Here is a 72,089-nt window from a genome sequence, read left to right on the forward strand (position 1 = left end):
GAAGCTGTCAAAAACTGCACGAGTATCTCCTGGGAGCGCAGCGATGACAGAACCTACGTCGGCACGATCTGCCCCCAAGGGTCTAATGGTCGCCAGAATCGTCACACCTCTGTGGGCAGATGGATGGGTTCCACTGAAAGTCATGAATGTCACAGAATATCCGCTGTTTTTGAGACGCAATGCAAAGCTGGCTGACTTGGTGCCTTGTGTTGCTTTGGAGGATCTAGACCTGGTCAGTGGCCATCAGAGTACTTCCGTTGTGCAATTGCCCCCTGTCTGCTCTGATGTAAGTAATGCTGAGGAGAAGCTAGTCTATTGGCCTGGGTGAACTAGATGTTGGCTGTTGTGATGCATCGTCTGAGTGTAAAGACAAGTTGTCAGAGCTGATCATTCACTACCAAGACATCTTCTCGCGTAATCACCTTGACTGCGGAAAGGCGAAGGACTTTGTTCACAGAATCCATCTGGTTGACCAAAAGCCGTTCAGACTCCCTTTTAGACGTGTGCCACCGAGTCAGTATCAAAAATTACGCCAAGTTTTGAATGAAATGGAAGAGAAAGAGATCATTCGAAAGTCGACAAGTGAATATGCTTCACCTTTAGTTCTCATCTGGAAGAAGAATGGTGATATGCGTGTGTGCACTGACTTTAGGTGGTTGAACAAGAGGACTCTGAAAGACGCTCATCCTCTGCCACATCAGGCTGATTGCTTAGCAGCACTTGGTGGCAACTCCTTCTTCAGTACAATGGACTTGACGTCTGGGTTTTACAACATGCCTTTACACGAAGATGATAGGAAGTACTCAGCGTTCACTACGCCTATGGGGCTTTATGAGTACAACAGGTTGCCACAGGGGGTCTGTAATAGCCCAGGGAGTTTCATGAGGATGATGACATCCATTTTCGGGGACCAAAACTATTTAAGTCTGCTATGCTACTTGGACGACATTTTAGTTTTTGCCCCTGATGAAAGTTCTGCACTCAGACGTCTTGAAATGGTGTTCAGCAGACTCCGTGCCCACAATCTGAAACTGGCCCCCAGGAAATGTCACTTTTTAAGGAAATCTGTAAAATTCTTGGGGCACATTATTGATGAACATGGAGTGTCAACCGATCCAGAAAAAGTTGAAAGTATAAGCAAAATGACTGTGGCGGACTTGATGGAGTCGGATGGAGCGACACCTTCTGTGAAACGTGTACGGTCTTTCTTGGGCATGTTAAATTTTTATCAACACTTCATTCCGGGGTATTCAACACTCGCAAAGCCCTTGTTTTATCTGCTGGCTGGCCAGAAACAGAAGAAAGGCAGAAAGCCCAAATGCACTGTAGTGGGCCGCAAACTGAAATCAGGTGACTGGACTTCTGACCACGACCAGGCATTGACAGACCTCAAAAAGGCCCTTATCCATTCTGTGGTTTTGGCTCATCCAGACTTTAGTCGTCCATTTTTGCTGTCGACTGACGCCTCATTGGATGGCCTTGGAGCCGTTTTGTCCCAGGTACGTGAAGGTGACACAGTGGCTAGGCCAATTGCGTTCACTAGCAAGTCTTTGACCCGGTCACAGAAGAACTACCCAGCTCACCGTTTTGAATTTCTTGCACTGAAGTGGGCTGTGTGTGAGAAGTTTAGCCATTGGTTGAAAGGCCATGAGTTTACCGTCTGGACTGACAATAATCCACTTACACACATTATGACTAAACCCAAATTGGACTGTTGTGAGCAAAGATGGGTGTCAAAGCTGGCCAGTTACAATTTTGAAATCAAATATGTGCCTGGTCCCAAAAACACGGTTGCTGACGCTCTCAGCCATGTCCCTTTTTGTCAGAATGTTGGCCACAGACTAGTCAGTGAACCTCTTCATGATCTCACTGCGGAAGCTGCGGTTTTGTCTGATACAGCCGTCCAACAGACTTTCAGAGACTCTACCGATCAGCCTGTCATGGCAGAAAAGCTGTCCCATTCTTTAGCTACAAATGTCCAGTCATTACTCGTGTCGGCCCAGACTGTATCCAATCAAGAAGTTGCTGCTGTTGTCCAGTCACACACTGAATGGGCCTCCGGTGCGAGAACTCGTGCAGCTCAACTGATAAGCCACATGCCCCACCTTATCCCAGATACACTACCCAGTCTGCCTGCTTTCTCCATGGATGACCTGCGGGAGGCTCAGTCCAGGGACAGAGTTTTGTCTCGTCTTCGGTTTTATGTGGAACGGTCTCGAAGACCGTCTAGACGTGAAAGGGCACACGAGACAAGTCAAGTTCTGGGCCTCCTGAAGCACTGGGAGAAGTTTGTTCTGAGTGATGATGTTTTGTACAGAGTATCCCGTAATCAGATTTCAAATGCAAAACGCCATCAGTTAGTGGTCCCTGATTGCCTGAAGGCCGAAGTTTTAAAAGGGGTGCCTGACAGTGCGGGCCATCAAGGCCAGTCAAGAACCCTGAGCATCGCCAGACAGAGATTCTTTTGGTTGCATATGGACAGAGATGTGAGGATGCATGTTCGTCAATGTCAGCGTTGCATAGTCAGCAAAGTCACTGAGCCTGCAGGGAGGGCCCCTCTGGAAAGCATTGCCACTTCCCGCCCATTGCAACTTGTTTGTATTGATTTCTGGTCCGCTGAAGATTCACACAACAAATCTGTTGACGTACTAGTCATAACAGACCATTTCACCAGATTGGCACAAGCTTTTCCATGTAAAGACCAGTCAGCCAGGCAAGTAGCTAAAGTTCTATGGGAAAAGTATTTTTGTGTTTATGGCTTTCCGGAGAGGATCCACAGTGATCAAGGCCCAAGCTTTGAGAGCAATTTGGTCGCAGAACTTTTACAATTATCTGGGGTGTGTAAGTCACATACTACCCCGTACCATCCGATGGGAAATGGAAGTGTTGAGCGTTTTAATCGTACTTTGGGCAATATGATCAGAGCTCTGCCCCCTGAATCAAAGCAGGACTGGCCAAGACGTTTACAAACACTCACATTCATGTACAATTGCACTGCTCATGAAACTGCTGGATATGCACCATTTTACTTGATGTTTGGGAGAGTTCCTCGCCTACCAGTTGACACTCTGTTTGGGAACATTTTGTCTGACCCTGACATTACCACCTACGGCAGATATGTTGCAAAACTGTCTGAAGACCTGAAGGAGGCTATGTCAATTGCTCAGGAACATGCAAAAAAGGAACAGGGCAGACAGACTCGACTCTATAACAGGGCAGCAAAAGGGCCGTCAATTGAAGTTGGAGATAGAGTCCTTGTGGCGAACAAAAATGAGAGGGGCAAGCGAAAATTGGCTGATAGGTGGGAGTCTATCATCTACACTGTTATTGAGATGAACCCTCAAACACACACATTCAGAATTCAAGACACCATCACAGGGAATGAGAAGGATGTTCACCGTAACCTGCTGATGTTGGTTAACTTTCTCCCAGTTCAAGACCAGCCCTCTCCCCAGTCTGATTTGTCTTTGTCCTCTGCACAATCATCTGCCTCTGTTTGTTCTTCAATGACCAGTCCCACTGTCTCCGAAGAGTCTCATGCTCGAGTGCCTGCTCAGCTAAACCGGTCTGGATGTGCGGCAGATGATGCGCAGAGTCTTTTAAGCATCTCAGGCCTTGACAACTACACAGATCTCACGCCTGCATCTGGGGAGAGAACCAGAGAGTGGGTGCATGGGCTGAACTCTGAAAGTTCTGATCACTCTGGTCATTCCTTGACCACTCATACTCACGACACTGCTGTTAGGGATGACAATTCGACTCTTAGTGAGCATGATCATGTTCAATCTGTAGTGGCTGCTGTCTCTGGAGGTAACGTTAGCCACACTGATCAACCAGAGTCTGCACCACACCGCACTACACGCCTGGGTCGTGTTATACGACCAGTCAACAGGCTTCTTCACACTATGGCTAGACAAGATGTCACCAGACACCTACAGTGTAATGTTTAGACTATGCGTAACACAGTAGTTCGAGCTCTTGGGGCATGACATTTTTTCCCTTTAAAATTCTTCTGAAATAACTTGGTTTTGGAGAGAATGTTTTGTGCTCATTTATGTCTTGTATATGTCTTGGGTGAATGTGGAATGTGTAAGGCATTCTATAGCCGGTGGCTGGTTCAGAGAATTTTCTCTGGCCACTGCATCCTTAAAGGATACTTCTCAAGTCGGTTCTAATATTTGTGACCCAATGACTACTGTTATATATTGATTTTGATTTTATAACCAAGTGTGAGATTTTGTCCAGAATTCGGTGGGGGTGGGTGTAACAGAGTTGAAATTTGATTGTTTTGAATGTTTTTTTGAATTCTCACAAAATCTGTGTTTTTGTTGTATTACTGTTAATATTCCGGTACCTCATTCAGTTGATAAGTCATGGGCGTCTGCGACTGTTTTTTTCGTTTGGCACTTTATGGGCTTCAGCGCTTGCCGTAGCTTAAGTGATTTTTGTAAGCGTTGAAGGTAAGCTGTGCCCAATATCAGTTGGATAAAAAAAATGCATATTTTGCTAGACATTTGAGCTGCTTTCGAAATTATTTTTGTATATAAAGATATATAAGTTGTTCTAAATGATGTGTATTAAAAAAGCACTAAATAAGAAGTTAATACAGCTTGAAATGAAAATGCAACATGTTTTGATGCAAACACGCCACGAGGTGCGGCCTGTTGAGTGATGACCCGTTCTTTTGTATCTTCAATATTTTAGATAATTGCAGTCGAGAACAGAGACCCCTGACTTTTGTATTGTTTTATTTACTGAATGCAGGTACGTGGGAAAGTTATGTTCATTGTTATTATCGAAGTTTCATTATTAATGTGCTCGCATGTTGTCTGCTTGCCGTTGCTTAAGTGATTTTTGTAAGCGTTGAAGATAATTGCAGTCGAGAACAGAGACCCCTGACTTTTGTATTGTTTTATTTACTGAATGCAGGCAATAAACCAGAGATTGTGAAACCTTGTGTCGTGCATGAACGAGGGTCGCTACACTTCCATTAGGTGATATTATTCGCAAGTATAATATAAGTTTCCATTGTTAGTTATTAGTCCATCTAAATGCCGTGACTTGTTCTCAAAAACTGCTCTGAACATTGACAAATGTAATATTACCCAGAGTGACTCAGTCAAAAATGTAGGTGTAACAAGCACTTTTTGAATCTGGCTCCCGTCTGTCCTGTCCCAATCTGTCCTTTAAAACACATGTTAAGAATATTACTAGAAAAGCGTTTTTCCATCTTCGCAACATTGCTAAAATTTGCCCCATGCTGTCTCAGGTGGATGCAGAGATTAGAATTCATGCGTTTATTACCTACCGTCTCGATCACCGTTGTGCACTACTCTCTGGTCTCCCAAAGTCCAAAATCAAGAGACTTCAGTTAGTACAAAATGCTGCAGTCAGCTTTTTAACTAAGACAAGAAGGTTTTATCACATTACCCGAAATTAGCTAAACTTCATTGGCTGCCTGATAGCTTAAGATGTGATTTTAAGATTCTGTTGGTATGATACAAAATCATGCATGGAGCATTCGCTCTGAAAATGCTGGTCTACTGGTGATCCCAAGAGCCGAGAACAGATCCTCAGGTACAGGACCGTTCTTAATTCGGGCCCCGGTGCTGTGGAATGTTCTTCCCCCTGAGATTCGATCTGCAACCTCAGTTGAACTGTTTAAATCTAGGCTTAAAACACATTCTATTCTATAGCATATGAATAACCTAAATTTTTTGTTGACAATATTTGTGTATTATTTATTCTTGCAACATTCATCGCAGCCTGGTCATCCTGGAAGGGGGATTACCACATGTGCTGTCCCTTCTCAAGGTTTCTTTATTTATCTCATATTGAGGTTTTTGAGTTTTTCCTTGCCCTTACGTAAGGTTTTAGATCAGAGGATGGTGCAATAATAGCCGGTGATTTGCAATAATCTGTGGTCTGTGCAGCCCTTCGAGACTCTTTGTGATTAAGGGCTATACAAATAAACATGACTTGACTTGACTAAATTCCACGTCTGCCTAATTCCCTCACCAACTTGCTTACTTTAGCAATCGTTTTCAACCATTTTCAAATAAAACGCTGCAGTCCTAGGAGAAAAATCTTGAAACGATGTTGATGGAAATGTTTAATTTTGTCTGCTCCCAAAGCGATGGCTTCTTTACATGCTCTTCTGAGTCAATCCATTTGCCTCGGCTTGTCTTATTTGGCTGGGGAGCTCTCGTTTCCCTCAGAGAGGAATTGCGCTTGCGAACACTACTTATTTATTGATTGCCGACTCCTGCCTTTCTTGTCTTATAGCCAATATCGCTGTCGGATGACTTAAACCTCTTGCTTTCTATCTGCTTTGTTTTGAAATCTACAAGTATTTCGCTTTGTAAAATACACCAGTTATTGAACCTTTGTGCGTGATGTCACATTGCATTCCCTGGCAGAATGGGAGCCACGACGTTGGGCATGAAGCACCCTACCGTACAGCGCTTGAATCGGCATTTTAATTGAAACAAATGTCAATAACCACGACAAAAGATCATAACCACCACTTTTCAACATGGTTCTTTTTTGCTTGTGTGAAGAGCTGTGCAAACCGGCAAGGATATAAGCCCGATTTGGAATCTTATTGTGTCCGTTTTGATGACGGCAATGATTATCTGCAATCAACGGAGGTGCTGTGCCGATGGACAAAATTGGCAGCACTCAAGTATTCAAGGATTTGCAGCAAACATTTTTTACAAGTACGATCACATAACATAACACCGATTTTGGCTAACCTGCATTGGCTCCCAGTCAGCCTTAGATGTGATTTCAAGGTTCTCTTAGTATTATACAAAATCATACATGGACTTGCTCCCTCTTATCTTTCAGATCTGATTTCCCCCTATGTCCCGGTCCGAAGCCTACGTTCTGAGAGTGCCGGTCTTCTGGTGATCCCAAGAGCAAAGAAGTGTTCTGCTGGTTCGAGAGCGTTCTCCATCCGGGCACCGGTGCTGTGGAATGCTCTTCCCCCTGAGATCCGATCTGCAACCTCAGTGGAAATGTTTAAATCCAAGCTTAAAACTCACTTCTACTCCATAGCATATGAATAACCTACTCTTCTCGTCGGCTGAAAAATAGTCTGTGTAATATAGTGTAATAATCTGTGAAGCCCTTTGAGACTCTTCGTGATTTAGGGCTATACAAATAAAAATGACTTGACTTGACAAGGTACGCTTAATATATTTGCGAACAGTTCTATGTTAAGAACTGTTGAGATCCGTGTCTCGCCTCGTGTTTAACTTCCGGGACCAGACCGAAGAACAAAAACAAGGCTCTGAAGAGAGCAGTTCAGTTGAGGACTTTTATTCCAAAGTTACAAAATCAAACAAAACAGAGAGCACTGGACCAATTGTTCAGGACAGCATTCTCCTTCCTTCTTTTAGCTAGCTATTTGGCTATCTTTTAGTTTGATGCTTGAAAAAGGTTGGAAATCTCTGCTCTGGATCTTCTCTCTGTCTCGTTTCTCCCGCTCGGCCTTACCTCATTTGGTTACGCACTTCCGGGATTTATTGTCCTCCTCACAGCTGTTGTCACTTGTTTTGATTTACCTTCTATCAATACGTGTCCTCTTTCCTTTATTAATACTCAGTCTGCATGGTTACTAGTTTGTTGCCTTTCTCTATATGTTCCAAGCACCCCTGACACAGCACTCTTGTTTACTCAGTGTACCGAATTTGACGACCATTTTGAGGCACATCGAAAAAGTAAAAAAAAAACGAACATTCCTTACACAGATTCATGCAAAATTTGGTGGATTGTCACCAGTTCCACAGGTAGAGGCACAATTTTTTGACATGTCCATCAAAAAAGGACGCACAAAACATCTCAAAGACCCTTATAAAATGGAAAGTGATAAGTTTAGTCTCTTTCTAGTATTGGACACTTGTAAAGAGATTGCATAGGATTCCAATTCGTTATTTTGACTATTATTGCGCACTGTTGTTTGTCATTTTGACTGTTATGTACTGTTTACCCCATTGTCACTATCGGCCAATCATGTTGCTGTAGAGGAGTGAACTGCCACAGGTGCATTCTCCCTAACCATTTCCAACCACCGACTCTGCAGACACCTTAAAAGACCCACAATTAGTTCACAAGATCCTTCATTTTTCCTAAAACGAAACACAAGAGCACACACAACAGGGCCCAAGGACCAACATTGCATTTATTCACAGGAAGTGACCAGACTCTCTCGCTGTATAATAAAGATTTGAACCCCAAAAGTGGTCATTTGTAATCAAGAGGAATGATTTGCATATGTGGTCAAATGATTTATTTTATTTGCCTGTCCGAATAAAATTCCGTCCATTATCAACAATTATTATAATCAACCAATTGGATAACTATCTTGAAAGGCAGCAACAGGAACTCCAAATGGTCACACGACACGCCTCGGGATGACATCAGCAGCATTCGAAAGAGTGGCGCAACTGCCTCTCCTCTTTTTAGCTCACGCACTTCTTCCTGGAAAGGGAGCCCAGAGGAGGGGCCTGGTTGGCCTTTGGCACCGTGGACAATAGGGACAAAGAAGACCGATATACAGAGCAAGCCTCTCAGCGAGGAAGCCTTTCGCACGGCAATCACAAGGCCTGGATGGCCCGCGACTTGGTTCCTTTCTCTCAAACCGCCATGAAGTCCTCAATATCAGTCTCCTAAAAAAGGGAGAAAGATTTGGCTTTCTCCATTGACCATGTGGTCCTTCTTGCCTAGTACCTGCTTTTGTGTTTTTATCACTATTGTGCACATTTGAACATAATAATGGTGCGTAAAAAATGAATCTCGAATTGCATTGCGCATGTTGATTTTCGGCTCGGATTAGAATGCACCCCCGGAAAACGTCGCAAAATGAATTTTATTGGGTTTCTTTGGCTATTTCATTCTAATAGGTTAATACTGGCTGAAGAAATTCAAATCTATAGGAGGCCATCCCCTTTTATCAAGCAGGACCGTATAGGCTAATGCGTCAAAAAAAGCCTGCTATTGGCTGAGAAGGGTGTCAACCAAAAGGCCAGGGGCTAACAGCCATAATGGAAATAATTGTGTAGTGAAAGAACTCCTCATACAGCCTCGTATTTGTTTATCAATAGTCTGGCTGCTTGGTATAAGCTGTTGCTGGAAGTGCTATGGGTTATGTTAATGTTGCATCATTGTTGAGCAAAAATGTTTTGGGGGTAATAGTAGTTATGCCCCCTGAGACTGATGTCTGGTAACGCCATTGATTAAAAAACATGGTCAAGTGTGCCCTACGATTGGCTGGCAACCAGTTCAGGGTGTCCCCTGCCCACTGCCCGGAGATGGCTGGGATGGGCTCCAGCCCCCCGCGACCCTAATGAGGATAAGCGGTACGGCTGATGAAGTCAAGTCAAGGTACGCTTCCGTGTTATATGTTGAAGTGTCTTGGCCAAGACACTGAATCCCTAATGCCCCCAATAAGCAGGTAGGTGCCTTGCATGGCTGACCCCCTATTGGTGTGTGAGTGTGTGTGAATGGGTGAGTGTGAAGCACATTGTAAAGCGCTTCGGGAGGTCTTCATTGACTTGAAAAGCGCTATAAAAATGCAGACCACTTACCATTTATTTATAGCCCTCAAAGGACTGCACAGGATTACAACTTACACCAACATGCGGGCAAGGAAAAACTCAAAACCTCAGCATGAGGAAACAAGAAACTTTAAAAAGGGGCCTTACAGGTGGTAATCCCCTTTCCAGTATGACCACGGTGCAATATATTTAGCATTGGGTAACATAGTGAACATCAATAAAAGAGAACAATAGGCAACATGTTGAAATTTGTCCAGAAAGTGCTCGATAGGAATGGCGCCTCAAGTCTGAAACATAGTCCAAAAAGTCTGTAAGAGCAATGACACAGCTTTCCATCTCTGCCGGCTGGTCGATGCAGGCTTTCAAATGCTTCAGATCCAGACGCTGGTAGGTTTCTCAAAAGCAAGCTTTTACGTGATGCGTAAAATTTGTCCTTGGTGTTGTCCATGGATTCCAGTGAAGATTTAATACAGAAAGACACCTGGGGTGGGAGACTGAGGTAAACTGTTAAAACCAAGGGTGTTTTAGGGTTCAGAGCTTTGGGGGTGCTGAGCAAATACTATAAAAATACTGCTACAGAAATATTACAAAATAAATACAGTACTACAAAAGTACAACTACAGTAATACTACATAAATACTAGATATACTACAAAATATCCAATGGAAATACTACATACACACTGTAGAAATACTCCAAAATAAAAGTACATTAATACTATAAAAGTACATTAATACTATAAAAGTACGACAGAAGTACTACAAAAAGACAACTACAATAATACTACAAAAATACGGGTCGGTTACGCCCCTACCAAACTTCGTTTCTTTACATTAGCATGTGGAGTGTCATTACTGAGTTGTGTAGTTCAAACCAAAGTTTAATTAATTTGCAAATTAATTGTGAAACTAATCCAGTCAGTTGGCAGTCCTTTGGGCATTCTATGTAGGAAAACGAATTGGCTGTGGCACTTTTAGTCTGAGGTATCCTTTTTTTTTTTTTTTTTTTTTTTAATAAATATTTTCTCTATTACGTTTAAAAAATGCCCAACTGAGGTCAAAGAGCTTCAATATATTTTTTCCACCATGCTTATCTGCTTTTATCTTACTTTTACCCCTGGTGTTCCGACCACGGAGCGCATTCGGCCAACTCTGGAGTAATGGAGGGGGCTCGATATTGATTTCACGCACGTGCTGGCTGTTTTTAGTCCATAATGTAAATGGTGAAAGAAACAGACTACAGTGGGACCTCGGTTATCACGGTTAATGGGGACCAAAACCACCCACGAAAAGTGAAAATCCGCAAAGTAGCGGCGCACCTTCAAAAAAAAAAATTTTAATTTTATTTTATCATTATTATTTTTTAGACCCAGTTAATGGGGACCAAAACCACCCGCGAAAAGTGAAAATCTGCGAAGTAGCGACACCCCTTCGAAATGTTTTTTAAAAATTGTATTTTCTCATTATTATTTTTTAGACCCAGTTATTGGGGACCGAAACCAACCGCGAAAAGTGAAAATCTGCGAAGTAGCGACGCCCCTTCAAAAAAAAAAACCCTTTGCAGTACACCCCCCCTGTATACAGTACACCATATGGAATACGGTCATGTTGAACGTTGTGGTCACCACCCTCAGGCGCCATAGCATCAAACAAAGATTCTGGCTGAGTCCCATTCTTCGCACTTTCACTCGCTATGTGCCCTAGTCACTCGGTTTTGCGCGTTCACGTGAAAATGGGGTGTGTCCCGATACTCTAAAGACCGAGGGAGAAGTGCCCTCAAACCATGTCATAACCACTTCAGACCTAGGGAGCTCCCTACCTCAATTGGCGGCGAAGTGACTACCCAGAAGGCTTTGCGAATTCTCAATATCAACAAACATGCCCGGAAAGGAACCGCACAAATGTAAGTAGTTTTCCACAACCACGCATGTATTTGCAACAAAATATATTGAGATATCTTACTAAATGCAATAGAAAATCGTATTTTCGCGTTAAAACATGAACATTGCAAAATCGCTACTTTACGAAGTGCACAAATCTACCAAGGGAGCAGCCCAAAAAAAATCTTCACGCTACAAACTGTAAAGTAGGATAACTGTGCAGAAAATCACGGTTCAGCCCATCCCTGTTTGTATCTTAAACGAGTCGTGCTTTTACATCTACATGGCCAGTCGCTAAAGGAGCATAGTCAGAATAACGTTCTGGACATAAGCGCTTGTTTACTGCACACAATTTCGGGTGTCGTGTTTTATTTACAATATGATTCTTTCATGTGAGATCAGAATGCATTAGTTTTCATCATGCATTATGAGTAATGTCTCCGAATTTCACGTGGAAATACAGTTGAAACAAATTACTATCACATAGTCCACTGCCTTCTCTGTAAACACATATTAAGTAAACTAACCTTCTCAAAATGTTGTCCAAATGTGGAGACAATTCTAAAGCATATGTGATGCTGGCCAATAGAAGGCTCTTACAGCCATAAGAATAACATGTCAATTTTGTGTATCTATTCACTATCAAATAATTATCCAGAACACATCCTATAATTTCTCACATCAACTTGTTGAGCATCCTATACACTGTTGTTTTTGTACAATACACAAGCATTAAGTAATTCTTGTTTTTTCCACCCAACCTAAAGGCCAATGTAGAACGTCCTGTGGAAGAGCTGGCCACCATCACAGCTACCACGCCATCCACACCACCGGGCACGTCGTTGGCATCTTCTAATCCGGCGCCAAACCCCAAATCACCCAGAGAAAAAGGAAGCACGATACACTCCTTGACTTTTTGAAAGCGGAGTCTGCCGGAGTGACGAAAAGGCTCGAGGAAACTGTGGCCAAAACTGAGCGGTTCCCGTACTTTTTGGCAAGCTCGAGGGACCTCACTGGAGGGTTCTCAGGGCCAAGTGAGAGGAATGGGATTGGGCCTTAAGCCTTACCTCGGATTAGGTTTGCATCCAGGCTGATTTTCTTCGACCTACAATCGTGGATCCAAATAACCAGTGCATTTTCCATTCGCACCATGGTCTTATTCTGGGTATTTACAACCCTTTTGGCATCTTTCATGAGAGATATTGTAGCAGTTTTGCGGATGTTCTTCTCTTCCTTCTTTATGTATCTAACAGTGGATTCGTTAAGGCCATATTGTCAGGCTACGCTAGCGTAGCTATTTCCTGCTTTCAATTTGTCCAATAAACTCACTTTTTCGGTAATTGTTAGCATCTTTCGCTTTTTCTTTGGTTCACAAGCTGCACCAAGGGATGAAGAGCGTTTAGGAGCCATCACGAGGATTTCACAAAACTTTAAAAATCACAGCGAGACAAAGGCTAACTACAGTAATGGCAAGAAACATACTGTATTGTGCTGTACAGTATATTTACGAGATAAGCTTGGTCTACTGTAGTGAATGGGCCAATGGGGAGTCGAGTAGTCAGCGAGTGCTGGCCAATGAGCTTGCGTTTATGGCCATGACGCTTAGCGTATTCGTGCATTTCTTTGTTTTAAAATTTTGTAAAAGGATGCAATTACTAATTCTAATTGAATATTTTCTTTTCAAATTTTGTAAAATAATGTAATTTCTAATTTTAATGTAATATTTTTCATTATTATTTTTTTAACTATTATTATTTTTGAGGCCCGCGAAGTTCTGAACCCGCGAACGTTAAACCGCAAAGTAGCGAGGTCCCACTGTATATCAAATACAGTCGAATTGCCATCCCAAACCCCCGTTAGTATGAAAAAGGAGGAATTCCACGTACTTGCATGCACAACAATGCTCTTTCGGGTCCCAAACGGCTCTTCAGGGTTGTTTTTGTGGCTTTAATCCCTATATTGCCAATTATTATCTACCATTATTTATAAAATGCCTTAATGAATAAATGAAGAAGAAAAAAAAAACATCATGGATTAGAGAAAATGGAAAATACAATCACAGGGAAAACCCATGAAAGAAAAAAAACAGTACGTTGGTAATTTTTATATAAACACATTAACACTAAAAAAACACATGTAACATTAAAATATTTATAAAACCACACCAAAGAAAAGAGATATAAAACATTAACGTTTTTATGCTCAACAAATTTGAATAAAACAACACAGAATCGCTCAAAACTGCATATTGTAAAAGGGCATCTCAGAGGGAACAAGCTGTTTATTGGCTCCCTTCGTTCACTTCCAAGAGCTAGCTCATAGCGACGCTTTGTTCGCGAACGACACGATTCGGGTTCTGTCAAAACTTATTTGCCTTTTTCTGGCACATTAGTAGATAATATACAGCATTCGTGTTAATCGAAAGTTCTTTAAAGCTCAATAATGTATTTAATATAACAATGTCATAGAAAACCCTCATAGTTAAACACCACCAAGACCAGAGAGATGGTGGTGGACTTCAGGAGAACCAGAACTCACCCGGTTCCTGTAACCATCAAGGGAGAATGTGTAGAATTTGTCCAGACCTACAAATACCTGGGTGTGCAGCTGGACAACAAACTGGACTGGACTGCCAACACAGAAGCTCTATGTAGGAAAGGGCAAAGCCGACTTTACTTCCTCAGAAGGCTGGCCTCCTTCAACATCTGCAAAAAGCTCCTGAAAATATTCTATGAGACAGTAGTGGCAAGCGCCCTCTTCTATGCGGCAGCGTGTTGGGGAGGCAGCGTCAAGAAGAAGGATGCCTCTCGTCTCAATAAACTGGCTAGGAAAGCGAGCTCTGTTGTGGGCAAAGAGCTGGACAGCCTAACAACAGTGAGAGACGAGCACTGAAAAAGCTGAGGTCAATCATGGACAATCCATCGCATCCACTACACAGCATTATCTCCAGACAGAAGAGCAGTTTCAGCGACAGACTGCTGTCACTGTCTTGTACTACGGACAGACTGAAGAGATCTTTTCTTCCTCATGCCATGAGGCTCTTTAACTCCACCCGGCAGAGTAAAGGCCCACATTAAACCACACCACCTACATTGGATATTACCGAATCTTACTGCAATATGTATTCTGTGTAGCATTATTTAGTTACTCTATATAACACGCTACAGTGGGCATTTGCACGTCACACTGGGTATTTGTATATTGTATTCTTTTGGCTTTATTATTGTACTGTTCTCAGCTCAGGGATGCTGCTGGAAATGTGAATTTCCCTTCGGGGATGAATAAAGTATCTATCTATGTATCTAGTTTTCTTTTCTTTTCAATATTTGATACAATAAGAAACAAAATATTTATTTTTTTATCATTGAAGTAATATTATTCAGTGTTGGTTTTCAGTTTAATCTGGAAACATTTTACTTGAGATATTCCAATGTATTTGTGAGTAAATAATTATATAATCGATTTCACTACCGCCACTTGGCTCGTTGAGGATAGTGTCTTTTAGCTTCAGAATGTGCAAGTGACCAAGGAACCTTGTCTCGCACAGGTCAAACTTCAGTCCCGCCGAAGAAAAGTTGCCTTGCCATCGTTCCTGCTGCTTCGTTCGCCATTTTCCCAGTGGCGCCAAAATTTCAAAATGGCTTTTGTCTTGACGCTTTAACTTATTTCCGCGTAATAAATCACGTAAAACATCTTCCGAGTCTTGCTGCTTTAACTTTGTTTAAATTCGCGTAATACGTCACGTTAAACTTCTGCCAAGTTTACAATGTCCACTTAACTCCAAGCTGGTTCACTCACGTAGAAACTCCGTGTAATACTTCACGTTTACATTGTTGTGAGTGCAACTTTGACTGCCTGGGCCCATAACCTGTTAAGGATATGTCAGAGTGTGCAGTTTCCTCATGCGTGAGAAGATAAGCATGATGGTTCAACCTTTAAGCATATTTATTCCTAGACAGCAAGCAAACAAGAACACGGCTCCTTTCAATACAACATGGCAATCAACAATAACAAAAACAAAATATGGTGCGTGCGTAATGACGTCTCACAATGGAAAACGTCACAAGTAAGAGCGTTATTAAATTGACAAAACTTAACTATTCGTAATCGCTATCTAAGTATTGGTAGTCACTATTTTGAAGGGTAACATGATATGATGAGACGTGACATTAACGATTCGGGGAGAGCGAAAAAAACACTGAATACGCTGTCAAGTTTGCGGTGACACACCATTGACAGCAAAAGTAATGCACCGCTTTTGACTGTCAGTAACAGTAACGACGAAAATAGTGAGTTGGATTACAAGATTACTGAAAAACTGGCGTCGTTACTTAACAACATTATTTATAATGGTGTCATTCCCAACACTGCTTGTGAACAAGAACACGAGATACACGAACTCCTCCACTTTGGGTAGGATCTCATCACCAAATCGAAAGGAGAATGCCACGATTTTTTCAACTAGGACTTGGGGGTGTTTATCTTCAGCCCGGCCGCTTCAAAGTCGGCTGCGAACCGCTTTATTGAGAGCTGAAGATCACGGCTTGAGGAAGCCAACAGCACATCATCTGCAAAAAGCAAAGATGCAATGCTGAGGCTTCCAAACGGGACCCCTAAATATATTAATTTAAAAAAAAAAATTGAAGGTTCAAATCTTTGAAATACACAACTTGTACGTTTGCAAAAACCCTTGCAAAAAGCAATCCTCATGTGCTAGTACAGAAAAATGTGAACCCTTTTAAAAAAATATGGTTTTTCAAGTTTAAAATTTTAAAGCAAGGTTGTCAAACTCATTTTGGCTTGGGGCCACATCGTAGGAAAACACCTCATGAATAAATTAGAGAGAAAAAAAGAGGGAGGGAGACAAAAAGATAGAACGAGAGAGAGAGAACGGGAGTAAGAAGAAAAAAATACAAAGAAAGAGACACAGAGAAAGAGAGAGAGACAAAAAGAGATGAAAATAGAGACAGGCTTCCTTTCTTTTGCTGCCTTTTTTTTAAAAAATTATTAACCCATCGCTGTTCATTGTTTACTATTGTTTGTGGAAGATCTGCACAATGGATTCTGTCTTCCTGTCTTGCTGTTGGGCGAACAGACGCTAGCGTGACAGGATGCCGAAATCTGTCGCGTGGATTCCCCACAAAGCAATAGAGATAAAGAACAATGACAGGTGGATATTTAGAAGTGGAGCCATGACGACCCAAGTGGTAAAGGGATCCCTGAACCACAAGTAACATAATAACAATATGATAAGTAGTGCAAGATAAGTTATTATTTTAAAATTGTGTATAAAACTGTGCCCTTTGCGCTAATTAGTAACAAAAAGTAGCTCAACGCTTGAAAAAGGTTGGAGACCCCTGCACAACACAATAGTAACATCGAGTGGTCAAATACTACACATGGTTAATTTAGGTAGAGGTTATTTAAAAGAGGAATCATACTTCTGTATTTTCTGAAGCACATCAATTTGGCGAATTTAAAAAATATTTTATATAAACTTAAGTAGAATTAACAACAACAATCTACCTAGATGATAATTCTAATTTTAATAGCCAAACAAGAAGATATAAAAACAAATTCTTAGAATTACTACCTAGGGCAGGCGTCTTTACCTCATAGCCCGTGGGCAATATGCGGCCCCCAGGATGATAGGATGCCCCTGTCTTTTTTTTTTTTTAATGTTAAAGGTACCATCGAAAACAAGTGCTAAAACAAAACAAAAGACAGAGACTCTGAGTGACCTAACGCCCCTTATTACTTTTAAAAAGAGGAGAAATAAGAAAATAAAATTAAAAAAAAAAATAGACAAGGACAAATCAAAGAAAAAAAGAAAGATGAAAAATACAAAAGGGAAGATAAAAGGAAAAGAAAAATGAACACATTTTTTGTTTTTATCTTTTTTCCTTTGATTCCTCTTTTTTTTCTTGATTTTCCTTTTTTTGCTTTATTTTCCCCTACTTTTCCTTTTATTTCAGTTTTTCTTTTCTGCTTCTTTTACTTATTTCCCCTTCCCTATTTATTTGTTCCTTTTTTCCCTTTTTTCTGCCCTTCTGCTGTTTTGTAGGAAACACCATTTGGCCCAACCTCACCCTGATACTAGATTTGACTAAATCACCTCAATTGAGTTTGAGACCCCTGACTTAGGGCAAGACTTGTATGCTGACATGCTACAAGATGTGCAAAAAAATGGACACAAGAACACAGTTTGGTCTTAATCAAGTGTATGAAATTAAAGTCTGATCTCAGCACAATAAACCAAGGATGAGTGAGAGTTTTGAGGTATTTTAAGCATTTCTTACTAAACATCTGCAAATGCAAATGTGGCCCCAAAATGTTGATTAGTACCTTTGTGACGCATCAGTTTAGTTTTTTAAAAGCAACATAATGTTGTCCACGATTCGTGTTTTTTTATTTTTTGGGGGCGCTTAGCATCCTCTGCCGCTTCCTAGCCAACGCCTTCTGCCTCTTGCGCTCAATTTCGGCCGCTGAACATTTGCCCACCATCTGGCTGGTGACAAACACTACAGAAAAAGAAACAGAAACACTGAGAAAGCCAAGTCACTTTTAAAACAAAGGTACGAGTCAACATTTTTAAACAGAAAGAAAGCAAGTATTATTTTGTATTATTAAGTGACTCCTGGTGGTAAAAACGTTTTTATTTTTTCTTTTGTTTTAAGTGAGGTATATCGAGTCAAGACTACAAGGTAACAGGGCAATGGAAATAATTTCAAACATTTTCCTGACCTTGAAAACACAACATTAATATTCAAGTATTTTCGAGGATTTCAAGTACTCATACGAACCCTGTACCTTTGTTTGTGGCAGCGTGGAACACACTCCTCTTGAAGTTCGCCTGCGAGTGTTCCTGCCCAGCCAGCATGTCATTCCCGGTTGGGAAGCTTTTGGAGACAGGAGCTACCGACGTCTTAACTGGTAGCGAAGTGGAACGCATTAAGGTCCGGCTGATGGGCAAAGGCGAGGTGGAAGGTTGCGAGAGCCTCTCCACAGTGTCGCACGCATGGTAGAAGAGTGTGTCGTCGTTCATGTCGTCCCATTTACAGACAGGGTTTTTGTTCTTGACTGTTTCTTGTTCACATCGAATGGACGTTTTAAAGTAAGGGTTGGGTTCCAACTTGAAAGTGCTTCTGGCGCCAGGCTGGACTTTAGGACACAAATCTCTAAGTTCGGTGTCAGCGCATCGCCGGACAGGGACAGATTCTTGGCGGGGACTGTCAGAATTCTGCATCAGGGCCAGTAGAGAAGAATCGTTGAGGATTTCATCGTCATCCCAGTATTCGTCGAAGTTGGCGCTGTTACCGCCAGGCTCTCTCATTTTATCGTGACCGGAATTGGTATTTTCGTGCTGGATTTTGTCCAGGGAGGATTTGGACGAGGTGGAGCTGAAGTTGCCGCTGACTTGTGCGGACGAGTCAAAAAGGGCTCGGAGTTCGGCCTCGGTTTCGTTCAGCGGAGAAAGCGTTCTGTTGGGTTCCTTCTTTAATTGGGCCGGTACCTCCTGGTTCTGCTGCATATTCTTGTCAAACTGCCGAGCTAGCTGTACGAGCTCATTTAAGTTTTTCTGCCTGAAGAAGAAGACATGGTTTTTTTTTCACACTGATTAATGGGAATGATGGTTGGTACTTTTATTATACTGATTATTTTTTTGCTTGTTTGATATTCCCAAAACTCTTAAACTCTGTTTTTATATTAGACACTAGCAAAGGAGATTGCATAGAATGGGAGTTTGTCATTTTGACTGTTAAACCTGTGTTTTTCATTGTTTTGACTATTATGCATCATTTACATCATTGTCGTTATCCATGGCCATATTCAAGCACGTTCCAGGTAATTTAAAAAAAAAAAAAATCATTATCTTGAAAAAAAATAATCCAGCACTAATTCAAAAATTTTTGTTGTTGACTGATGACTAAAATAAAGTTGCTATCTTAAAGCTGTTCCTATCAATGATCTACTTTCTTTTTGTGTCAGTGGGCTGCTATTAATTGACATGAATTCTGCTATTCTGCCTCAACAATGCACGCACAGCTTGTTTACAGGTACAGAAAGGGCTCTATAGGTTCAATACAGAAGACAAAAAAAGAAAATACTGCATGTGTAAAAAGAAAAAGGGTCCTTTGGTGAGGGGCCCCCAATCTCTGGGAGGTGTGAGAATTCTCCCACCGTGGTCCTCAGCGTGTCGTAAGAGGGGACTTAAGTGGAGGAAGCGAGGGGACTAGGGGTCCGCTCCTCTCTATTTCTTCTCCCTAAGAGACAGCAAGGCAAAGAAAGAGGCGCGGGAGACCGAAAGATCTCGGAAACCCTAGTTATAGGGTCATTAATTGTGAGAGGATGTGGAAGAAAGGAGATCGGAAGGATGATGACTAAAAAGGAATGTTGATGTGTTAGCCTTGAGTGAAACAAAGATAAAAGGAAAGAGTTAACTAGAGCTCGAAGGTATGTATGGTAGAAAGTCTGGAGTTACGGGTGAACATGCTAGAGAAAGAGTGGCTGTGCTTGTGAGTGATAAAGTGAAGGAAAAACTGGTGGAGTGAAAAGAGGTATCTTCCAGATTGATGTTGGTGAGGTTAAAGTGGGTTGTATAAGCATGGATGTTTATAAGTGCATATGGAACTGGTTCAGAAAGAAGTGCTGAGGAGATAGAGGAGTTCTGGATGAATTTGCCCAAATGTTGGACAAGTGCGAAAGAAGGGTGGAAAGTGGTAATACTCGGTGACCTGAATGCTATAGAGTGGGTGATTGAATGGTTGAAAACATGGTTGTTCGATATGGAGTACCGGGAAAAAATGAAAGTGGGAAGAAATTGATTCAGTTTTGTGTAGTAAATGAGTTGGTGATTGCAAATACATTGTTTAAAAAGAGGGACGTGAATAAGTATACTTTTGTCAGAGTGGAAGGTAGTGAGATGGTGGGCAGAGGGGAAAGGGATGTTAAGTAGATTGCTGGATATGCATGTTTACAGAGGTGAAATAAGTGGTATGTCTGATCATTTTTATGTGGAAGGAAAACTGAGGATAGATGGATTGTGGAGGGCTAATTATAGGAAGAGTGCGAGTGAAGAAGTAAAAATGTCAGTTGAAAAAGGCAGAAAAGGAAAGAGTTTAAAAAGAGGATTGGGGAAGAGTATGAACAGATTAGTAGAAGAAAAGTGGAGCGTGTGGAAATGGAATGGAAATGGTTTAAAGAGGCAGTGTTGAGGAGTGCGAAAGAAGTGTGTGAAATGAGAAAAGTTGGTCGAGGTATTAGGAAAAGGATGTGAATGGTGGAATGATGAGGTCTCAGAGGCTGTGTCAGAGAATAAATGTGCCTTTGAGGATTGGCTGCAAGATTAGAGTGGTGATACGTATGAAAGGTAAAAAGTGAAGAAAAGGTTGGTAAAAGCGGTAGTGGAAGCAGCGAAAAGGAAAGCAAATGATGAATGTGTCGAGAGATTGGAGTGAACTTTAAAGATAGGAGAAAATTGTTCTGGAAAGAAGTGAAAAGAGTTCGAAAGAGCGAGTCTGGAAAGGAAGACAAAGCGAAAGATAGGATATTTTGAGGATTTGCTAAATGTGGAGGAAGGGAGAGAAGTGAGAGTTGAGGTGATCGATGGTATGGAGAGAATGCCCGTGTTGGGTGATTTAAATGTGAAGCCTGTGGAAACATGGGAGGTGCAAGAGGCAGTGAAAGAAATGAAAGGGGGGAAGGCACCTGGGTTGGATGGTTGTACTGCTGAATCCCTAAACAAGGTGGCACAGCTATGATTGACTGGTTAGTATGCTTGTTGAATGGATGCTTATAAAGTGGGGTTGTTCCTGTTGATTGGTGTGGCATGTGTGGTGCCATTGTATAAGGTGATAAGTATGAATGTAGCAATTCGAGAGGGATCAGTTTGTGGTCAGTGCCAGGTAAGCTGTATGATAAAATGTCTTAGGAGAGAGAGAAGAACAGATGAGGTAGTGATAGAGGAGCAGACTGGTTTCAGGAAAGGAAGAATATGTGTGGATAAGGTGTTTGCAGTAAGACAGGTGTGTGAGAAATATTTTGCAAAACGTAAAAATGTTTGTTTGGCTTGCATGGACTTGGAAAAGGCTTTTGACTGAGTCGATAGAGTGGCGTTGTGAGCTGTAATGGTAATGTATGGAGTGGGTAGAAAGTTGTTGAAAGCATTGAAGAGTTTTTATGTGAACACCAGAGCATGTGTAAGAGTAGGGAGTGAGACAAGTGTTTCCCGGTGTTGAACGGTGTGAGACTGGGGTGTGTGATGTTGCCAAGTCTGTTTCACATGTACATGGATGGTGTGGTGAGAGAAGTGAATGCAAGTGTATTTGGCAGAGGTGTAGAGATGATGAATAACAGTGGAACGGTGTGGCAGGTTAGTTAGTTGTTGTTTGCAGTTGATACTGCGCTTGTGGCCGATTCTGAGGACAAATTGAGAAGATGTGTGATGGAGTTTGGAAGAGTGTGTGATAGGCCTAAGTTATGTGTGAATTTTGGCAAGAGTAAGGTGATGAAGTGTTCACGTGATAGAGTGGGCATGGCATTGGAAATAAGGTTAAATGGACAGGTGCTGGAAGAAGTTGAACACTTTAGGTACTTAGGTTGTGATGTGGCTGCAGTTGGTGGAATGGAGTGTGAGGTATTGAGCAGAGTGAATTAAGGAAACAAGTTTTTGGGTACTATGAGGAGAGTGATAAGTAACAAGAGTATGTGTATGGCTGTACGAGAATGAGAGTGTGCCGACTGTGTTGTATGGTGCAGAGACTTGGAGCCTGAAAGCAGATTTGAGAAGGAAATTAAATGTTTTTGAGATGAAGTGTTTGAGAAGTATGTTAGGAGTGACGATATTGGATCGATTGAGAAATTAAATTGTGAGAGACAGAACTGGAGTGATATCGGAACTGAGCAAGCATGTGGATAAGAGAGTACTCGGTTGGTCTGGACACATGGAGAAGATGGATGAGGAGTGAATGTTGAAGAGAATCTACAGAACAGAAGTAAATGGAAGGAGACTAAGAAGAAGGCCGCTATTGACGTGGATGGGTGGTGTTTGAATGCACTGCAGGAATGAGGTCGAAATATAGTGGAAGCTAGAGCTCTTGTTGGTAATATGAATGAGTGGAGAGGTGTAAAAGGATAGTGGAATGTTTAGACGTGTTCTAAGGGATGGACAGGGCAACTGTATGATGCAGCAGGGTTAAACCAGGTAAAGCTGTCGGGCCCTGCTGTTGAACAGAAGAGTGTGTTGTGTCACCCTGACCTGAGTGAAATAGCCGCTTTCTTGTGTCCTGTTTTCATATGGAGGTACGAAAGCATGACCGACTTGGGTGCTTGAGGTGCTTAACTTGGTGTGTTTTTTTGATACTTTTCCCCTTTTTTTTAATTTTCTTTGATTTTTGGTATGTGTTTGTCTTGCTGTCTGTCACCCCTCTTGAGGAATATGACTAGGGTAAATAGATGAATAGATAGACAGATAAAAAGAAAAAAAGCCATATTTTGACTCATTTTAATGATATTAATCAACGGTTAACAAACTTTTGCAGGCTGGCGCCCCCTTGGCTCCCCAGTGAATTCCTGGCGCTTCACCTTAGACACATATGGAAACAAACACCTCTTGATATCGTGATATTTGGTATGCTGCAATTTGACTGGGCCAGAGTGGCGTGCGGAACTGGACCCTTATGCATCATCCACTTACTCATCCTGCTGCACGATTTAGAAAAAAAATTGTGATTTTTCAGACCAGTAATGCAATTTTCGATTGTTTTATTATGTACAATTTCTGTGTTAATTGTGTTTTTATCAACACTCAACCATATTGAAATGCTAAACCTAGAGAAAACAGCACCATCTTCTGGCGAGCTTTGTTAGGGTTGCTTTCTGTTGACCATTTTTTACTTTTCAATTCTTCCATCGATAGAAATACCTACCCACCTATGAAATGTACTAGATAGCGCTGCAAGCTCATTAAAATAGTGGTCTGGAGATTTTTCAAAATAAAATAACATTCCATTTATTTATTTTGGCATGTCTTCATTACCAAAGTCAACCTCCAACATAAATAACATCTGAAAAAAGGAAATATTGAACTCTTAAAAAAAAAAAAAAAATCAAAAACATTTTCAAAGTATAAAAGATCAAATGTACGCACTTAAAATAACCCACACCAAACAACATAAAAAACAAAAATGAATTTTGCACACTATAAAAAGGTAAAGATTGCACGCTAAAAATAATCCACATACCTTTAAGGCTGTAATCATGAAATTTCTGCAATGAGTGTAATATAAAATGTACCATGTGCTACTGCAGCATGTCCATCAGTGCAAGAAATGTATTCAAGTATTAATTCAAACCCACCATTCCTGCCAACTTATTAAAACTACTGCTACTACTATTCATTACGTTTATTATAACGTTTCACTTATTAACTTGCATAAATAAAAAGTGTTACCTCTAATCGATAATGCAGTTTTAGGGTTGGACACTATTAGACATTTTTAGCTAGAGTCACAGCATTGGTTATTTCTTCGTGCCTTTGCAAACTTTATTTGTATGGCGTGAAGGTCGCAAATGCTTTGACGGAGATTTGTTTACCTCTCAGTCCACTTGTAGATGCGCCTTCTTCGTCTTTTATTTGTAATCCTTTTTGACATGCCGTGTATTTTAATAAGTGATAATTTTTAAGGTGCTGTTACAAATGACTTGTGTTTCCTCTTGAACTAGCGACATGCGAAAGCAAATTCTACAACGTGTTTTTTTCAGTTCCACATCCCCTTTGTCAAAACCAAAATAGGTCCAAACAAGTGATGTACCGCCCTTCTTCGGAGCAAGCTTTGTTTCCTTCTCGTTTGTTGAGTCTGGGACTATATTTACAGAGTCCGCCATGACACTCAATGAGCTCACACGGTGGGTGTGCCACAGTATGGTGCTTGCAAACTTTGAATCGCGTTTATTGGCTTGTGCCATTATTAAAACTTGCCTCTGATTGCCTAGCGATTTTAAAACACGAACAGTAACAATTGCGTTTGGCCAAAACTACATCACTCACGACAAAACCTTGAAAAACTGACTATTAGACAATTATGTTGTAGATTTTTGATTTCCATATTTTTCAGGGCAGATCTGCTTTTGTTACCCAAGAAATCTAATTTTAAAAAAGGGCTCTGGGGAGGGCTTTTAGAACAAGGTTGAAATCTTATCTGAGGTTTGGGTCTGTCTGCAAGTTAAAAATCAATAGATGTATCCTTTCCTCGTTTTGAGTGTCTAAACTTTTTTATAATTTAACTACAAACACATTTTCAGCATTGAAAAGCTTTCTGCTGAAAAGGATTAAAAATCTATATTTGTTTTTGGCCAAATTAAAAAAAAAAAGAAAAAAGAATAAGAGGTGCTAAAAATCAATGTTGTCAGCATGTAACGTGAAATGTTAGAAGGGAAAGGAACATTTTGTGCACAAAACGGCTGCTTTTCATTGTGTGCATGAGGAAAATAAATGCGCCGTTCAAATGCCAAGTGTTAACGGACAAGATATTTCACCAAAAGTAAGTGTGACCCATTGCTTCTACTTTTCTGTGAGCAACTTGGCTAATGTGTACATGCTAAAAGTTAACATGTTAATGTTCCTGTTAAATTGGCCTGAAATCCCAATCCAAAGAAAACTAAATGCTGTTCTTGAACTGTTTGGAGAATGTGGACGGTTTTAGTCTCTTTTGAGAGGCATAACAAGTTTTGTCCCAAATAAACAATCACTGCCAAGTGCCAATAACATTGAGTACACGGAGTTGGAACACAAAAAAATAAGTTTTTTGTTCTCTTATTAACATATAAATGTTTGCATGGGCTTGCACCCTCATATCTCTCAGATTTAATTCTCGCCATTTTAAAATATATTTTTTTGCAATTAAATGTCTGCAGATGAGTGCTGGAAATCAGGTGAGACAACAGTTCAATGCCTTACCTGGTACCTTGTCAAATTTGAACAAAATTTGAAACACTAAAAATTGTATATTATAATTTTTTTCTTCTGGCAGGTCCCGGTGTTTCCAATAGTGGCCAATTTGAGACAACCAGTTAACTGCACAAAAGGTTTTGCAAATCTCTATTTTACTTTAGCCATTTTTTTAGAAAAAGAGTTGTAAATGTTTGACTTCTCTTTCTAGAAGTCAATCAATGTGCAAGTGTGAGCGTTATACTGGTGCCTAAAAATGAATCACAAGTGGCATTGCACACTTTGATTTTGGGGTCTAATTTGAATACACAGTGAATATCTGCACATCACTCTCTTCAGAATTACATTGGCTAACCAATGTGTCAAACATCATCAAGCTGGTTCAGAATGCGGCAGCTAGACTTTTGACTAAGACCAAAAAGTTTGAGCATATTACTCCTGTATTGGCCAACTTGCACTGGCTCCCAGTCCACTTAAGATGTGACTTTAAGGTTCTCTTATTAACATATAAATGTTTGCATGGGCTTGCACCCTGTTATCTCTCCAATTTGATTTCCCCCTATGTTCCTGCACGGAGTCTGCGCTCGGAAAATGCCGGTCTACTTTTGACTCCAAAAGCCAAAAAGTCTGCAGGCTCGAGAGCGTTCTCCATCCGGGCCCCGGTGTTATGGAACGCCCTGCCTCTGGAGATAAGATCTGCAACCTCAACGGAAGTTTTTAAATCGAGGCTTAAGACACACTTCTATTCCAAAGCATATGATTGATGCCCACCTCATTCTGTTTTGTCCTGTCTTTTTCCGACGCCTGCCTGGCTGATACGAAGGAGAAGGATGATTTGGGATAGGTCAGCGGACCAGCGTCTGACCTGCAGCATGTCAACCCTTGCATTTACCAGCTGGCAGAGACGGGAGGCAGCGTCGTGGCCGTCATAGACTTTCTGGACTGGTTTGCAGGCTGGGGGCGTCGTTGATGTCATGCGCTTTCCGGACATTTTCAACATCTTACCTAATGTTTACTATTATGTGTACAGTAATGCTAATTGTAATTCACGCTGGTCAATCCTGGAAGGGGGATTACCACATGTGAGGTCCTTTCTCAAGGTTTCTCTTTTCTCCTCACACTGAGGTTTTTGAGATGTTCCTTGCCCGCATGCTGGTTTAAGATCAGGTAATTGTGTAATTTTGTAATTGTAATCCTGTGCAGTCCTTTGAGACATTTTTGTGATTAAGGGTTATATAAATGTGACTTGACTTGACTTAACTCTTGTGGGTTTTTGCATGGTTATTTCCAGTTTTCCTTAAAAGCTTAAAATCCATAGTTTTTTCCTCCATTATATGCTCTTCTATTTTATTCAAGTGTCATTCAATCAGACGCCCGTCTTACCAAATGGACTTCCTCGGTGCTCTGGCTTTGGGCAAATCAGGCGTCAAGTTGTCACCCATCCACTGCCATAGGGGCGACAGCTTCCCTTGAGGTTTTGTTTCCTACGCATAACACAATGTTGTTGACATGGCACCAGTTCAACACTTCAAATGTAAGATGAGCAGCTCACCTTTGGCGCAATGAGGTTGACAATGTCAGATATTTCCAAAGCTCTGGCATTCTGCCCTCTCCCTGAAAGGGGATAGGCAGGTCAGTACCCAGAAGTGGAAAAAAAAAACGAGTTGGATTTTTAGTAATAACTATACGGTTATCAAATAGTCTAGGGGTGGAAGCCCATATACCAGTAGTAGAGAAAAAAAAATAACTTAGCGGGGCTAGACGAGTAGAAGATAGAAAAAAAGAAAAGGAAAAAAAGAGAAGAAAAGAGAAGAAAATGAAAAAAATGGGAGGGTAGGGAAGAGAAGAAAGAAAATGAAAAAGAAAAATTGGAGAGAGGAAGAGTGACAAAGGAGAGAGAGAGAAATAAAGACAAAGCGGGAGAGATTAAAAGCGAGTGAGAAAGAGAAATAGAAAGAAAAATCAAGCTACAGTTGCTTTGGTGGCATCTGGCTTATTTAAAACTGCAGCTCGTATTTTGCCTTTTTTCTGTTGAGCTTCTCTCAGCTCTGCCTCGCAGGCCGAATTCAATTCGTCGGCGGGCCTAAACTGGCCGCATTTTTGACACCTATGGAAGAGTGCTACTTTGTTTTGTCATGGTAGCAAAATCTATATTCATAGCTGAACCGGTGGGGCTTAACCTTGCTGCATTAACTTAATATTAACACGCCCCATAAAACATGACAAACAATATAAATTACAGGTCGACCAATTAACGGGTGTGCCGATTATCGGCATGGATATTTGGGAATTAGATGCATATTTGTATCGGCATTTTCTTTCTTATTCAACGAACCGATTATTAAGTGCCAGGCAGCCATGACACTCTCTCTTTGCCAAGTTAAGTCATACCACAATGACTTGTTGACAAAATGCCTTGATTTAATTTAAGTCATGTTGGCTGTATTGTATTTTATTTATTTAGCCTATTGTAAAAATTTCAGGGCACTATTTACGTTTTTATGCACTTTTATACGAGTTGCTTCTAAGCCTAATTTTATTTCCTGCACTGTTATACTGAGTGAAACACGTGTCAGGTTAGTCGTGCTGAAATTCAAATTCCTTGACTGTAAAAGTTTTATTTGAATTTACAACAAATATTCTTTCTTTTTGCATTATAAAACATTTCTTAAGCCAATCTTTAAGCTCCAAATATTGGTTATCAGCCTCATCTTTACACTAATAATTGAGATAGGTATCAGCCCTGAAAAACAGTATTGGTCGAACCCAAATAGAGACATGAACCAAATAATATCAATAAAAGCGGTTGGCATATGTTTGTATTTACTAGTGCTGGGGGGTGACATGGGACCCCACACGATCTCCTGGGATGGTTCCGGGTCACTTGGAAAGTCTAGATTGTTGAATCCAGAAGTTAGGATGTAGCCTTGGCGCTGAGGACTTGGTAGTTCTTTGCGGTAAAAACAACAGTGAATAGAAATTAATAATAATAATAATACATTGAAATTTGAAGCACGTTTCAGGACACCCAAAGTCACCGTACACATGAGTAGGACACAACAATAAACCAACAAAAGTAAAACAAGCAAGTAATGAAGAGCCCCAAAAAAACAGTTAAAAGAGGCAGTGTGTGAGGCATATGGGCAAGAATAAGCAAGAGGTGAGTTCTTGAGTCCGGATTTGAAGGTGGACAGGGATGCAGAATTTCGGAGGTCAGGCGGCAATAGGTCCCATTGCTGGGGGGCTGAGCGGCTGAAAGCTCTGCTACGCAATGGAGCTGAGGCGGGCAGGGGGTATTATAGTGAGATGGAGGGAGGAAGATGATTTGAGGGTGCCGTAGAGGAGGGGTGAGGAAGGGGCGGAGACGGTAGATGGAGCGCAGGGGGAAGTATGTTATTTATATGAGAGTTAAAGGAAAGTGTGCTATCGAGGATGACACCTAGACTCTTGACCATAAAACGGAGGAATTGTCAACATAAAGAGAGAAGGAGTCAACTTTAGAGAGGGTGGATTTGGTGCCAATGAGAAGTAGTTCTGTTTTATTGCTGTTCAGTTTTAGGAAGTTGATGGTGAACCATGATTTTATTTCAGAAAGGCAAGAGTTAAGGTCAGGTGGCGGGAGTCATCCATGAATCAGTGGAAGGAAATATTTAATTTCCTGAAGACAGCCCTGGGCCAGACTTGATGAGACTGGAGAGGGGTCGGAGGAGAAGGACTTGAGTTGAATGAATTGAGTGCTGCCAAAGAGGTACAAGTGAATCCATTGGAGGGGAGTGTGGGATAGACCAAGTGAAGAGGGTTTGCTCAGAAGGGTGGAATGGCAAATGGTGTCAAAGGCGGCACTAAGGTAGAGGAAGATGAGAATGGAAAGTAATCCAGAATCAACAGCAATGAGGAGGTCGGAGGAGAAGGACTTGAGTTGAATGAATTGAGTGCTGCCAAAGAGGTACGAGTGAATCCATTGGAGGGGAGTGTGGGATAGACCAAGTGAAGAGAGTTTGCTCAGAAGGGTGGAATGGCAAATGGTGTCAAAGGCGGCACTTAGGTAGAGGAAGATGAGAATGGAAAGTAATCCAGAATCAACGGCAATGAGGAGGTCGTTTGTGATCTGTGATAAGTGCAGTTTCAGTGCTGTGGCACGGACGGAAACCGGACTGAAAGGGTTCAAATAAACTGTTGGTAGAGAGATGAGCATGAAGTTGGAATGAGACTACTTTTTTGAGAATTTTGGATATGAATGGTAGGTTAGAGATAGGGCGGAGATTTTTGAAGTTATTGGGGTCTAAACCAGGCTTTTTCAGGATGGGCATGACCATAGCAGTTCTAAGGGCAGAGGGGACAGAAGTGGAGGCAGAGGTGGACATTGAATAATGGATAATGGCAGAAATACGGGGGAGCAGAGAAGAGAGGCAGGAGTTTAGCAGGGAAGAAGGAATGGGGTCAAGCAGACATGTGGAGGGCTTGGATAGAGCGATTATTTCAGATAATAAGCGAGCATTCAGAGGCAAAACAAGGAGCAATCTGGTTAAAGTATAAACACTTGGACACCTCAACTCCAACAAAATGCCAAAACACAGGCCAAAAATAAGCAATAGAGCCATAAATAACTAACTTAAAAAAAGGAGAGTTGCTCCCAGTAGCGGCAGCCAGTAGCGGCAGCCAGTAGCGGCAGCGTTGTCTTGCCCTAATTAGATTCCACGACTTTTCAGACAAAATCTAATTCAATTTTCCATGAGAATAGACTGAAGCTTGTTTCAGAGCAGTGGTTACCAGCGCTTGACAGTGTTTGGACATTAAATGAACAAGGTAGAGTAAAAAAAGTCAAGAGGCTTAAAAGGACTGATTAGGCGGAATGAGATTTCTCGATTCTTGTGGAAGGACGCTCTTAAATTGAAGACAATTTTTTGAAAGAGGCATCTTATCAACACCCCAATCGGATGTCCAGCTAGCAAACTATTATTGAGCCCTACATCCTGTTTCCAGATGTTTGGGCCGGGCCATGCGTATTTCCATTACAAAGTTATTTATAATGTAATGAAACATTACCGAGCTATTATACTTTCCATTAATGGGGATGGGCAGTCTGTCACTAATCAGCGGAATATTTTTTGGCACAACCCCAGCCTACTGCTTCGACTAGGCTAACAACTTTCTTAGGTAATCCCTGTATCTCACCAACGCCAGAGCCATTACCTGTGAAACCGATGAGATGGAGCTATAACTCGTGAGACACTGCTACATTTGGGACAGTTGTATTTCATTCATCGTTGAGACCTAGCTCCCTCTAAAGATACCCGATGCTAGCATATAGCTAGCCAGCCACTCTCTATCACGCTTTAAATTAAAGTAAAAGCTCTTTAATTTTGTTGTGCTTTTATAAAATTACAATTAAGACCACCCATTCAACTGCAATAATATGTTTTTGTTTTATTTGTAGATCTATAGTTGCTATTTTGTTACAGTCGTATACGCTCAGTCAGTAAGGGTCATCTCGAGGTAAGTTTGAACCTTTGGGTCTTAGAAAAGGTGCAAGGCTACTAAGTGGCTTTACATTTTTTATGGGGGTTTTGGTCTTCATTAACTGCGAAAGAACGTGTGAGGAGGGGGACATAGCTTATACAGGAACAACAAACTAACTCAATAGGGCAAACGTTAGCACATATTTTGTCGTCAGTGTGCTAAATTTTGTTCTTTTCATTTATAAAATTATTTTTGCCATACACCATGCCTGGAGACAAAATAAAACGTTTTGGCCGGAACCTAGAGATGGAGAAAGAGATATTCAAGTGCTTTGAAGTTCAAAGATAAAATGGATATTGAGTGTCTTGGCTAGGTGTACGTTTTGCAAACACTCAAGATTGCAAAAGCCAAGAAATGTAAAGGCTTCACTGCTTCCACAGGTACACCATTTCTTCGTCATAGTATGTGGCAATTTTAAGTATTTTTAGGGGGTTGGCTTCTATGCGAGAATAAGCGGTGACTTTGGGAGTAACGCGCTACTTTATTGTGTCAGTAAATTGGGGGGGGGTAACTGAGATATGATGGAAGGAGACCAAGAGGAATGCCGCGATTGACGTGGATGGATGGTGTTATGAGTGCACTGCAGGAATGAGGTCTAAATATAATGGAAGCTAGAGCTCTTGTTGGTGATAGAAAGGAGTGAAGAGGTGTTGTGAAAGGAAAGTGGGATTGTGGACGCGTTCTTAGGGATGGGCAGGGGTAAACCAGTGATAGCTGTCGGGCCCTGCTGTTGAACAAAAGAGTGTGTTGTGTCACCCTGACCCGAGTGACATGGCCGCTTTCTGGTGTCCCGTTTCAGCTGGAGGGACAAAAGCATTACCAACTTGGGTGCCGAGGTGCCTAACTTGTTTGGGTGTTTGGGCAATTGGGTTGGCCATGGTCCAAAACATTTTGTGTGTTTGTTTGTTTGTTATTTATTTCCCTTTTATTTTCTTGGTTATTGTATGTGTGTGTCTTGCTGTCGGTCACCCCTCTTGAGGGATATGACCAAGGTAGATAGATAGATAGAACTGAGATGCAGTTACTTGTTACTTAATTTCAAATGTAAGTAATTACGCTTTTTTCAATTAACACTGTCGTCCACTGAGTTTACATGAACAAAAAAATCTAAACCAAATCAGAGCAGCGTTGATAATGTGAAATCTAAACAGTCGATTAAAGTTTAATGCTTATTTGACCTCCAAGAAAAAGTGCTTAAAAAAGCTACATGTAAAAATCTCCACGATGAAACAAACAAGGTAAGCAGAATTGGCTTTTAAAAATGTACTTGATTGTATCGTTGTCAGTGAAAAGGAGGCCAGTTAAAGCCAATTATAATTAATGGGAACTGAACTTTTGTGCATCATTTCTTCTTATGTAGGAGTAAAACACAGGTCAAGGTATTATATGGGGGAAAAAAATCTAATCTAACGACATTTACCCCTTAACGTTCAAATTGTTGAGAAGCAAATAGGTGTGTTCATTGGATCACCAGTCATGAAATACGTCATGCCACAAGTCAATGTCAAAGTCAGCTTTATTGTCAATTCTGCAGCAAAAACGGAATGGAAATTGTGTTTCTCAGCGAGCGGTGTCTAAAATATAAAAAATAAAAAAACACTATGCTAGGACACGAACACACACTTGTAGACAGTACGACAGATAAATAGACAGCGGACAGAAATTAGAAGGGTTTAATGCTTAGGATTCAATATATGGTGACCATTTCAAAATGTACTCATCACAGAAACATCATGATCAGTCAGAAAAACGTACCCCCCAAAAAATAGCTAGCATAACTCACCTGACAGTCAGCTGTTAATACCATTCTCTGCGAACATGGTCTCAATACATCAACGACAAGCCAGTATAATATTCGTTCTAAACACATGATAATGTCAACAGATAAAAAAAACTGCCTAAAAGCATTGGGGGCGGCAGTAGCTCAGGAGGTAGAGCGCTCGTCTTGGGATCAAGGGATCCCAGTTCGAATCCCGGCTCGTCCGTGTTACATGTCGAAGTGTCCTTGGGTAAGACACTGAACCCCTAATACCCCCAATAAGCAGGTTAGCGCCTTACATGGCTGCAAGGCCGCTATTGGGAAATGTGGAGCACATTGTAAAGCGCTTTGGGAAGTCATTGACTTGAAAAGCGCTATATAAATGCAGATAATTTCATTTTCATTTCATTCCTGCATCGTTTAACAATATTTGCTGTAATAAGTTTGTTTCACTCAATAACCCCCTTTAAATATAAAGAGACTTGTCAGATAATTTACAATATAGACGTTAGCCTTTGACCTTTTGTTTGACACCACTATTGGCCAATAGCAAGCTTTTTTCAGTCCTTAGCCTGTGGAAAGCCTTTGACGGCCACATTAGTTAGCCAATAAAATTCCCAATATACATTCATGCATATTTAAAATGTGTATTTAAATCAGAGCCGAAAATAAACATGCGTCATTCAAGAGTGAACAATCAGTGATTGATTTCTGTAGAAAACAAGTCAAACATTTACATCTTTCAAAATGTCTAAAAATTGGCCAAAGTTAAATACATGTTTAAAATGTTTTAGGGCTGCAAACTGGCAGTCTTGAAATGGATACTTTTGTAAACGTTGTGAAAAATGTGTAAAATACAATGTTTGGTTCTTTAGATTATGAACGCATTTGTCAAAGTACAGGTAAGGCTTCAAGCTAGTGTCTCACTTGTTTTCCAGCTAAGGTAAACATCCTACATTAATCTGCAGGCATGAGATTGCAAGAGAAAATTTTTCTCTTTTCAAAAAAAAATCAGGCGAGGTGAAAAACCTTCAATTGTTGTGTGTTCCAACTCAAAAGTAAAGCACTTGCAGTGATGAGTTGATTTTGCACAAGACCTGAGTTACCTTTCTATAGAAACTATCCCTGTCCATATTCTCCAAACGGTTCAAGAACAGTATTCAATTTACTTAGGGTACGTATTGGATTAGGATTTAGACGAATTTTACAGGAACGTTGCAGAGATCCCCATTTGCTGTTGTTATCCAGCATGCGCCACTTTTAAAACGTTTGGTAAACAATCAAGCACGTTAGTTAAGACATAATTAATAATCACCTTTACTGACGGCTGCTAGTTTTTTTTCTGTATCCAATTTGTCCTGATTGGTCCTGTGATTTACTTTCGATCCAGACCCGGACGGATGAAGGCAGGGGGCACATGGTGTTGAAGAGGACGAAACCGTCATCATAGAGCGCGTCCTCGTCTCAGACATGTTGAAGTTAAACCGGTTCGACCGAGATCGCTTCTGCTCAACATTATCTTAGGTTTTGAGTTAAAGCGATGCAAACGGCGACGACACTAAATTTGTTGTACTTTTGCATTTAGTCTAGTACGGCAGCACGCCGCCATATTTTTTTGTGAAGCTCTACGGAAGCCCGGCAGGTACTGAGGCGTGCGAAAAAAAAGGTTAAAACAGCAGAGGGTTTTTATGGACAGTGTGCGGTATTGGATTACTAAATGCGCGGGGTATTGTAGCTAAAATATTACTCAAGTAAAAATACTGTTAATTCAAAATAACACAATTTAAAGTATCGGATAAAGTCGTCATCCAAAGAATTACTTGAGTAAGAGTTAAAAAAAAGTACTTGGTAAAAAAATCTTCTCTGCTACTGAGTGACTGCAGCAATGTCTATTTTTTTACAACTATTCAACCGGATCATCAAAACATCAAAATCCATCCCAAAAACACAAAACAATAAATTAGATTTAAAAATAGATTCAAATTATCAATGTAAAATCAATAAGCATTAAATTAGTAATAATGATATAAATCAAATAAATAAATTAAGCACATATAGCACGTTCTAAGCCCACTTACTTTTTTCATGCTCTGTAGGCAGAACAACAAGCTACCAGGGGTCAGCTGCCCAAAATGTTGAAGGAGCCATGTTGGACCCCAAAAAAAAAAAAAAAAAAATTGGTCGGTAGCCGCAAAAAAAGTCAAAAACCCTATACAAGCCATATATCGAACGCATCACCTGCTGTATGTAATTTTTTTTTAGCCTAATATTAAATTGACTAAGTTGGATGCAGCACACGCTGTGGTGAATCATGTGACTACTCTGTTGTATGAGACTGCCTTAAGTTAATAATTATTTCCAGATTGTATCTTTTTTTTGATTAAAGGAAAGAAATGTATTTAAGAAATTTCCTATGTCATTTTTATTTTGAGGATTGGAAAACAACTACAACAAGGGTGCATAATGTGCCCCTATCTGAAAAAAAAGTTTATGGTCACCCGAGTAAAAGAGGTACTGCTGTACAGGGATTCGAGTGACAGCAAACTCCTCTCAGCTGTAATACAGGTAACAACCGGCAGGGAGTGGTGCACTCAAGAGGCAGACAACCAGGCTTAGTCACGCCTGTGGCACAATGACCTTGTAGCAGGAGTGCCACAAGGACAAGGAGAAATTGGGAATATCCAAAGACCTCCCTACAACATGGTTTAGGGGAAGGAAAAGTGCCTGCCTATTCAGAAAGCGTTTCGGGCAGGAGGAAGTGCACTGTAGTAGGACAGTCGGAATGAAGCATCAGGGGGTGTGGACCCCTTGGGAACAGGCAGCTGGCCAGAAGATTACGTGTACAGAGCTATGGCGATCTGAGCCACAAAACATCGAGTTCCTCATCTAGTTGGTCTATGACATCTTACCAAGACACCAACCTTCACTGCTGAGGCCTGGCAGAGAACCCATTGTGTTCACTCTGCCAAAGGTTTGGATACATTGAGCAAATCCTGAGCTGCTGCCCTCGAGCACTGGGAGAGGGACGCTACCACTGATGTCATGACTAAGTGCTGCGAGTGATTGCCGAAGCCGTCTGCATAGGGATTCCCGCTAGCAAACACCACCAGCACGCAAGGCAGTCCATCCAAGAAGTCCAAGGCCTTTGTCAGAGCTGGGGAGAAACAACATCAGCACCGGAGTGAAAAAAGTGGTCTTCTGGCAACAGGACAGGACTAGCAATTGAAAGGCGACCTAGGGAAACAGCTCAAGTTTCCAAAGAGCATCGCAGTGACCACACGCTGGCCTGACATCGTCCTTATGTCAGTAACAACAAGGCAAGTGGTCCTGCTGGAATTGACTGTTCTCTAGGAAGACGAGATGGAGGAGGCCTTTGAAAGAAAGAGAGTCAAGTATGAGGAACTGCCTATCTAGCTCCTATCAGTTACGCAACTTGTTAGCTATTTAGCAATTTATGGAGCTAACTTTTAATTTTTTTTTTGCATGCTATCTAGCTCCTTCTACCTATCTATATGGCTTTGTTTTTTAGCTTTCTATCCGACTATTTTGATGGCTTTTACTCTTTTAGATAGCTATTTAGCTCCCATTTAGGTTTTTACCTGTCTAAATGGTAAATGGTCTGCATTTATATAGTGCTTTTCATGTCAATGAAGTTTTCCCAAAGCGCTCTACAATGTGCTTCACAATTACCCATTCACTCACACACCCACTCACGCACCAATAGCGGCCGTGCAGCCATGCAAGGCGCCAACCTGCTTATTGGGAGCATTAACGATTCAGTGTCTTGCCCAAGGACACTTCGACATATAACACGGAAGAGCCGGGAATCGAACCTGCGATCTCTTGATCCCAAGACGAGCGCTACAAGCTCTACCTCCTGAGCTAATGCCTTTCTAGCTAACTATCAAGCTAAATTTGAGAAATTTAGCAAGCCATCTAGCTAAGTTGCTATTTTAGAAATTCATCTCAAATTGGATGCCCTTTGTGCTAATTAGTAACAAAAAGTACCTCAACTTTGAAGATTGAAGACTCCGGCCATACATCGACTCATTTTGGCCTTTACTGTAAGACTTCTCTGTGAATTACCCCAAAGCCTGAGCTGCTTTTGGTCCTTTTCTAGTAATATCTCATGCGACTTTCCACCTACAGCGCAATCTTCCTATGTATCGTTGATGCCTGACTGGTTTAGATACAATTAGAGGGCTAATTGTGCCAAATTTCTTCGCGGCGGGTGGTTTTTTTTTGCAGAAAAGTAAGTCAAGAAGATGTGGCTGCTTTCCTGAACAGCTGTCGGCGTTTATGGCAGGAAAAATCCGTGACCATGTCATCGGGGGATCGGGGCAGCTGCGAAAAGGAAGCGGGTGTTGGGTGGACGCCAGTTTGTTAAAATGCTAAAAAGCTAAAAACTAATAACACTTTTAAATGCCTGCAGCAATTCACCGATGGAATCACCATGAAGGCTTTCCAACCTGTTATACATTATTTGCTTCTCTTATATTGGTGTGTGTGTGTGGGTGAGTCCCTTGGAATAGCACATCAAAAGAAAACATTCACAAAATATTCAGCTTATCTAAGACAAGTGCCGGTATTTCTTTTATTGCTGTCTTGATTTTTGCGGTGGACCCAAAGCAGGAAAGCAGGTATCCCAGTACTCAAAAAAATATTGTATCCAATCACAAAAATGCTGAACAAATGGTCAAAAACAACAATAAATTTTTCTCAATCGAAAAACAATCAAACAACCTCAGAAAGCAGGATTGACTGGGAAAATGTTATGGTGAAAAACTATGGTGGGAATGAAACTCACCCGACCCTGAGAGCTGCCCAAACATCCTTATGAAGGGCGAGGTTGTTTGGGATATGTGTGGGATGATTTGACACACTTGTGCCAATTACAAAGTGATTAACCGGCCCCTGGTGGACGAAGGTACATCAGACTCCAACATAGCCTACCCTTTCAAAAGCCGTATACCAGACAGCTCGAAAGAAAGAAAAATAAATTAAAATTACGGATCACGCAGCAACGGGACTGCTGAAGGTTGTTGCCGGAACAGGGAGCTGAATCGACTGAGACCCTCTTCGCAGCCCGGGCAGGGAGCAGAAGCAGATGGAGACTCACCTCACTGCCGGGGAGTCTCCTCGCAGCCGAGGCTGAGAGCTGAAGCGGCTGGGTCCTCCTCACAGCCAGAGATGGGTGCAGAACCCGTCAAGGACACTCATTGCAGCCGGGCACTCTTTTCGCAGCTGGGGAACGGAGCCATTGCAACCAAGTACAGTGGAACCTCGGTTCTCGACCATAATCTGTTCCAGAACCCTGTTCGAAAACCGATTTGGTCGATCACCGAAAATCGTTTTTGCCATTAAAAGTAATGTAAAATCATTTTAATCCCTTCCAAATCCTTGAAGGCTTACCATGAACGTAAACATGAAGCTTACCCAGGCTAATCGTACGTTCGCATTAGCGTAATCTTCCGTACGAAAGATTACGCTAACATCTCATCTCATCTCATCTCATTAGCCGTACCGCTTATCCTCAGTAGGGTCGCGGGGGGCTGGAGCCCATCCCAGCAATCATCGGGCAGTGGGCAGGGGACACCCTGAACTGGTTGCCGGCCAATCGCAGGGCACACAGGGACAGACAACTCATTCGCTCATTCACACCTAGGGACAATTTGGACCGGCCAATTCACCTGAAATGCATGTCTTTGGAATGTGGGAGGAAACCGGAGTGCCCGGAGGAAACCCACGCAAGCACGGGGAGAACATACAAACTCCGCACAGAAAGTCTGGAGCTGGATTTGAACCCACGACAGGTTCCCATGACATGAACTGTGCCGCACAAGCGCTAACCACTGCGCCGCCGTGCTGCCCTACGCTAACATCAACGTGTAAAAATAAAAAAATCAGGTCTTTTGCATATCATTTAGCACCGGGGTCTCCACAACAAGTGGTGAGCGTTTACAGGATAAAGAAAAGATTTATGAATAGGATTTCTTACCTTTGTGGTGGTCTGCAGAAGCCATGCTCTATTCCCTGGAAAGAAGGGAAACTCGCACATCTTCTTCATATTTTGCTATTATTTCTTTCTTAAATGCAATAGTTGTACGCACTACTCTTCTTTTTTCACCTGTAGCAACTTTGCTGCTTGCACCGACCTTCTTCCGAGGCATAATTAGGGGTTAAAACACTCCGTTCACCGATATTCAAAACGAAAGCAAAAAGAAGTGCGCGGTCACGTGACAACAGTTCTTCACGAGGGGTGGGGGCAATCTACACCCGTACGCCGCTCAGCATCGCCCCTAGCGTACCGGCGTTCGAACTCCGATTTTTTGAACGAAAAGCGAAGCAAGAATTTCTCGAAATTTTTGGTCGAGAACAGATTTGTTCGAACTGAGAGGCGTTCGAAAACCGAGGTTCCATTGTACTCCACTTGCAGTTAGGGACTATTCTTGCAGCCAGAGCGCTTCCCGCTGGCTCTTTTATAGTCGGGTGATTATGTTGTGATTTTGCGTTCAATTATAATACTACATTGTGCCACAAGATGCATGGGCACCACTCAGGTCTTGGTACTGTATGCCGCTAGGACAGTGTCAGCTTGTTTTTTTTTTTGGGATCAACTCAATTGACCAGTCAATCATTTATATTCAATGGTGTGATTATTAGGAATAATAGAATGCCATACATGATTAACTCTCTTTAGGTCGTAAAGGCGAAATCAAATACAGTGCTTTTAACTCATTCAGTCCTGTTGATTGTTGTTTGTAATGGTACAGCGTGGATTATGGCAGGATACCGGATCACCAGGGTTGTCTTGTGAGCGTTGTTGCATGGGCGCAGCCGTAGGCATAACCTGCAGCCACACTTTTGCATTATCTCCTTGTGGTGATCAGCATTTCTTGCCCTCTTCTGACTTTCCCCTCAATCGGATTTACTTGATGTATTTCTTTTTGATGAAGAGCCACTAAAGTATTTTCTGTCGCCGTGCTTTGCTGTTTGTTTTGGGTGGACACATCGACTTGTGCACCCGTCTGTCTTTTTGACTGACAGCACACACACACACACACACACACACACACACACACACACACACACACACACACACACACACACACACACACACACACACACACACACACACACACACACACACACACACACACACACAGCCCTTAATAGCATTTGTTGTGTGTTTTCTGCTGCAGAACAATCTAAGATAATGCCTAAAGCGTTATGGTATGACAGGTGGGCCCGAAACATCCCTTTGCAAGAAACCGGGATTCTTCCTCATACTCCCCCACTTTGGCTCCATCTTACAGCGTACCAATGTAGCCCCAGGCTCTTGGGTGACAACTAGCATGTGGTGTGCTTCTCTGATGTGGAGAGTTTCCAAAGGACTGCAGTATGCCAACTTACACTCCAAGCTGGGAATTGAGCCGGCAGGCAAAAGCGTCGGAAGTAGGAGGCCTCTCCTTCTCTGGGCCCCGTGTTGGGATGTCCTGATGGACGCCTATCAGGCCGGATCCCGCTGGGCCAATTCTGCACGTGAAGGGGGAAAGCTGAAGGCTCAAGCAGCTGGCAGTGGGAAAGCGCCGTGGAAGAGGGAATATATAAGTGCGAGAAGGAGGAATTTCTAGACATCCTCGAATGGATAATGGACGATCTTTGAATGGATAAAATAAAAAATTGCACAATATTTGATGTAATATTGCAGGTGACGCTGATTGTTGCACTTGTGAAGCAGAGACAATCCTGACCGCTCACAGGGTTCAGTCCAGTATATAGAGAACACAATTTTAACTACAGGGGTGTCAAACAGGTGGCCCGCGGGCCGCATCAGGTCCGCCAAGGGATTGAATCCAGCCTGTGAGACACCGTTGAGGGAAGTGCAAGAGAAAAACGTGCTGCAGGTTGAAATGTGTCCAATTGATGCTGCCAAAGTCAGCTGCCTCTCATAAACGCTGTACTTGTATTTCTTTCTCTCTCTCTTCCATTTTTTCCCACTCTCTAACTCTCTTTCACTCGCTGTCTCTCTTTTTCTCTTTCTTTGTTCCTCTTTGTCTCTTTCTCTCTCTGTCGTTTTACCTTCTTTTGCTTTCTCTTCCTTCTTGCCTTTTCTCTCATTCTCTCTCTCTCTCTCTCTCTCTCTCTCTCTCTCTCTCTATCTCTATCTCTCTATCTCTCTTGCCTCCTTTTCTACACATCCAATATGCTTGGTGGGGAGAAGCAATACATTATCATGTAAAGCAGCATATCATATTTATAAGACTATTCAAGAGTATGGCTGGAACATTAAGATGAAGTTTGCACATTTGACATTTTTATTCTTTGGAAGCATTTGGGTTGTACCAGTACCAGTGTTGGGCATGATACTTTTAAAAAGGTATTTGTTAAGTTACTCACTACTTCTTCCGAAAAGTAATTGAGTTGGTAACTGAGTTACTTGATTAGTAAAAACAACTACAGTAGTTACCAGGGAAAGTAACTATTTCTGTTACCCTTCAAAAACTCATTTTATGCCAAAGAATTAAAATAATTCCGAGCAGTATTTGAGTCAGTAGAATAGAGAAGTAGTTGTGTTATAGAACCTTGTAATATTTATTGCACCTCACCAGGAACAGATTTAACCTACACTTGAAGTGCAAAGAATTGGACAATAGTTTCCCCAAATGAGATGTTAAGTATTGTAAACTTAATAGTTATCCTATTTTTGATATTACGGTAAGATGTTCTCCATTTTGTGACGTCATCAAGCACCGCATTGTTGTGTTGTCTGCCGTGTTGGATTGAATGAGTTCACTTGCGTGTTGTTGGTGAATAAATATGCCAAAAGGCTGACCGAGGATGTCCTGCTTGTCTTCTTTACGCACAAGTGTAACGGGTGTAATAATAACTTTTGTTTTATTGAAATTCCTACTGAAATATGTTGTATAGTTTCTGTATAAGTGTCCTGCGATGATGAGTCCAACAGTGCCACCTGCTGGTATGTGGTAAGGTTTGGTTTGGCTTTAGAATTTGCGACAGGAAGGTGGGGGTTTTTGGCAGTCTATGAGCTGCCAACGGTAAGACACGATCCTTTGGTGCTCCGCAAAAAAAGTTAATTTTAAACATTAAAACCACAGCTAACCAATCTCTCAACATGCACAGGAATGTGATTGATGTTGTCAAGCTGTTTGGATTCCTTTTTGTTTTGTTTATGTCGCCTTTTATGTTAGTTTTGCCGGATGTTGCCTATTGTACTAAAATGCTAATTCCCCTTATAGAGATCAAAGCAAGCAGAGAAGCTTACCACGTGTTGTGTTGTGACTCATTCATTTGCAGGTAAATTGTACCCGTTTTTATACTCATTATTGTTATTATTTCTATTTTCTCATATATATAAAAAGGATGATGTTGGTTAAAATTCAGACTAAAGTAAAATATGTTGAATTCATTGCAAACGTTAAAAAGCCACTATACGATCTCTTGTTAAAAGTATAATGTTAAAATGGATGGAAACATGTAATGTGATGGTTGATATTCTAAAATTTATTTTATGTAAACTGAAAAGACAGCTTTTTGACATGTCTTGTGGGCAGTCTACAACGAGCTGCCTTCAAGATCAAAGCCAGCACAGAAGCTTACCACGTGTTGTGTTGTGACTCATTTATTTGCAACAACTATAATAAAAACCTCATCATCCAGTCCAGCGTGAATGTGGATCTTCGGTGGGACAGGTACACCGCGGTGACACAAGAACATCAGTAACAGTAACTGTGGAAAAAATAATGAATTAGATTACCCCATTAATGGCGTAATTTATAACAATGTTATACCAACACTGGTTATGAGACATTTGCATTTAAAATATATTTAAAAAATGCTGTAATCCACTTTGTTTGATCTTTAGTTTGACAGCAAATGAAAACCTGACATGTCACTGGCATCTTAAAGCAACTTATGTTCAGTGTTTTGTTTTTGTTTTTATTTTCTCATCTCATCTCATTGGCTGCACCGCTTATCCTCAGTTGGGTCACGGGGGTGCTGGAGCCCATCCCAGCAATCATCGGGCAGTGGGCAGGGGACACCCTGAACTGGTTGCCAGCCAATCGCAGGGCACACAGGGACAGACAACTCCCTCACTCATTCACACCTAGGGAAAATTTGGACCGGCCAATCCACCTGAAATGCATGTTTTTGGTGTGTGGGAGGAAACCGGAGTGCCCGGAGGAAACCCATACAAGCACGGGGAGAACATACAAACTCAGCACAGTAAGTCCGGTAGCTGGATTCAAACCCACACAGGAGGTTCCCAAGACCTTAGAACTGTGCCGCACACGCGCTATCCACTGCGCTGCCGTCCTGCCCGTTTTTATTTTATTTTATTATAATTCCTTAACTAATTCATCATACTCTAGTCCACACAAACATGTGTGTGTTTGTGTACGTACACCCATATATAATGCCAACATCAAAACAATCATTAACATTCACATTTGACCCAAATCATGCCAGTACAGTTTACCATTTGAATATGAATTTACATTAGAAGTGACCCCGAAAGGATGCAACATCAATAGCTAACAAATTGCTTGTAGGGAAATAAATTACGCGTTATGATTACAAACATGTAATGTTCCCCTCATGCCAGCCACTCTCACCCATCAAGTCTACAATTCTCCTGGCCATGCCACATTTGATCTAAAGTTGGTTGCAGCTGGAGCAGTCTTGTATCTGCTGCCATCTTGATATTTTCTCATGCCGCCTGTGATGGAGGGCCCTCAACAAGTTTTTTTTCATCAAACCCAGCATATGGCATGGCTCTTTGTTCTAGAAGAGCCCATTCTGGTCAGGCGTAGTCTAGGTGATGCTGTAATTTCCGTCATTGCCTTGGCCAGCGTCGAGTGCATTACTGAAAAACAGTACTGTACTTTCTGGACTATAGGTTTCTCCTGAGTATGAGTTGCACCTGCAGAAAAATGCTTAATTAAGAAAGAAAAAACACGTTGAAGTCCCACATGGAGTATAAATCACATTTCTGGAAAAAATTTATTTGACAAAATTCACCACCAAAAACATACATGTCAGCTTCAAACCACAAAAGGGGCGACATTGGCAATCCGTCTAAAACATGAAAAGGACCATTACCCGTAGCCCGAGCTAGTTACACTAACTTGTAGATTTACACAGAAAATGGCAAGTCAAGTAACATCATATAAATAGAGGCATCAAACATTAAATATTTCAAATTTGGTTTAAATGTTATCCGTTACCCCAAGCAACTCATGGTTTGGGGGCTCATTCACGGCCTTCAGAATAAATGTTTAAGGCCCCTGCCTAGAAAAGAAAGTTAAAAGGATAGTGTGCAATATTTTACCACTAGATACGCCTGTATTCAATTTTGCAATCGACAACAGGTCCTAAAAATCAAGATTATGACGATTTTTCATACCGAGAGAAGGAACTGGGCAGGCAGTAGCCTAGGAGATGGAGTGCTCGACGTGGGACCGCCGGTTTGATTTCTGGCTCCTCAGAGTTAAATGTTGAAGTGTCCCTGGGCAAGACACGGAGCCCCTCATACCCCCGATAAGCAGTCAGGCGCCTTGCATGGCTGTCACTGCTATTGGTCTGTGAGTGTGTGTATTTGAATGGGTAAGAATGGAGCACATGGTAAAGCGTTTTGGGAGGTATTCAGTACCTTGAATAGCGTTATTTCATTAGATATTGACCATTTCCCATTTATTGAACAATACAGTATTCGTTCAACTGCAGCCCTAACAGATTATGGAATCATTGATTGATTGATTTTCATATTATCTCTTTTCTATTTTTTGATCTTATTTTGTGTAGGGAATTTAAAAGAATAATATTAATCAGAACTTTTTTGTAGGTTCAACTAAACCTCAGCCAGACCCGAGCACCGGCGGCCCCCCAGGTAAATACAAACATTATTTTCCTTCCAGTTATATTGTGCTTTTAATATTTAAAATAAAACACCAGAGACAAGAACATCTATTTTTTTTCTTTCTTAAACGGCAGTCCCGTTTATCTTGGAAGTCATTGTAATTCATAAGGAAAACTCCTCTGTTGAGATCAATATCACAACTTAAACGTCTAAACATTGTCATCAAAATTAGCCGCTGGGTCTCCAATACTTAACTGATTAGCATATGGAAAATGTTAACAACCAATCACCATAAGCACGCGTTGTGAGTGTTAAAAGAAGAAGAAAAAAAAGAGGAAAGTGCTGCTGGGGTTGTTATGCTGCTATGCTCTTTAAATACATTAGTGTCCAGATTGTACAGCTTGGGAATTACTCATTAGCATATATTAGCACCTGCGCTGGTTGACATATTTGATGTAATTACGTTGTTGCCGCACAAAGAAGGTTTGAAATCTTGTCATGCGTTTTTCAAAATCATGTGATTAGGAAACTAAACACATTTTATATTGTAAAAAGTAATTCATAATTATGTTCTGCAAGATTTTGCCATATGTATAGGAACTACACTGCCACAAATTAATTTGGTTGGAAACCCTGTTCTAGCTACAGTAATCCCCTGCTGATCACGGTTTACTTATTGCGGTTTCGCTACTTCGCAGAATTTCTTTGTACATTGTGTTCTGCATTGTGATTGGCTAAACAGAGGAAACTGCTTTTCATCGCCCCCAAAAAAATTTGGACCTCTCGACCCGCCAAACTTGTTCTGGAGCCAGATGCAACTTCTTTTCCCCTTATTTGCTCTCCGGCACTTTAAAAAAAAGTGGTCACAGAAAAGTAGATGGTTTCCGTAGGACAGATGTCAAATCAAGTCGAGTCATGTTTATTTGTATAGCCTTTAATTACACTGTCATGATTACTGATGAAAGGCACCTGAGCCTGCTCCTTTGGCGCCAACTGCCTCGGACGCTGATTGGCTCCCTGTCACTTTTTAAACCCACATCTTCCTGTCACTGGTTGTCAGTCCGTCTGCGAACCTCAGCTTTAGGCGAGCTTTTCGACCCTGACTCCCCCCCTGTTCTGATTCCCGTCTGTTTCCCGGCTCCGACCCCTTTTCTGATCTCTGATGCCATGGCTGAGCGCGTGTGTGAGCTTTTCACTAATCTACATGAACAACTAATAAAAAGGGGAAAATATCTTATTGCATACTCTCTTACAATTTATCACTGTATCACAGGTGCCGATCTGTCCGAGGTCCCCGTCGGCCTTTCTGCCGCGCGCGTCCGCCTCTCCGCCGCGCACGTCCGCCTCTCCGCCGCGCACGTCCGCCTCTCTGTTCCCCCCTGGCGGCTGGCTTGCACGCCCGGCCTGCCACACCCGTCTGCCTGCCTGAGTCGTCCGTCTGCCTGCCTGACTCGTTCGTCCGCCTGCTTGACTCGTCTGTTCGCCTGCCTGACTTGTACGTCCGCCTGCCTGACTCGTCCGTCTGCTTGCCTGACTCGTCAGCCTGCCTGCCAGACCCTTCCGTCTGCCTGCTTGACTCTTCAGTCCGCCTGCCTGCCAGGCTCGTCCGCTCGACAGGCTGACCCGACGCCCGTCTGCCAGTCCAGCCTCTTCCTGTTCCTGCTTTTGCCATGCCTTCTGAGGCTGAAGCACTGTATTTTGTTTTTTTTGGGACCCTTGAGGGGGGGTTCTCTCACGGTTGCCATGGTGCCCAATCAGCCCCGCCCACGTGGCGCCAGCTGCAGCTTGTTTATATATATATATATATATATATATATATATATATATATATATATATATATATATATATATATATATATATATATATATCCCAGATCTCTCAGTTCTCTCCCATCCTCTACATTTAGCAACCCCTCAAAATACTCTGCTCATCTCGTCCTGAATGCACCACCACTAACCAGCAATCTAACGTCCCTATCTTTCACTTTGTCTTCCTTTCCAGACGCGTTCTTTCTAACTCTTTTCACTTTTTCCCAAAACACTTTTCTCCTATCTTTAAAGTTCAGTCCAATCTTTCGACACCATTCATCATTTGCTTTCCTTTTGGCTGCTTCCACGACCGCTTTAACCAACCTTTCGACATTTCGTTCTGTGTGCATTGTTACACAGAATGACAATACAAGGACATTATTATTATTATTATTATTATTTCTTCACTTTAAACCTTTCATACGCATCACCACTCTTATCTTGCAGCCACTCCTCAAAGGCACATTTCCTCTGTCACAGCCTCTCGTTCCATCATTTACTTCCTAATACCTTGACCAACTTTTTTCATTCCACACACTTCTTTTTTTTTATAACTTTTTATTTCTCACACACATTTTGACAGATGTTTGATTTCTCCATCATACAGCAACACAAACACAAAATATATACAATTGACATACCCATAAATAACAACAAAAAATGTTAACAAAACAAATAAAATAAAAAGTGAGGTGTTTGGACATCAAGTAAAAATTGTGTGATAAGCTTCCATCTTTTCTCGAATTGATCTAGTTTCACTTGAAGTCTTGCAGTGATTTTTTCCATAATGTACATTTGCTTTAATTTGTCTCTCCATTGTTTTATGTCAGGAGGTTGTGCTTTCAGCCAGGACACTGTGATCATTTTCTTTGCTACCAGAAGCATAACCTTTAGTATATATATATATATATATATATGTTGACCAATCAATAATTCTTCTGGCAAAATTCCTAATACGTAGGTCACTGGGTCCAACCGCAACTGTCAACCAATAATTAATTTTATTTCTGTCTGAATACTTCTCCTGAAAATTAATGCTACTGGGCAATTCCAGAAAATATGCGTAAAATATCCGACCCTCCCACAGTTACGCCAACATAGATTTGAGGTATTTTTATATCTTGAAGTGATAGAGGGTGTATAAAAGAATCACATGTTTACTTTCCATTCAAACTCCCTCCATGTCTGGCTGCTGGTTATTTTGTGTCCCTCTTTCAAAGTTGTTTCCCCATTTGTCGTCTTTTATCACTACATTAGCTTCTTGTTCCCATTTTTCCTTAACCACCATGTCATCATTACTGAGATCCAATTGCATAACTTTATATCGTTTTGAGATAACCCCTTTATTGATTGTCCCTTGAGTATGATATTAATAATTACTCAACTTTAGTTGGCTCATTACATATTTTCCCCCATTCATGATGTTTCTGGAGGTAATGTCTTAGTTGCAAGTATTTGTAAAAATCATTTCTAGGTAGGTCAAATTCTTGTTGGAGTTGTTCAAACGATTTCAATGCCTGTCCTTCGAACACTTGGCTAATCAACATCATTCCTTTTTGGGCCCATTTTTCATATCCTACATCCACAACCCCAGGTTTAAAGTCTGGGGTTTTCGCTATTTTTGTAGCCCTATTCACAGACCTTGATATTCTTTTTGTATTGTTGACCAAGTTTTAATAGTTCCCTTAATCCATTCATTCTGGATTTTTAAGTTCTTCCACGTCACAGCTGCGGTAACGATTCCACAGGCATATTTGAACAAGATCGCTGCTTCATGTCCACCCATATTGTATCTTTGTCTGTCGTAATCCACAAAATAAGAGGTTTAATTTGAGCTGCACAATAATAATATTTGATATTGGGTAGGTCTAGGGCCCCTTTTTCTTTAGAAGCTAACAGGGTTTTGTATTTTATTCTAGGTTTCTTATTTTGCCATAGGTATTTTGTTATCAATTTATTCAACATAATAAATGCGGATGCTGGGATCAGAATAGGAAGAGATTGAAACAGAAATAATAGTCTTGGTAATATGTTAATTCCAATTGTTTCTACCCTTCCGATAAGGATTAAGGGCAAAATTTCCCATCTTTCCAAATCCTTCCTTATTTCTTTCATCAACTTTCCATAATTTGCATCAAACAGCTGTGTGGAATGTGATTTAATAGACACCCCAAATATTTAAACCCTTTATTTGTCCATTTGAAATCAAATCTTTCTTTCACATCTGTTGGACATTTTCTGACATCATCATTGCTACTGATTTGCTTAAACAGTCCCCTTACCGGACTCTTCTTTTTATATCAAAGAAATCTGAACAGTGACCATTGACTCGAAGACGAGATTTAGGATTTTCATAGATTATTTTCACCCATTCTGCACATTTTTGAGGGAAGCCAAAATGTGTTTGACATAAAAAGCTCCATTTCACCCTTGGGAAAGCCTTTTGGGCATCCAAGCTAATTTACATCGATGGTTGGGCTTCAGATTTTGTGCTCGAAATGATGTTTAATATCCTCCTAATATTGTTTTCACCCTGTGTTCCCGGAATAAACCCTGTTTCATCTCATCTCATTAGCCGCACCGCTTATCCTCAGTAGGGTCGCGGGGTAAACCCTTTTTGAGCAGTTTTAATTAATTCCGCTATGAATTTCTGCATTATTTTTGCCAGTATGCTTGGAAGAATTTTTAAATCGTTCGATTCGTTACACAGCAAAGTAACTGGCTTTCACACAACATTGGATCTTTTCCTTCTTTATGCAGGACTGTTATGATGGCTTCTGACCACGTTTTGGGGGGATCTCATTTTGTACAGTTAAATACTTTATGTAGTACTGGTGTTAATTCTTCCTAATGAACACCCCTGGGAATCCATCCGTTCCTGGTGATTTATTTATATTTAAGTTTTTTATTGTTTACTGTATTTCCTGTTTTGTAATTGGGTGAATAATTAGTAGTGATGGCTTCAGCAAGGCACGACTACATTGCCAAGTGCTGTAAGCACAGGGCGAAGCAACCACAACTAATATAATCCCCCGTTTTCTTTTTATTAGTTGTGATGGCTTCAGCAAGGCACGACTACATTGCCAAGTGCTGTATAATGGGTTTTAAGAATCTCCCATCCGGAATACATGGGACCATAAAAATCAAGCAAGTAAAAAATGACAGATTTAACTAAAAGAGTCAAAATTCTTATGCTAACTCATAATTCAAACAGCCGGGGTTATATAAACATCCCGGGATCCATCACAACTCTTACAATTGCCGCGTTAATTGTCTAGTTTTCTGTATCGTTGTATAAATCTTTATAATAATCTGCAAACGCTTCTGCAATACCTTTGGGTTTTGCTAAACATTGTTTAGAAATAGGATGTTTTATTTTTGATATAAATATGTTTGGGCCTTTTTAAGTTGGAAGGCTAGCAATTGACTGGCTCTATTGTCCATTTCATAATATCTCTGATTCACAAAGCGCAAAGCCCCTTCTGCATTTATAATAAATGATCTGCATTTAAAAATTATCTGCATTTATATAGCGCTTTTCAAGTCAATGACTTCCCAAAGCGCTTTACAATGTGCTCCACATTTCCCAATATCGGCCTTGTTTTCCAGCCATGTAAGACGCTAACGTGCTTATTGGGGGTATTAGGGGTTCAGTGTCTTACCCAAGGACACTTCGACATGCAACACGGACGAGCCGGGATTCGAACTGGGATCCTTTGATCCCAAGACGAGCGCTCTACCTCCTTAGCTACTGCCGCTGCCTTATTTGTCAAAAATTCATCTCATTTGCCTCTGGTTGTTTTTAATACCTGCAATCTGGATTCATTTGGTGTTCTTTTATGTTCTTCTTCTAGTTCCTTAATCTTATCCTCCAATTCTTTTTGATTATTTAATCGGGCTTGTTTCAGTCGAGAAAATATTTCTATTATTTTCCCCCTTATTACAGCTTTCCCTCCCTCCCATAATATTGATGGAGAAACCTCCCTGTTGTCATTGATTTGAAAATATTCCTTTATACACTGTTTTATTTCCTGTACTACGTTTTTATCGAGAGGAGAGATACATTCAACCTCCAATACCTAAAATGTGGTTTATTGTCTAAACTTAATTTTAAAGTAATTGGAGCATGGTCACTTATACAGTGTTCATTTTACCTCTGAAAAGTGATGGGTCCCGGGGACTCGCATGCTCAAAAATCTATGGGTCCCAACAGAGATCTATGGGTCCCCAAAATTTAGTGTTATCGGGGTTGAAATCGTAAATCGGCGACAAATATATAATATAAATCTATATATTCATTCAGTTTTAATCATCAAATTATTAATTCATTTCTGCATCAAATTATTGTTGGTAATATACCGATTAAAGGGATAACCACAAACCTGTCTTTTTTTAATTTTCTCCTTTTATACTTCCTTTTTTTCTAAACTTTTTTATACAACATAATTTGTAATATCAATCATCAAAGCAAGTGAGCCGTTTGAGGGCAGGCTCTATTTAATGAGTTGAGCCAAAAAAGCCGGTTCTCTAGAAAAAAGACGGACTTCCTTTCACTCAACAACGAGATCTCGTTGGCCGGGATTGGCGTGCAGACGAAAACTCGAACCGCGAGACCAAAACGAAAATGCCCGACGAAAAGTTTGGAGTGCAGTAAATCTTTGTTAAAAAAAAGTAATCGGGTAATAATGACAATTTTGTGGAAAAAAGGTTGCGTCCCGGGGACGCACGTTGATTTGAGACTATGCGTCCCCAGCAAAAATGATGCGTCTAGGACGCATGGACGCAGGCAAACGAGAACACTGCTTATAGTAATATTCTCTATACCACACTCCAATACTGTATGCATATGTTGTCTTGAAATGTAAAAAAAATCAATTCTTGAACAGCTGCCATGAGGGTTTGAATAGAAAGTATAGTCTTTAGTTTGGGGGTTCTTATCTCTCAATGGAACTATCAGTCCCAATTCTTTAGTTATGTTATCCAACATTCTCGACCTCTTTGTTCTTGGTCCATGTACTGATGGATACTTGTCCACTTTGCCATTTTGTACAATATTAAAATCACCCCCTATAAGTAACATTCCCTTCGCACAATTGGTTATTACTTTGGCCAATAATTGAAAAAATGTCCCTTTTTCCTCAATTGGAGCATAAACATTCATTATTGATATTTCCCTACCGGCCATTGACCCTATAATCATTATATATCGACCCTGATTGTCCTTCACTTCTTTTTCGACTTTAAATGCTACCCCTTTTCCAAGTAAAATTGCTACTCCCCTTCTTTTACCATAAGAGGCGTAAAACACCTTCATTGAAAAAACAAACGAACTAACTAACAAACACATTAACAAACACACATAATACCCCGCCCAAAAGAAAAAAAAACACACCCAAAAAACAGAAACACATGTTTTCCAAGAGTCCAATCGGAGAGTTGTGGCTACCCTCCTGGAAATATGCACTCAGTGCTTGAACAACTTTTGTACAGTTGTCCATAGTTATAACTAACTAAATATTTTAGTGTAGCTCTACACACAAAAAACAAAATATTGTTCTAATTTAACGATAATAAATTTACTTACTTCTAACTTATTGAATGCTTGACAGAAAGGGTAGAAATGATCCTTCCTCCTTCACCCCAAATCAGAATTTAGCTTTGTTTTGCTCCATGAGAGCTTGAAGTCACCCATGTGATGGGGGTGTTCCTTCGCCTTCCTCTCGTTCCGGTCACTGTGGTCCAAATGTTCTTTGACAACATCTTTTGAAATGTCTCCGTGTTATCTTCTTCCACTTCGATCCCCATTTCTTTTAGCAATGGTGCTGCATCCATCAGTGTAAAATATGTCTTTATTCCTGAGTTCAAAAACATCTTCAGCTGGGCAGGATATGGGGATTGTGCCTTCACGTTTTTTCTCCTTTAGCTTTTTGATGATGTCCCTCACTTGTTTCCTCTTCTTTTGAATTTCTGTGGTGTAGTCTTGATTGAAGTAAACGGTCTTGCCTTCGTACGTTGTCTTCTCTTTCCATGCTTCCTTCATCACGGATTCTTTTACCCTATGGTCAGTGAAACGCACGATAATTGCTCGCAGCGGTGCCGTATTACCTTGAGGTTTGGCCAGTGAGCGGTGTGCCCTTTCAATACGAAAGTCCATATGCCCCATTGTCGGAATGTTCGACTTAACAAAGTCTGTTATGAAGCCGATTTTATCGTTCCTCTCGGCACCCTCCGGAATCCCTGTATTCTAATGTTGTTGCGTCGTGATCTTGACTCCAAATCCTCACACTTTGTCGCTAATTTGGCGATTTGTTGGAGAAGGAAGGCTGTGCAACGTTCTAATAATCGAGCCTCCTCCATGCGTTCCACATTTTGCTCCAGCAACACAGTCCTCTCCAAAAGCTCTTTGATGCTTTTCTCAAGTCTTGCCATGGTAATCTTGTTCTCGCTGGCTGCTTCGGTATTTTCTTGCCTTAATTTACGGTTCTCACCGAGGTTGGCCGTGTAGCGTCCGCCGCCGACCGGTGACGTCCCCTCTGCTCCCTCTTTCTTTTTCTCCTTTGCGCCAGTTTCCTCAACAAGTCAAGTCGAGTCATTTTTATTTGTCTCCCCTTCGTGAACATGTTTTGTTGAAGTGTTTTTCTTTGATATGAGTTACAAATTGTACCCTTTCTCCCTTTCTCCTAGTAGGTATTACGTTAGTTTTTAGTGTTTTTTGCCAGAGCTACTTTCCTTGCTTTCCTTGCTGCTCTACCACATGGCGCCACCGGAAATTGAAGTTTCCACACACTTATTTCGCACTCCTCAACACTGCCTCCTTAAACCACTTCCATTCCATTTCCACACGCGCCACTTCTCTTCTACTGATCTGTTCCTACTCTATACCCCTATGCTCTCTTTAAATTCTCTTTCCTTTCTCTGCCTTATTCAACTCTTACATTTTCACCTCTAGCCCGAGCCCTCCACAATCCATATATTCTCGTTTTTTCTTTCACATAAGAATGATCAAACACTGTCTAGAGAGAGTCCACTCTTTCAAATTTCTGGATATGCACATCTCCGACGACCTCTCCTGGTCTGCAAACACCAGAGCGGTGGTAGGGAAGGCCCAGCAGCGACTGCACTTCCTGAGATTGCTCAGGAAAAATAATCTAAAACAGCAGCTGCAGGTGTCCTTTTACAAAGCCACAGTGGAGAGCACTCTAACATACTGCATTACGGTGTGGTATGCTGGGTGCACAGCAGCAGACAGGAAAAAGCTCCAGAGGATCATCAAAACAGCCCAGAAAATCGTCGGTTGCTCTCCGCCCAGTCTGGAGGACATTGCCTGCTCTCGCTACCTCAGCAGAGCAGAAAACATCATCAAGGACTTTTCTCACCCCGGCCACCACCTCTTCGACCTGCTGCCTTCCGGCAAGCGCTACAGGTCACACAAAGCAAAAACAAACAGACTCAGAGACAGTTTCTTCCTCACAGCCATTACCACTAAACAGACACCGCACAAAAAACTGAAAACTCTTGCAAAAAACTACCTCACACGAATGTAGAATGGTACTCACGTACATGCTGACTGCACTATGTTTGTTCACTGCTCAAAACAGACACCGCACAAAAAAACTGAAAACTCATGCCAACACTACCTCATACGAATATAATGGTACTCATGTCTATGTTCTTGCACATGTCGACTGCACTACGTTTACTGCTCACCTTGCACAATGTCTGACCATTTCTTTTTTCTGCACTATGATGTCTATGTTTGCACCAATGCATATGCTGACTATTTTTTTGCACTGTGATGACTTTGCACCAAGTGCAATATTACACAACCCTTACGATACCAACGGTATCACAATAACACTGTATGTAACATCCCACATCCTGACATTTCTTGTGTAAATACCATGTAAATTATAACTATAGCCTTATCCCCCTTGTTTTATAACCTTATCTTCTCTGTTCCCTTATCTTCTTGGCTCATACCTCACTGTGAATGTGTAAAACTGGAGTGTCATGCCCAATTTCGTTGTCACAATATGTTAACCCATTTTGTAACAATGACAATAAAGGTATATTCTATTCTATTCTACATACCACTCATTTCTCCTCCGTAAACATGTACATCCAACAATCTACTTAATATCCCTTTCCTAACCACCACATAATCCATTCGTGCTCTGTCAACTATCTCACCACCATCAACTCTGAAAGAAGTATACTGAATGAAGGAATACACCTCCCTCTTTTTAAACTACGCATTTGCAATCACCAACTCATTTTCCACATTAACTCAATCAATTTCTCACCACTCTAATTTCTACCTGGTACCCCATATCTACCAACAACATTTTCAACCCTTCCATCACTCCTCTCTCTCCTCAGCACTTCTTTCTGAACCAGGTCCATATGCACTTTAATCACAGCCACATCAGTTTCAAGTATATCTCTTTCCACTTCACCAGTTTTTCTTTTGCTTTCCCACCAACAAGCACAACCACTCATTCTCTAGCATGTCCACCCGTAACGCCGGACTCTCTACCATACAAACCTCCAAGCTGTAATTCACACGCAGGCAATATGTCAGAAAGGGGGAAAACCATTTATTTCATTACAAGAGTTTACAGCCTTTTCTCATTCGTCTCTCGGAGACATCAGCTTTTTATACCCTCCGTTCAGAAATATCACGTGTTGTTTTTCCTAGAGTGGGTGCGTGCTGTCAGTTTTGCAATCGCCGGCTGTTCTAAGTCAAGCCGAGTGTTATTCTCACGATGACACTTGTTTTTCTAAATCATGCCGAGTGTTATTCTCTTAATGACACTTGTTTTTCTAAACTCGGTTTCTCAGCAACTTTGGAGTTTCCTGTGTAAACAAGCGTATCTTTCCTCCTCACTCTGTTGGCAAGCTCTGACCCACAGTTATTCCACGTTATCCCACACCGTCCAATCCGGTAAACAAAAACAACCAAAAAATAAAATCTAAAAAATAATACAGAGTTATGGTAAAGTATACTAAATGATAGCTGTACCTCTAAAACACGTACATATAAGATCCAAAATGTATTTTTTGAAAGCCGGCACATCAGCCTGCTGTAGTCAAGTCAAGTCAAGTCATTTTTATTTGTATAGCCCTTACTCACAATTAGTCTCTAAGGGCTTCACAAGTTATTACATATAAGAAGTTTAGGTTATACGTATGCTATAGAGTAGAAGTGAGTTTTAAGCTTAGATTTAAACATTTCCACTGAGGTTGCAGATCGGATCTCAGGGGCAAGAGCATTCCACAACACCAGTGCCCGGATGGAGAACGCTCTCGAACCAGCGGAACACTTCTTGGCTCTTGGGATCACCAGGAGACCGGCGCTCTCGGAACGAAGGCTTCGGGCCGGGACATAGGGGGAGATCAGATCTGAAAGATATGAGGGGGAAAGTCCATGTATGATTTTGTATAGTAGTAGGAGAACCTTAAAATCGCATCTTAGGCTAACAGGGAGCCAATGCAGGTTAGCCAAAATTGGGGTGATGTGATCGTACTTTTTTGTCCTTGTTAAAAGCCTCGCTGCAGCATTTTGTACCAGCTGAAGACTCTAGAGTCTGGTCATCGGAAGACCGGAAAGTAGTGCATTACAGTAGTCGAGACGGGAGGTAACAAACGTGAATTATGATTTCTGCATCCAACTGAGAAAGTATAGGACGAATTTTAGCAATGTTACGGAGGTGGAAGAAAGCGGTTCTAGTAATTTTCTTCACATGTGTTTGAAAGGACAGATCGGGGTCGAAAATGACACCTACATTTTTAAGTGAGTCGCTCTGTGTGATGTGGCAATTGTCTATGTTCACAGCGGTTTTAGAGAATAAGTCACGGGACTTAGATGGACCAATAACTAACATTTCAGTCTTTTCAGAGTTAAGACGCAGGAAATTGAGTGACATCCACTGTTTTATCTCAGTGAGGCAGGCCTCCAAATTTCCACAGTTTAGTGTGGCAGATTCCTCCATCGGGAGATAGAGTTGAGTGTCATCTGCGTAGCAATGGAAACTGATATTATACTTGCGAATAATATCACCTCGTGGAAGCATATAAATGCTGAAGAGAAGGGGGCCAAGCACTGAACCCTGCGAACACCACAAGTAACACTAAATGGCTCAGATGTCAATTCGCCATATTTAACGCAGTGTGTCCTATCTGAGAGGTAGGATCCGAACCATAATAGGACGTTCTCTGAGAGACCAATCCATTTTTCCAACCGTTCTAGCAAGATATTATGGTCCACTGTGTCAAATGCAGCACTAAGGTCCAGCAGCAGCAAAAGTGATGATGCGCCCGAGTCCATTGCCCGTAGGAGATCATTGGTTATCAATTGTAATCAATTTAACTTTTGTTGTTAACTTTTTGTTCACAGAAAATCTCCGACACTCCAAATATTGACTTGAACATTTCAAACCATGCACTATTTTTTTTGTAAATACTGGAATTATATATTGCAAAATGATGATGGTTGATTGATACATTATAAAAGTACATGCATTGAATAATTGATTTCAAAGACCAGAATACACCAATACACCGCACCTAACCGTTGTTTAATGTGTAGCTTTTGTAGGATACCCTTCACGACCCTTTGAACAAATGCTGCACCATTATCTGAGCTTATTTCTGATGGAATACCAAATCACAAAATAACTTCTCTGATCAAAAACTTAATTACTGTTTCTGCCTGGATCTTTTGATGGTACTGCTTAAACCCAACAACTAAATCGGTCAATCAAGAAGAGGATACTGTATATCATTTTCCTTGTACTGTCTTGATCATGTCTACATAATCAATGACCAGATGTTAAATAGGCCTTCTGGCACGGAAATATGTCCGATTGGTGTTTTTATGCATTTTTTAACGTTGTTTTCTGCACAAATTTCACACTGGTTTAGCACTTCGTCCACTGTGGCTTGTAAATATGGAGACCAATAGTCTTGTTTGTTTAGCTTATTTACAACTTCTCCCCCTTGCACAATGATCAATGATAAAGTCCCTCAACGGATTGGTTTTCCTTGCATAGTCCTCAATCCACTCAGCTGAATCCAGTCATTCCAAAGAAGGTCATCATTTGTCCGAATGTCTGAGGCTTTGGAGCTTTACTGACTCCCTCGAGCTGTTCAGGTGTCATTGCAACGCTTCCTTGTGAAATGAGTCATCCCAGATGTTCCACTTGCGGTTGACAGTCTTGTAATTTGGTTTGTGAAGCTTTGTGTCCTGTTTCTGCTAATCTTTGTAGGACTCTGATTGAGTCTCTATGGCATTCTTCGGGTGTTGCTGAGCAGATTGGCAGGTCATCAACATTTTGTATCAGTGTACTGTCGACTTGGCCTTCCAGATCATTACGTAGTACTTGGTTGAACACATGAGGACTATGTTTGAAGCCTTGGGACAACTGTGTCTAAATGTACTGCTTATTTCGGTATGTAAATGCAAATAGATAGAGTCTTCAGATAATGGAATACTGAATAATGATGAACAAAGATCAATTACTGTGAAGTACTTTGCGGTTGTCGGCACATTTGTAAGGATGGTGTTTGGATTTGGAACTTCAGCTCGCCAAACCTGGACAACCTAAATAATAATTTGAAAACTGGAAAGATCCGAGTGTTGCATGGAGTTTTCATCTCAATTAATACCCCAGCCTTGAGCAGTCCATCGATAGTCTTCTGTATTGCTTTTTACGCCTCTGGCTTCAGCGGGTATTGTGGTCGAAACGGTTGTTTCATTCATTGAAACCGGTTCAGTTTTATCTCAGATGGACTTTGGCTGACTTTAACAATCCAACGTCTGTGTCATGGTTTGACCACACTTTATTTAGAACATCTTTCAGCATTGCTTGTTTCAACACATCTTCTTGTTTTTCTTCACCATGAACGGATTTTGTCGCCTCTGGTATGGTAATAACCCAAGGTTTCGCATTCATCTGTATTTCGCATTGTATTCTCAACATAGAATAGAATAGAATAGAATAGAATAGAATAGAATAGAATAGAATAGAATATACCTTTATTGTCATTGTTACAAAATGGGTTAACATATTGTGACAACGAAATTGGGCATGACACTCCAGTTTTACACATTCACAGTGAGGTATGAGCCAAGAAGATAAGGGAACAGAGAAGATAAGGTTATAAAACAAGGGGGATAAGGCTATAGTTATAATTTACATGGTATTTACACAAGAAATGTCAGGATGTGGGATGTTACATACAGTGTTATTGTGATACCGTTGGTATCGTAAGGGTTGTGTAATATTGCACTTGGTGCAAAGTCATCACAGTGCAAAAAAATAGTCAGCATATGCATTGGTGCAAACATAGACATCATAGTGCAGAAAAAAGAAATGGTCAGACATTGTGCAAGGTGAGCAGTAAACGTAGTGCAGTCGACATGTGCAAGAACATAGACATGAGTACCATTATATTCGTATGAGGTAGTGTTGGCATGAGTTTTCAGTTTTTTTGTGCGGTGTCTGTTTTGAGCAGTGAACAAACATAGTGCAGTCAGCATGTACGTGAGTACCATTCTACATTCGTGTGAGGTAGTTTTTTGCAAGAGTTTTCAGTTTTTTGTGCGGTGTCTGTTTAGTGGTAATGGCTGTGAGGAAGAAACTGTCTCTGAGTCTGTTTGTTTTTGCTTTGTGTGACCTGTAGCGCTTGCCGGAAGGCAGCAGGTCGAAGAGGTGGTGGCCGGGGTGAGAAAAGTCCTTGATGATGTTTTCTGCTCTGCTGAGGTAGCGAGAGCAGGCAATGTCCTCCAGACTGGGCGGAGAGCAACCGACGATTTTCTGGGCTGTTTTGATGATCCTCTGGAGCTTTTTCCTGTCTGCTGCTGTGCACCCAGCATACCACACCGTAATGCAGTATGTTAGAGTGCTCTCCACTGTGGCTTTGTAAAAGGACACCTGCAGCTGCTGTTTTAGATTATTTTTCCTGAGCAATCTCAGGAAGTGCAGTCGCTGCTGGGCCTTCCCTACCACCGCTCTGGTGTTTGCAGACCAGGAGAGGTCGTCGGAGATGTGCATATCCAGAAATTTGAAAGAGTGGACTCTCTCTACACAGTGTTTGATCATTCTTATGTGAAAGAAAAACCGAGAATATATGGATTGTGGAGGGCTCGGGCTAGAGGTGAAAATGTAAGAGTTGAATAAGGCAGAGAAAGGAAAGAGAGTTTAAAGAGAGCATAGGGGTATAGAGTAGGAACAGATCAGTAGAAGAGAAGTGGCGCGTGTGGAAATGGAATGGAAGTGGTTTAAGGAGGCAGTGTTGAGGAGTGCGAAATAAGTGTGTGGAAACTTCAATTTCCGGTGGCGCCATGTGGTAGAGCAGTAAGGAAAGCAAGGAAAGTAGCTCTGGCAAAAAACACTAAAAACTAACGTAATACCTACTAGGAGAAAGGGAGAAAGGGTACAATTTGTAACTCATATCAAAGAAAAACACTTCAACAAAACATGAGAGCAGCCGACGATTCTCTGGGCATATCACCTTCGTCTGAGATCGTCATTTCTGGGTCCACAGTTTCAATTCAATGCATGTTTTTTGCTGCTTTTGCCCTGGGACCTAGGTCTATAGATCGGAATCCTTTGTTGACAACTAGTGTGATATGTGGTTCTGATTCCGGCACTCCGAACCAATGCGAGGTGAATTCGTTTGTTTTGATTTTTAGAGCTGCACCTTGTTGCCCAATCAGGATGTTTTCGGTCTCAAGTTCCACTGATTTGCTTTGTTAGCTCATCACATTTGTCCTTGAAGACCTAATGCAAAGGATTCTTCGTTTTTTTCTCCCCTTTCTCGCTTCTCACGGGTTGGGTTGGGCTGAGAAGCCTTCCGACGGTGGGGGCTTTTAAAGCGCGGTCCGCTAGGCTCGCAGGGCTCTTCTGGGCACAGAAAGAGTTAATTTCCAGCTCCACCCCTTTATGAGTATTCAGTGTTGGAGCGGACTTAACTCCTCCCCCTTGAATGGCCTGTGTTGTCTCAGTTTCTTTTCTCCCACAAACCTTGAGACATCAAGCTGACAACTTCTCAATTTTTAAGTGTGTCACTGAGGGTTTTTTCCTTTTTTCTTTCTTTTCATTTTTTTTCTTTTTTACCTCTTCTCTCTTCTGAACCACATTTCCGCACCAATCATTGCACTTTTTGAGACTACAACTTTTTCACAACGCTTTACATCTTATTTCACATCTTATTTTATTTACTTTATGATTCAATTTATTCTGTTTGTCACTTTGTGGGCAAGATAGCAAATGAGTCCCGAATTTTCTTTGTCTGACACGATTAATAATGTGCTGCGTATCACACCATTACATTCCTTTCACGCACGAACATTTTGGCTGGCTCTGACGGCACAACGGCAAAAAATCCTGACAGGTTCGTTGGGTGTGGGGGCTAATCACACACACTCTCAGACAGAGAAAAAGTAGAGGAGAGCGGAAACATTTAAAATATTACACATTCTTTTCCCAAACCAAGCAAGAAGGCAAGAAGGCAAGAACACCAAAACACAGGAAAAGCATATTAGTAGTTCCAACTCACGCACACACATTCTTTTTATTGCTTTTTCTATGCAATTTTATCCTAATAATAATGTCATCTGATATCCCGCCCATTAATTAGCGCCAAAACCTCAATTATGGTTGCATGAATGGCAAAGAGACATACACTACACTTTTTCTCAAGCACAGACTGTAAACTCCACCACCCCCCCAACCAATCTAGAATGATGCTAAAATAAGCATTTTCCGTATCAATTATTTATAGATTGTCTAATCTTGAGCTGTCAAATGCAGCCGTGAAGACGTCCATCACCGCTGTTTCACATATCTCAAGACAATTATACGGGCTTATCGGTACTGTTCGGCGATGCTGCTTTTTCTCTATCAGCACTTGGCAGCCGTCCAAAGCTCCTGGGCAAAGGGTAGCACTGCTAAACAATGTTTAAAAATAACTTTCGCTTATTCTGTGTGGGGTCTGACTGAAAATAACGCATTAACTCAATTTATCTCTATTTCTTCCGCTTTTATCCGGGTTACGTCAGACTGCAGACAAAAAGCTTTGTGTACACATTAATTTAGCTTTCTGCCATATTGTTGCTTTTATTTCACGTTTACATTTGTTCTCCTTCAATCCACTGTCTAGACAAACAAGATTGAAATAAGGAACGATTTAAATACTTTCTCCCCTCAACTGCACGCTTTTTGTTTGCCAGGAAAGTCTTGAGAAGGAGAAAACGTCCTCAGGTTCAATTGCCGTTGGGCCCCAATTATTTTGGACAAGACCATCTTTGGGCGTCGTCCCAAAACACACGCAGGCAATATGTCAGAAAGGGAGAAAACCATTTATTTCGTTACAAGAGTTGACACAGCGTTTTCTCATTCGTCTCTCGGAGACATCAGCTTCTTATACCCTCCGTTCAGAAATATCACGTGTTGTTTTTCCTGGAGTGGGTGCGTGCTGTCCGTTTCGCAATCGCCGGCTGTTTTAAGTCAAGCCGAGTGTTATTCTCTCGATGACACTTATTTTTCTAAATCAAGCCGAGTGTTATTCTCTCGATGACACTTGTTTTTCTAAACTCGTTTTTTCAGCAACTTTGGAATTTCCTGTGTAAACAAGCGTGTCTTTCCTCCTCACTCTGTGGGCAAGCTCTGACCCACAGTTATTCTATGTAACTCTCCTCTGCATTTGATAAGGGCAAAACATTGAGAAGAGATTTTTTTTGTGTCCCTTTGAGTCGTTGTAGTTTGTTTCCTTCCTTGAGCTTTAGCACTTGATTTCAGTTGCACCACACAATATAGCCACATCTCACGGTCAAAGCATACACACTGTCTCTTACATTATATGTCAGTGCAGTATTCGTTTGATACTGATTATCATATTAATTTATAATCTTTTTTATTTTTATTACCAGGTCTTATTATGTGAAGAAAATTAAAAAAAAAAAAACATTTTAGAACTGTTTAAAGTTTTTAGAGCTGTTTTGTTGGAAAACCCGATTTGGCCCAACCTCAAGCAGACCCCAGCTCCTGCAGAGCCCAAATCAATTTGAGACCCTTGGTTCAAAGAAAAAAAGGAAGCAGCTTTGTAAACCTCTCAAATGTTGTGTATTATTCCAAAAGACATGCAATTCCAGCAGGTGGCGCTGTCCTCCCATTGTATGTGCCCTTATCAAGCCTTTTTTCCACACCAATCTACACAACAACAAGGTGTCCCTAAGTCATACTCCGACTTATCTTCTCTCCTCTTGATGATTTTCATCCCTTCCAGTTTATAAACTCAACACAGCGGCTCTCGAGTAGGGAGAAGCACCCTGGGCCAGATTTTTGGCAGGTTGCAGCAGTTAATTTATAAAAAACATATGTGGAATATGCAGATGTCCTTTGTGTGAAGCAGATGTTTCTTGCCATTGCCAGGTTTTGTTCGGGTGTGCTCGGAAGAGCCTCCTCCCGCATCTCCCCCATCTTTGATGTCTGACAGCAACAGGGGACAATTGAATGAAGTGTGAGCCATTCGCAATTACTGTACTCTGATGTGTGTGCAGATGCCCTTGATAACATGGGAGTAATTTTCCTTCTAAGCCGGGAAACTGCACACTGCCCAAACCTTCTCAACACACAAGAAAATCTATCCAGTGCAAAAAAAATTTGGCTCAAAATTGTAAAGTTAATTCCCTTGGAATTCGGCTACAATAACAGTGCACAAGGGTAAAAACAACGTGGGTTTCCTCTGTAAGCTTTAAGAACAGTATTTTGAAGTCCATTTCAACACGGGATTGAATAAACGAGAGTAAGCGCACGAGTTGGTAAACGAAACATCAGTACAAGCCGGCTTTTGGAAGTGAAGAAAAGGAGCTAGCTTCTCACCTGTAAACAGCTGGTTCCCTCCGAGGCGAAGCTGCGCTCAATCATGGACAATCCATCGCATCCACTACACAGCATTATCTCCAGACAGAAGAGCAGTTTCAGCGACAGACTGCTGTCACTGTCTTGTACTACGGACAGACTGAAGAGATCTTTTCTTCCTCATGCCATGAGGCTCTTTAACTCTACCCGGCAGAGTAAAAGCCCACAGTAAACCACACCACCTACATTGCATATTACCGAATCTTATTGCAGTATGTATTCTGTGTAGCACTATTTAGTTATTCTATATAACACGCTACAGTGGGCATTTGCACGTCACACTGGGTATTTGTATATTGTATTCTTTTTGCTTTATTATTGTATTGTTCTCAGCTCAGGGATGCTGCTGGAAATGTGAATTTCCCTTCGGGGATGAATAAAGTATCTATCTATCTATCTTTTCCCCCCTATGACTGGTCCATACGCATTTTTGGGGATTCCGTGTTGTTGACTTTAAATTGTTGAACATGAAATTGAATAAAATAGTTTTTTCTTTTTTTGTCAATTTATAAATGTTTTAATTGTATTTTCTGTTCTTTTTTCAGTGTAAATGTGTTTACATGAAAATGTAAGGTTTTTTCTTTTTTCTTCTTTTAGCTCTATTTTTCCTCTTGTTATTGTATTTTTCCATTTGTTCATTTTTCCATGCATAATGTTACATAATAATTTGGTAGAAAAGCTGAAAAAAAACCCTCTGAAAATAGTCGGAATTTCCTTCTCTACAAGTAAACTCCAAAGACTTCACCGCGGTATTTAGTATTTGGTCAGAAAATTTCAAAATCTTTGACATACAACATATTTTTTAAGTAACTAGTTACTTTGACTATAGAGTATTTCAGTTATTTTTGGAAGACATAGTATGTAACTATAACTTATGACTTTTTTTCAAGTAAGATGCCCAACACTGGTCTTGGTTCGCCTCCTTACTTGTCTGTCAACTGTGTTGGTGGTTAATGGATGACGCTCATTAAGAGGTGTGCGTCACACAAAAAATGGCAGCAATTATCATTTATCTAAATTAATTATTCTGCGTGGATCATTTTCCTGCCTGGTTGGGGAGAGGGAAGTCCGTGCCTAGAGGCTGGAGGTGGGTGGCGGTGAGATTGATGAGCTTCTGCAGACACGGTACACAATATGACATAATTCAGGCAATTTGACAGGTCAATCCCTTAACATTCCTGTAAAATTTGCTGACAAACCCAGTCCAAGTCGTACCCAAAGTAAATTGAATGCTGTTTTTGAACCGTTTTGAGAATATGGATGGTTTTGGCCTATTTTGAGAGGTAGCACACTGCGGTTTTGTCATTGCAAGTGCTACTAAAATTGAGTAATTTAAGTTGGAACGAACAGAAATATAAGGTTTTTTTTCTTGCCTGAATTTTTTTTTTTGCAGTCAAATGCCTGCAGAAGAGTGTAGCGTGGGCAACTTATCTGTAAAACAGGTGAGATAATAGCATGGAGCCTTACCTAGTCCCAGGTCTAATTTGATCACAATCTGAAAATCTATACATTGCATGCACATTTTCTAAAGGTATGTCAAAGTGTTTCCAAAAGTGGCCATGGCTGCATTTCTGCAAATTCATTTTTGGCTCTGATTCCAATAAATCCTGTAAAATTGCATAAAATTACGTTGGAAATTTAATTGCCTAACCAATGTGTCAATACACATTAGAATCGAAATAGGCCCCACGTTTTTTTTCCTTACATGCCCTCATGGGTTGTCACAGGTTAAGGACTGTGAAAAAAGGTTGGAATTGACTTAGAGTGGTGTCCACCAAGGGCAGCACGGCGGCGCAGTGGTTAGCGTTTGTGCGGCACAGTTATTAGGTCATGAGATCGAACCTCCTGTGTGGAGTTTGCATGTTCTACCCTTGCTTGCGTGGGTTTCCTCCGGACACTCCGGTTTCTTCCCACATTCCAAAAACATGCATGTCAGGTTGATTGGCCGGTCCAAATTGTCCCGAGGTGTGAATGAGCGAGCGAATTGTCGGTCCCTGTGTGACCTATGACTGGCTGGCAACCAGTTCAGGGTGTCCCCTGCCCACTGCCCAAAGATAGCTGGGATGGGCTCCAGCGACCCTTCTGAAGATAAGCGGTGCAGATAATGGATGGATGGATGGTGTCAATCAAAAGGTCAGAGACAATATAAATAATCTAATGAGTCTGTTCATCCTTAAAAGGGAACTAGCGAATGAAACGGCCTGATTACTTTCTCTGGTTCTTTCTGTCTATCTGTCTCTCTCTTTGTCTCCCTCTCTCTTTCTCTTTCCGCTCTCATCCTACTCTTTTACTTTTCTTTGTCTGCTCCTCTTTGTGGCTCTTGTCTTTGTCTCTCTTCTCTTAGACTCTCTCTCTCTCTCTCTTTCTTTGTTTCCTTTTCATCCTCTCTTTCTCTATTATCCATTTAATTAGCTATTATTTACCGAGGTTTCGCCTCTCGTGATTGGCCCTCGAATGTGTAGCAACTCTTGATAGGCTGCTGGACGATCTTTGCAGCATTTCCATCTGTTCGAACACATCACACAAAAACACACACATACTGTCATCTCACTTGTCGACAAATTATGAGTGTTAAGGGGCGTAAAATAAGATTCTTTATATTTTAATTATTCACCATTATTCTTGTCTTTTATGTTTTGGTCTTGTCAAGTCTGGTGTTGTTTTTAACACCCTCACTTGGAATAATATGCCTTGAATCAACGCATGCAACCTACCCCACACAAACTCATGCGCATGCATTAAACACCTGTGCTTGAAATTGCCCTGACCTGACAAGAGTACAAGAAAATTTCTATGCAAGTTCTTTGAGTGACAGGTTGAGTGGGAGTTGAAGGGCAAAGGGCACCATTAATCAACAGGATGACAGGTGACATTCACCACCCACTTGACAATCACCCCCTTAAAAAAACAATTACGCCCCATAAAGAGTAGTCTATTAAACTAAGCTCTGTTTTGTACCGCATTCACACGTAAAAACCTCAGAGAAATTTAAACGTGTGCGCTCCAATACTGCAGAAGAAAAATACATACATACAGTATGTATTACTAACTATTACAACACAAGGTCTTACAATATATTATAGCATTGCTGACCCATATTGCGACAGAATATGCACCCATGGTGTCGCATCGAGGGTAAGCTTACATACATATATATATATATATATATATATATATATATATGTATATATACATACACCGTAAATTCCGGACTATTAGCCGCTACTTTTTCCCCAAACTTTCAACCCTGCGGCTTATTCAGTGATGCGGCCAATTTATGTAATTTTTCTAACGGCCGCCAGCGGCGCTCGAGCACAAAAGGTAAGATTTAAACTGCAACTTCATAGTTTGTGCACAAATTAATTTAGCATAGACATATCTTCATCATGCAAATTGCAAAAAGAAAGGCACATGACGCAACTTTCAAGCTAAACGCAATCGAGCAGTCCGATAAAGAAGGAAACAGAGCTACCGCACATAAACTTTACTTTGCGAGCGTGATGTTAGCGTGTTTTAGAATAAGGGAGCGTGGGACGACGTCTATATGGCAAAGTCTCTTTCCCATACTGAAGGAAGACGACTTTGATGACGTCAGTTATGAGGAGGAAGATGAGGACGGTTAACCGTGCTCACTACAAGTACGCTATGTTTTCTTAACAGAGCTGTTTACTGTGTTGCGAGCATGCTGCTAGTAGCGTTTTGCCACCCTTCACAGGCACGGTTTGGGATGAAAGTTATAATATTATTATCAAAGCTTTGAAAACTCTCTCGGTGTACCGTCTTTCTTTGTAAATATGTGTAACCATGTATACATGGTTACACATATTTAGAAAGAAATAATATGTATTTGCAACTGTATATTTTTGTAATGTATTTATTTTAGAAACTTATTCTGATATGTTTTGTATGAGCAAATGAGAAAGAAGGGGCGGGGCAAACGCGGGCTGACCGGTTTGGGCGGCAGTAGCTCAGGAGGTAGAGCGATCGTTTTAGAATTAAGGGATCCCAGTTCGAATCCCGGCTTGTCCGTGTTACATGCCGAAGTGTCCTTGGGTAAGACACTGAACCCCCAATACCCCCAATATGCAGGTTAGCGCCTTACATGGCTGCACAGATCTCGGCCGCTATTGGGAAATGTGAAGCACAATGTAAAGCGCTTTGGGAAGTCATTGACTTGAAAAGCGCTATATAAATGCAGATCATTTCATTAGTGGAGTAAAGGTGAGACGTGTTTGTGGACGCGGCCGACAATAGTGGATATATATTTTTCACACCCTTACCTTTGGATTACTTTCAACGGGCACCCGGACTCTTCAGGTCTGCATTGAATCTTAAGTTCCGGTATCATTTTCCGTTTATTTAGTTTTTTGGACTTATCGGGTACAGGTTAATTTCGTGTGGGTATTGCGTTTTTTGCGTGTATGTACAAAATCGTTTTTTCTCCCGAATTGTGGTGGGTGCGGCTTATAATCCGGTGCGCTGTATAGCCTGGAATTTACGGTGTATATATATATATATATATATATATATATATATATATATATATATATATATATATATATATATATATATATATATATATATATATATATATATATATAAATATATAAATAAATATATATATATATATATATATATATATATATATATATATACATATACATATATATATATATATATATATATATATATATATATATATATATATATATATATATATATATATATATATATATATATATATATAGAAGGATTGTTTACATATGATTATAAGGGATTTTGTTCAATCAAATAAAAATTACATTTAATGCAATGCGACCTAGACAATGGTGATGTTTACAGGAACACCAGAAACTGGGGCAAGGGTTGATATGCTAATCAGCCTTCCCGGACGTCAGAGGAGCCGCCGCGGGTCGAGACATAGAGGAGACAAGGTGGAACTCACGTGGAAGTCTCAGGCCCGCCCTGTGGGCAGGCCCGGCGCGCCGTTGTGCGGGGAGAAGATGGCCAATGAGAAGAAAGCTACAGCTAGTTGCAGACACACATAGCAAATCAGAGAAGGGTGGGATGTCTTTTGATATGTTTGTTGAAATGCATAAATTATCCTGTAAAAATCGGGGTGTGAGAGTTTTTTCCGGAGGGCACACTTACATCTGCTGTTGTGAATAAACCCGCCCCCGTGCGGATTTGAAGGCTGTGTGACTTTTTTCGTACTCTGAAAGTGTCCCGGCTCCTAGGCTTTGTAGCGTATTATGAACTGACCGATAACGGATAATGGATAATGAATAACGAACATGATGCCCTAGGGGTGCTTGTAGCGGATTGGATGATGTCACGCCAGTCCAAAAGTTCGACATCCCTGCGGCAGATGGAAAACTTTTCTTTGTGAAAATCCAGGGATACACCACCTCGTGTTAGCAAGTCCGCCTCCTCTCCGATTCCCCCCGGCTTTCGTGTCTCTGTTTAGCGGCGTTGAAGCCGGATTGCTCCGGGTAGCTCCGGGTGGCTACACGTTAGCGTCCGGAATGCTAAACGTGAGCCACGTTTCCGCAAAACACAGCAACTGCGCTCCCTGTGCGCTTCGATGTTTTCCACCAGCACTCGATGATCTTATTTGGTCGTGAGTTCGCATTTACCATGCTTACGGATGGTACCGAAGACTTATAACGCCGCTAGCCGCTTCGCTAGCTCCGGCTCCTCTTCCCCGATAGGCCCCTTCATCACGCCGGCACGAGATTTCTTAAGGGCAAGGAGTTGAAATCCCTTGAATACACGCATTTTTTGTGCGCTAAAACCCATGTCCATAGGATAGAAGTAATCCATAGTGTAGTTGTCAAAACGGGAAGAAAAAACCTAGAAGATAGGAGCAGACAATAAAACAATAGGGCAGCTGCTGGAAAAGGCAGCCGCTCGTGGCAGCGCTTAAACCAGCACATGTCAAGGCCCGTCTAAAGTTTGCATATGACCATTTGGATTATACAGAGGTGTTATGGGAGAAAGTTTTTGGGTCAGATGAGACCATAATATAACTTTTTGGTCATAATTCCCCTAAGCGTGTTTGGAGACAGAAGAATGAAGAGTAAAATCTGAACAATACCATACATACTGTGCAGCACTGGGGTGGGGTTTTTCTGCAAATATGGGACAGGACAAGTTCACTGCATTAAAGAGAGGATTACTGGGGCTGTGTTTTGTGACCTCTTTATCTCAGTCAGAAGATGGGTCGTTCATCGGTCTTCCAACACGACAACGACCCGAAGCACACAGCCAGCAAAACCAAGGAGTGGCTCTGTAGGAAGCATATCAAGGTTCTAGCATGGCCCAGCCAGTCTCTGAGCCCGAACCCAATCGACAATCTTTGGAAGGAGGTCAAACTCCGTGTTTCCCATCGACAGCCTAAAGAGCTGACTGATCTAGAGAAGATCTATGTGAAGGAGTGGGCCAAGATCCCTGCAGTGTGTGCAAACCTGGTGAAAGACAACAGGAAACGTTTGACTTCTGTAATAAAAGAACAAAGGCTACTCTAACTAATATTAACATTCATTTTCTCAGGTGTTCAAATACTTACAGTATTTGCAGATATATCACAAAAATAAATCGTTAAAAAAAATAATGCATTGTGAAATCTGGATTTTTCTTTTTAGTCTATCTCTTTCTCATAGGACGTACACCGTCTTCAAAGTATAAACAATAAATAAATATAACATAAATCAAATTGTGTATATATATATATATATATATATATATATATATATATATATATATATATATATATATATATATATATATATATATATATATATATATATATATATAGTTGGAGAAAAAGCTGCAGAACAACAGCATGAAGGAGGTGTGGGAAGGGATAAAAACCATTACTGGCTGCAGCACCAAGCAGGGTGTGGCTGTGGACGTAGATGTGGGGCGAGTCAACCAGTTAAACAACTTTTTCAACAGGTTTGACGACCTCAACTCATCCTCACCCCAGAGTACTGCAGCTGTCCCTCCCTGTCCGGACACTAGCATGGAGGACATCTCCCCACTCAAGATAACTGCAGCCCAGGAGTGTGGAGAGCTGAGGAGGCTGCAAACCAGCAAGGCAGCTGGTCCAGATTGAGTATCCCCCGACTGCTGAAGGGCTGTGCGTTGGAGCTGGGAGACCCTCTACAGCGCATCTTCAACCTGAGCCTTGAACAGGGGAGGGTCCCTCAGTTGTGGAAAACATCCTGCATCATCCCAGTCCCAAAGAAATCAAGACCTGAGGAACTCAACGACTTCAGGCCGGTCGCCCTGACATCACATGTGATGAAAACCACGGAGCGGTTGCTGCTGCAACACCTGAGGCTACAGGTCCGTCACGCCATCGACCCTCTGCAATTTGCTTACCAGGAGAAGGTGGGAGTGGAGGATGCTATAGTCTACATGCTAAACCGATCCCTCTCTCACCTGGATAGGGCTAAGGGGACCATGAGGATTACATTTTTGGACTTCTCTAGTGCCTTCAATACCATACAGCCTCTGCTACTGAGTAGGAAACTGACGGAGATGGGAGTTAGCTCACACCTTGTAGAATTGATTACGGACTACCTGACAGGCAGACCCCAGTATGTGAAACAGGGGGGCTGTACATCGGACACTGTGGTTAGCAGCACAGGATCTCCGCAGGGGACCGTGCTCTCTCCGTTCCTATTCACTCTGAATACATCGGACTTTCAGTACAACTCTGAGTCCTGCCACGAGCAAAAGTTTGCTGATGACACTGCGATCGTGGGATGTATCAGAAGTGGGCAGGAGGAGGAGTGCAGGAAATTGATTCAGGACTTTGTCCAATGGAGCAACGCAAACCACCTGCACCTGAATGCCACCAAGACCAGGGAGATGGTGGTGGACATCAGGAGAACTAAAACTCACCCGGTTCCTGTAAGCATCAAAGGAGAAGGTGTAGAATTTGTCCAGACCTACAAATACCTGGGTGTGCAGCTGGACAACAAACTGGACTGGACTGCCAACACAGAAGCTCTATGTAGGAAAGGTCAAAGCCGACTTTACTTCCTCAGAAGGCTGGCCTCCTTCAACATCTGCAAAAAGCTTCTGAAAATATTCTATGAGACAGTTGTGGCAAGCGCCCTCTTCTATGCGGCAGCGTGTTGGGGAGGCAGCGTCATGAAGAAGGATGCCTCTCGTCTCAATAAACTGGCGAGGAAAGCAAGCTCTGTTGTGGGCACAGAGCTCGACAGCCTGACAACAGTAGCTGAGAGACGGGCACTGAAAAAGCTGCGGTCAATCATGGACAATTCAACACATCCACTACACAGCATTATATCCAGACAGAAGAGCAGCTTCAGCGACACACTGCTGTCACTGTCTTGTACCACGGACAGACTGAAGAGATCTTTTCTTCCTCATGCCATGAGGCTATTTAACTCCGCCCGGCAGAGTAAAGGCCCACATTAAACCACACCTCCTACATTGCATATTACCGAATTTTATTGCAATATGTATTCTGTGTAGCACTATCTAGATATTCTTAGAACACGCTACAGTGGGCATTAGCACGACACTGTACCGGATGTGGTCAGTTCGTCCTGGGCGGCCAACCAAGTTGGCGGCTGGGCCGGGCTCCTGCATTCGCGAAGTAATTTTAAACTTTATAAATGACTCGACTTTAATATTTTTGCCAGCAATGAGTTTATATCTTTATCAACTCTGACAGTTATGTGTGAATGTTGGCAAGAGTAAGGTGATGAAAGGTTCACGTGATAGAGTGGGCATGGCGTTGGAAATAAAGTTTAATGGATTGGTGCTGGA

At 41.4% G+C, this 72,089-nt stretch overlaps 1 protein-coding gene across 2 annotated transcripts; it reads right to left on the bottom strand.

Annotated features, from left to right (window-relative positions):
* Positions 1–9,576: 9,576 nt before the first annotated feature.
* Positions 9,577–34,325, bottom strand: etaa1b (ETAA1 activator of ATR kinase b). 2 transcript variants are annotated; one of them, XM_088351297.1, is made up of 7 exons: positions 33,982–34,325; positions 28,215–28,337; positions 26,940–27,001; positions 26,771–26,871; positions 18,250–19,022; positions 17,785–17,960; positions 9,577–15,390 (listed from the first exon to the last, which is right to left on the bottom strand). In XM_088351297.1, exons 1-6 carry the CDS (start codon positions 34,136–34,138, stop codon positions 17,848–17,850), a joined length of 1,329 nt encoding a protein of 442 aa, XP_088207423.1. In that variant the 5' UTR covers positions 34,139–34,325; the 3' UTR covers positions 9,577–15,390; positions 17,785–17,847. The 2 variants fall into 2 exon arrangements, with proteins under 2 accessions (XP_088207423.1, XP_088207424.1); XM_088351298.1 differs by lacking the exons at positions 9,577–15,390; positions 17,785–17,960 and adding an exon at positions 15,410–16,007.
* Between the last annotated feature and the right edge of the window lie 37,764 nt (positions 34,326–72,089).

This window comes from Urocampus carinirostris, chromosome 13, assembly GCF_059441175.1.
Source record: "Urocampus carinirostris isolate Australia breed hairy pipefish chromosome 13, RoL_Ucar_1.0, whole genome shotgun sequence".
In the NCBI taxonomy this organism is placed as follows: Eukaryota; Metazoa; Chordata; class Actinopteri; order Syngnathiformes; family Syngnathidae; genus Urocampus; species Urocampus carinirostris.

Excerpts from the sequence above, each read along its gene's own strand:
- etaa1b (XM_088351297.1), bottom strand. The coding sequence starts at position 34,138 with ATGTCTGAGACGAGGACGCGCTCTATGATGACGGTTTCGTCCTCTTCA. Across the intron at positions 28,338-33,981 it reads ACTAGCAGCCGTCAGTAAAG|AACTACCAAGTCCTCAGCGC; the intron begins GTGATTATTAAT and ends TTTACCGCAAAG. Across the intron at positions 19,023-26,770 it reads GCACCGAGGAAGTCCATTTG|GCAGAAAAACTTAAATGAGC; the intron begins GTAAGACGGGCG and ends CTTCTTCTTCAG.